Source organism: Clupea harengus, chromosome 9 (genome assembly GCF_900700415.2).
Source record: "Clupea harengus chromosome 9, Ch_v2.0.2, whole genome shotgun sequence".
In the NCBI taxonomy this organism is placed as follows: domain Eukaryota; kingdom Metazoa; phylum Chordata; class Actinopteri; order Clupeiformes; family Clupeidae; genus Clupea; species Clupea harengus.
In genome coordinates, this window is record NC_045160.1 from 245,626 (window position 1) to 317,714 (window position 72,089).

The 72,089-nt window shown below is 42.8% G+C and overlaps 3 protein-coding genes and 1 pseudogene across 3 annotated transcripts; all 4 read left to right on the top strand.

Moving 5' to 3' along the window:
* Positions 1–6,713: 6,713 nt before the first annotated feature.
* LOC116221911 (olfactory receptor 52K2-like) lies at positions 6,714–7,706 on the top strand. The gene has a single exon (XM_031574098.1). The coding sequence runs from the start codon at positions 6,714–6,716 to the stop codon at positions 7,704–7,706; it is 993 nt and encodes a 330-aa protein (XP_031429958.1).
* Positions 7,707–11,089: 3,383 nt separating this feature from the next.
* On the top strand, positions 11,090–12,064 carry LOC105913058 (olfactory receptor 52B2-like). The gene has a single exon (XM_031574099.1). The coding sequence runs from the start codon at positions 11,090–11,092 to the stop codon at positions 12,035–12,037; it is 948 nt and encodes a 315-aa protein (XP_031429959.1). The 3' UTR covers positions 12,038–12,064.
* Positions 12,065–18,005: 5,941 nt separating this feature from the next.
* LOC105913057 lies at positions 18,006–18,682 on the top strand (annotated as a pseudogene).
* A 13,020-nt stretch (positions 18,683–31,702) lies between these two features.
* LOC105913056 (olfactory receptor 52J3-like) lies at positions 31,703–32,641 on the top strand (the record flags this gene model as incomplete). Its single annotated transcript, XM_031574100.1, has 1 exon — positions 31,703–32,641. A coding segment is annotated over exon 1 (939 nt), but the record flags the coding sequence as incomplete, so codon positions are not given.
* Between the last annotated feature and the right edge of the window lie 39,448 nt (positions 32,642–72,089).

Genomic DNA, 72,089 nt, shown 5'->3' on the forward strand with positions numbered 1-72,089 from the left:
CCTTTCATAATGATCAAATACAGTTCCTAGGGTATGATATATCTGCCTCAGGAATCAGTATGGATGAGGGGAAGGTATATGCCGCCAGATCTTGGCCATCACCCACGACGGTTAAGGAACTGCAGAGGTTTCTCGGTTTTGCAAACTTCTACCGTCGATTTATCTGGAACTACAGCCTGATCACGGCACCCCTAACCTCCCTCCTCAAAGCCAAGCCGAAGTCACTCCAGTTGAATTCCGAGGCAGACGCAGCCTTCTCCCTGCTAAAGAAAGCCTTCGCAACCACACCCATCCTTACTCTCCCAGATCCTGGTTTGCCTTTCGTGGTAGAAGTAGATGCCTCCCAGACTAGGGTGGGCGCGGTCCTATCACGGGTGGCATCTGGGCTGCCTGGTGCACTGGGACTGGTGGCTTCTGGGATTTCGGCATCCAAGCTGCCTGGTGCACTGGGACTGGCGGCTTCTAGGACTGCTGCATCCAGGCTGGGTGCATCTGGAACTGCAGCATCCGGGCTGCCTGGTGCACTGGGACTGGGGGCATCCAGGACTGCGGCATCCATGCTGGGTGCATCTGGAACTGCGGCATCCGGGTTGCCTGGTTCACTCAGGATGGGGGCATCGGGAACTGCGACTTCTGGGCTGCCTGGTACACTGGGACTGGCGGCGTCGGGAACGGGAGCAGCCGTCTTCGGCAGAGCAGGGGTAGAAGCAGCCTCTCTCCCCAGAGCAGAGGCAATGGCAGCCTCGAAGCTGTCCATGGTAACCCGGTCCTAGACCCACAACATCACTGCCTGAAAAGCCCTGAGGCTGGAGCACTCGGGGCCTTGCTTCTCCCAGATAGCGGTTGCCAGGGCCTTGCCTGAGAGCAAGATAATCATGTAAGCAATGCGCGACCGGTCGGAGGAGAGGGTGATGGGCCGGCCGGATTGCCATCGTAGCATGGGAACTGAAGTTCCACAGGTGAATGGGGAGAAGGTGGTTGTGATGCCCTAGCTTGGTCCAGTTGTTGCCGCATCTGAAGGTGACGAGCTAGATCCTCCTGCTGGAGAGCAAGATCCTTTCTCTCCTGCGCCAAGGCTTGCTCGCCTTGAAGCAGCGTCTCCCTCAACTGCTCCAACCTCTTCCATCGCTGTTGATCAACAACGCTGGGTCCATGATGATCGGGTTGTTCTGTCAGGCTCCTGTCGGGGAAGAACCCGAGTCGCTGGTTTGGCTAACCAGCAATTTAGTCAAGTGAGCTGGTGAGGACCCAATTGCAGGATGATGTCAAACTTAGTTTCTTTATTAGTTCAAACAAGGATACTTCCAAACAGCGGGATTCGAACACACAGAAGATACTTCCAAAAACACAGAGGATACGAACGAAAAGGTTTTAAAGCACAAAACACAAAAGGTGTATTACCATGCAAAAGGCGCTAAACAAAGGAGCTATTAAAAACTGTAGCTATCAGAATGGACTACGCCCTAGCAACGAGAGGCGAAGCTTTACAAGCGACGCGATACAGAAGCAGCTTGAGAACCGCAGGAGATCTAAATCGCGCTAGACATAGAGAGAACTTCGAGACTGTCCCGTACCTTCTCGAGTAAACGCTAACGACCCGATCCAGGCCAGAGAAACTAGCAAGATATTTATATCCTGGCTAATTGAGACAAGTGGGAAACGCCCAATGTGAAACAGGTGAGGGCACACAATGGGAAACAGGTGAGGGCACACAAAGAAAACAAAGACACATGTGAACACAAATAACCACGTCCGTAATAATGTATTTTGACCACCAGAGGCCGCCAATGTCCCAAATCGTGGCCATCGCTGCCCAGACTTGTGACAATTATACATTATTTTCAAGCTGGTTTCACTTCACCATCTCCTATCGTCCAGGGTCCAAGAACGTACTAGCGGATGCCCTCTCCAGGACCCATGGGGATACTGATGAGTCAGAGGATCCCAAGAATATCCTCCCATCGCACCTAACCATTTCCCCGTTTCATTCAATGGGCCCTGGACGATCACATAACTCAAGCCCATGCCGAAGACCCTGCTCCGCCGGGCACCCCCACTGGCAAAACATATCCTCCCGTGGTTCTCTGAACCCAGGTCATCCACGCACACCTCCCTGGGCACTGGTCACACTGGGGCCAATTAGACCCTCTTAATCCTGTAAACTCATCCCCCTTAAGCGCATCCCCACAGCTGCAGCCACAGCAATGGCTCTGTTTAACAATGTCTTCCACCACTTTGGTCTCCCTGAGGATGTGGTCTCTGACTGTGGTCCTCAGTTCATATCATGATTCTGGAAAGCTTTATTTTCATGCCTAGGTGTGTCTGTGAGCCTGTCGCCTGGCTACCATCCATAACGAATGGGCAGACGGAGAGAAAGGTCCAGGAAATAAGTTGTTTCCTGCAAACCTTCAGCCACAGCCACCAACGGAGCTGGAGCCAATTCGTTCCCTGGGCCGAGTGCACACAGGACTCCCCCTGGCAGGCCACGACAGGCCTCACCCCCTTATAGTGCATTCTCGGCTACCAATCACCACTGTTTCCCTGGTCGGGGGAACCATCAGACGGTACGCCGTCGACCATTAGTTCCAGCAGAGCGAGAGGGTCTGGAACGAGGCACATCACAACCTGCAGAGGGCGGTCAGGCGCCACAGGGGACATGCCATCGCCGACGGACACTGTCATGCCCGGCTCACAGGCATGCCAAATAACAGAGAGTCACACAGGGTTTAACGCCAAACAGTATGATTTTATTTAGCAACTAGGGTTATATTACCAGGCCAGACTACGGTGAGATGCGGCAGTCAGTGAATCAGTAAGGTTGTCGTGTATGTATGCATGCTAGGGCAGTAGATGGAATGTTGTATCTCAGTAGGTACGGAGCGATGATCATTGCGCAAGACGAGCAGTAGGGAGTAAGGTTTCCACGCGATCTCTCTCTCTCTGAATCTCCCATGAAATCCATGGGCGGTGCTCTTATAGTAGCAGACCCAGGTGTTCCCAATAACGAACGAGCTGGCCACACCTGCGGGGCATCTGTAATACAAAGACACCGGCAAAGACAAGTAGCTCTCCCAGCAACCAGAAGAGGCGGGGTCGTCACAACACCCAATCCCAACTATGCAGTCGGACAGAAGGTCTGTTTTTACACTAAGGATATCCGAATGTGACTGCCCTCTCGCAAGTTAAGTCCCCGTTTTATTGGGCCCTTTACCATCATTCAACAAATTAATCCAGTTACATTTAAATTACAACTTCACCCACATTATAAAATTCACCCCCCCCATTTCATGTTTCACTCCTCAAGCCAAGCCCTATCACCCTCCGATCACTCCTTCTTCTTCTTCTTCCCCAGGGCCTGGTGCTGACGAACCTCCTCTGCCGTTCCTGTTGGACGAGGGCCCCGTGTATTCGGTCAACAAGATCATGGCATACGTTTGAGTCCGCCGTCAGGAGCGGCTGAATCCTACTTCACGCCCCCTCCAACCACAACTCACCCAGTTGCATCACTTTACCGATCACTGGAATTCTGATAGACTGCACCTGTCATGCTCATCATAAAAACCCTCACTCCCTTCACTCATTGTCTGGCCTCGTTGGTTTATGGACGTGATACTCCGATCACTCTGAATTAAGACAAGCGATCTGTGATTTCCAAATCACTTCTCCAGTCTCAGGTTTTGGTGTGTTTTCCAACGTGTTGTTTCCGAGCCGCCACGCTCCAGTATTTCCTTGTTTCCATTCGTGTCCTAGTTTTTCAGTACGTTTATTGATAATCTTCTGAGCTTTACCTTTCGTTGTTTAGAACTCCTTTTAAGTCGTTTTGCTTTATCAAGAAAAGATTTCCTGTTTTCAGTTTATGAATTATCTTCTGAGCATTCTCCCTGTTTTCGTTAGTTTTTTCCCTATTTTTTCCCTGTTTTCCCTTCCCCTGGCTGACCATCCAATAAATCCGTCAATGTTTATTCTGAGTCCTGACGTCCCTGACAATTGGTAGGTGTAAGGTCTGCAGCCTCATCTTGGAATAATTTAAATTTTTCACATCGTTTTTGAATTCGAGATGGAGAATTCCAGAACTTCAGAAACGCTCACACAAAAACCTGTAAAAATCCCCAAAGGTAATTTGTAAAATATTTGAGAAAATATTGCATTTGACCGAGGCATGTTATAAGGTGCAGGTTTTTCGGTGACAGAAGTTTGCAAGCTAGCAAGATTTGATCAGCGCTTTAATTGTTGGTGTAGTCTGATGTTACCTTAGTAAGTTAGATAAATTAGTCAAATGTAATGCTATATTTACCTTATGTATTGTCTAGTTGAGAATCTGGTTACTTTTCACTGTCATGGCTAATATTTTGTTTTAAGCATTCAAATTTTTTCAGCGTTCACCCACTTTTTTGTGGTACTGATGTTGTGAATACAAATATTTAATGCATCTGTGTGTTTCTATTATTATTATTATTATTATTGTAAGGGAGGGGTTTACCAAAGCCTGTCTTATAATGGCCCAGGGCGACCAATGATGAAGCGCTAGTCAAGGTGCCAGTTAGGAAGGGAGGTGCTCTCTGAAGAGACAACCACTCTACCAACCACACTGTAAGCCCCAATAAGTTGAGTTTACTTAAAAAAATTGAGGAAAGTGGTTGCCTTAAAAACATCGAGTAATGTCTAATGAAAACTTGAGTACATTTAACTTAAAATCTATTGCAATATCAACTGCTTTGCATAGTGACTACACTTGAAACATTAAGTTCAATGAACATTAAAATTCCAAGTTGATTCAACTTAAAATCTATTGCAATACACTAAGCCCAGATAAGTTGAGTTTACTTAAAAAAATTGAGGAAAGTGGTTGCCTTAAAAACATCAAGTAGTGTGTAATGAAAACTTGAGTACTTTTAACTTAAAATCTATTGCAATATCAACTGCTTTGCATAGTGATTAAACTTAAAGCATTAAGTTCAATGCACTTGATTCCAAAGTTGATTTCACTTAAAATAAAATCGCTAAAAAAATCGCTTTGCATAATTTCTACACTTAAGTGTGTAAGTTCAATGCACTTAATTACAAGTTCAAAATGACAAGTTTTTTATTTCACTTTTATTTCACAACACTTTTTAGAAAACCAAAAATACAAAAACGTAAAAAATAAATAAAAAAATAAAAGTTTTTTTTTATTATTGCAACCAGTTAGCACCTACTCGCAAGCTTGCATCTTGTGGCAGCTTGCATTTCCCCAAATAAAGCATAACCTGAACGTACACAGACATTCCTGATATAAACATGGAAAAGGCTCTGTTCTTGCTTAACTTCCATGTTTTAGTCTATAATGTTTAAATAGCTGTGCTCCCTTTTCACAGCTATGAGGACAGTACTTGCACTTCCAAAACATTGTAAAAAAAGAAGAGGAGCGTTTCAATTAAACATGCTCCGCATTCAAGTTGTGACCACGTTAGGTTAACCACGGCTGATTTGTAGTTTGTTTTTTTGCCAAATTAATTACAGACTTATTTTACTTAATGCTTTTCAGCTGTCAAGAGCATTCACATTCCCACAATGCACTCTGGTCATGACTAAAACTCAGTAATTGAAAGCCGCTTAACTTAAGTTAACACTTAGGTTATTCACTCATTCGACTTTATCTACAAAGTAGTAGAATATACTTAGAATTTTTTAGTAATGTCATCACACTTAATAGAATATACTTAACATTTGGTAGTAATATCATAAAACTTAAATTCTTTAAGTGAATAAAACTCAGTAATTAAAAGCCACTTAACTTAAGTTAACACTTATGTTTACTCATTCGACTTTATCTACAAAGTACTTAGAATTTTGTAGTAATGTCATTACACTTAGTAGAATATACTTAACATTTGGTAGTAATATCATAAAACTTAAATTCTTTAAGTGAAACAAACTCAGTAATTTAAAGCCATTTCACTTAAAGTCATTCACACATTCGACTATATCTACAAATTGGTAGAATATACTTAGAAACTTGTAGTAATGTCATCACACTTAGTAGAATATACTTAACATTTAGTAGTAATGTCATAAAACTAATTTTTTTAAGTGCACTGTAATTAAATTGTTTAAGTACAGTAGACTTGATAAGAAATTGGGGCTAACAGTGCAATCAAAACAAATGTATGTATGCGAGCGATTTCAGCATGTACTTTTCGAAAAAGAAAATGAGCTGATAGAATCATTGAATTGTGTGTAATGTAATTCCCTTCTTATTGTCTTTATGGATGGTAGTGGAACAAGATGTAAATCAATGAAGGGATGATTTTGCTTTTCATTTTGGCAATGTTCTCTTTACGCAAAGGGTACCAAAGTGAAATGACTTGTAAAACAGAAGGTAGCATTTCAAGAAGCATAACAAATCATTCTTGACAATCTCACAATGCCTATGGACTTGGTTATCATGCATGAGCAATCAGTTACCTCATCTCAGGTCATGTGCTTGATGACACGATGGAAACGTCTTGCTTAAATACACCTTACAACAATGTGGTATTACTCAAGCCATTGCTTCCAACAGTGTGCAACGTGAGAGGAAGGTAGCACATGACCTTTGTGGATATATGACAAAAACAAAATTATGTTATCTTATTTCTGATGAATATCTGAAAATATATATTTTTTTTAATTTAAAATGTGCTGAAAACTTGTATTTCAGAGGCAATCATCAAACTACTCCTAACACCACTGGGATGGAGAACAGTTTCTTGAACAAAACCTTTTCATTTGACCTTCAAATGGCCAGCTTTGACATTCCCCCCTCAGCTGTGTACCCTATTTTCATTACAGGCATTTTGGTTTACTTCTTCTCTGTTCTTTCAAATGTGACAATCCTGCTGCTGATTGCTACTCAGAGGAGTCTCCACAAACCCATGTTTTACATCCTTTTCAGCCTGCCTCTGAATGATCTTATTGGAATTACTGCAATGTTTCCTCGTGTGCTAGTGGACATAGTAACCAGGAAACACACTGTATACTACCCACTCTGTGTCCTACAGGCATTTTTGATCCATATGTCTGGTGGTGGCACCCTCTTCATACTGGCAGCAATGGCATTTGACCGATATATTGCTATATGCAAGCCACTGAGATACCATTCAATCATGACGCCTCTAACTGTAGCAGGGATATTATTATTGGCATGGGGTCTGGACTTCGCCATCATTTTGGTTCTTTTTCTCCTTCAGGCCAGAGTGCGGAGATGCAGAAATGTTATAATGACTGTATATTGTAGCAATGTCTCATTACTTAACCTGTCCTGTGGAGAAGATGTCACAATCAATAACATCTATGGATTATCTATAAGTGTATTCGTGCATATCGTCACTATGACAATACAGCTGTTCTCATATATCCAAATACTGTTAACTTGTGTCTTGAACAAACAATCAAATGTGAAAACAAAAGCTTTAAATACCTGCTTAGCCCAGATAATTGTGTTTCTAATTTTTGAAATTACATGTTTGTTCACATTAATCGCGTATCGGCTTCCAAATATATCTACCAGTGCAAGAAATGCCTGTGGAATGATGATTTTACTGATTCTGCCTGTTGTCAACCCTGTTATCTATGGAATGAAAACTAAGGATATTAGAATAACATTTCTCCAAGTAATTAAAAAAAGCTTCTATCAACATAATCATGTCAGTTGTTTAAACTATAAACACATGGGATTAGTAAAGTGAAAAGGTAGAATATATGCACATGTAAACAGTAATATTTTTAATTTAACATTCAATTTAAGTCTAAGTCTGGCCGGCTTAATAGTTACCTTCAAGTCATTTTTCAAAATGAATGTATGCATAATTTGTGTGGATAAATTAGAAAAATGGAAAAATGAATGGTTTGTTTAGACACTTTTTGTGTTCAGTGTTTGTGTTATAACCTGGCCACTAACATGTTAATAAAGCATTACATATGTATTGCTTTTCCATGAAATGTTAACAATTATGTAAAGGATATGTATCGGACCAGATGGAAGGGATTGAAGAACACCTTCAAGAGAGATGGGTGCAAACCGCCTCTAAATTTCCCTGTCTAATATGTGTTCTGATTTTTTTACCCACTTCCTTGACTTCCTGAATCATTAGTGATTTCTTCTACCCCCTGCTATTTTCTACAAGCATACTTCCGTGCAGCTCAAATTAAAAGTATATACAAATATCTATTTGTGTCATTTGTACTCCATTTGTGTTCCAAAATTCTGTCATAGCACAGAACAGTATCCTAAACAAATGAGGCATTAACAGTGGTGTTTCTAGCTTATATGGCGCCCTGGACGAATTGTGAATTGTGGTTTATTTGGTAGCATTTCATAGTGTGACTGATTTCACTAATTGCATTAGTAAAATGAGCAATAGAAAAACGGTCGCGAAAAATATCACCATTCCAAATTTGTTTCTGCACGTGCTCTGTGTGATCTTCCCTTTGTAGCATTTACAGTTAACACTCACATAAAGCACATCCATCATAAGGTAAACAGACTCATCAGAGTCCCCTAGGCTATTCCGTTAAACTGGCATGTGCTTTAACAGTTTAGTAATCCATATCACAGGTAGGCTGAAGAAGTGGCTCTAATACAAGCCAGCTATAGACATAGTTTACGTTAGCCATCAAGCTAGTCTCAGTCGTTTACATAGGTGAAGTTAATGTTAACCTAGTGTTTAAAACACACTATGTCTCAAATAGCAGGCTAACTTTTCAGGTTCACTGAAATCAATTAGCTTAAATAACCATGCAGTAGTTTGATGTTAATTAAACATCCATACATATTGTGTTGATTTGAGCCAGCTAAGTTTTGTACAGAAATAGGAGGGAATTAGATTCCGTCATTAGGCCTACACACACTGTTACAATTGCGCAATTTATATAGCATATACCTGCTTCATGTTTGTAACACAGGGTGATGGAGATAATTTCCAAACACTGTTAATGACTTAAGAATATAATGATCAAGTGCCTTGTATTATTAATTACCTTATATGAATCATGTACTTCTGTAAGCAGGAACATGGCTTTTCTGTGTTTCTGCGTGTGTGTAACTTAGAATATTAGGTGCCACTTAGTCTGCACATGTACAAGAGCATGTTTAGACCAGAAGTGATAAGAAGGTTCGAACTGTGCTTCTTCCGACCTTGCAAAACTTCCATCCTTGCCTCGGATATCAGAAATCCACCACGTGGTTATCTCACTGAACGCTCAACTTCTGTCTATATAAACCTTGTGCGATGTGTTTATCAGGGCTTCACTTTCATACTTGTTTTGTGAGTGAGCCCAATTGCAATTGTTGTTTGTCAATAAATATACTTATATGCAGCTCCGGAGTCCTGAGGTAACTAGGGTGAATTTTCACCTATCACAGGGCAAGCTCACTTTGTTAATTTCTAACCATAAGTTGTAATTGGTAGTACCCTGGTAGTTGTGCAAATGGAAATGTCTCTAATTCTATGCAACTGTATGTTTGACGTCATTAACAATTAATTTCACAAGAGAAAGTTAGAAATACAAAAAGTTATTCAAACGCAAGTTTATTCATAACATGCTTGGGAACTGTGTGACTGCGAGGGCTAACATATAATCGTTCCTTGCAATAAATTAACGTTAATGATCATCCAATCTGAATTTGATGGTAACTGAACCATACATATTGTGTTAATTTGAACCAGTGGTGTTTTGTACTGAAATATATTGGAATTTTGTTCCACCAGTGTTGTGGATCATGACATGCACTGTGTCTATGGCCTGCCTGAGGCATGTAACACAGCCAGGGCAAGTTCACTTTTGTAACACACTTGGGTTGTAATTGATGTGTGCCCTGGTAGTTGTGCAATACAAAATTTCGTAGCTTTCATACCCAACAACCGGGTCAGAACAGACACCTAACAAACGTATTACATTACAAATGTGTTGGTTGTTCAGTCTCCCCCTACTTGATCAAGCAAACGTTGCACATTTTCATTAGCCCAAATATTAAGCAGAGCCCTGATTTTGCTTGCTAACCAGCTCCAATAATTCTCCATTTTTTAGCTGTTAAGTTTACTTGGAAGCATAAAGGTTATTTGACAGTGACTAGTTATCTCCTTTTGGCGCCTTTCACCTCGAGACCGCCTCAAGTACCAGGCAGCCCTGCTTGGCCCAAGGATAATCCCCGGACCAAAAGCCCCTGGCCGTAAACCCAGAGGAGGCATGATCAAGCCCCGGAAGTGACAATGAAAACGCAACTGGCCTTGCCACACCCTGATTTGGCCCTATAGGGGAAACGCGGTGTGACGGACCGAGCGTCGGGTACCGTCTATATGTGGGTGTGGCCAAAAGCTCAGAGTCAGAGTGAGGGTTCAAAAGTCATAAGGGTTTATTAAATCTGGAAAAGGATCAAACAAACCATAAGTCCAACACAAAAATTTTGATTTCTAAATTCAATTTAAAACTTAATTCAAATTAGTGGTTTAAACATGTTTGTCCATGTTAAAATAACATTTTGTAATGGGATGTGTCTCAGTTTGGTGAACTAAAACATAGGTACTAATCTTTTAACCCAAATGGAGGACAACAGTTAACAGTCAGTCATTCACAATAATTAAAATAGTTTCTAAACAACTAAGAGAATTAGATAAAATAGAATTAGATAGAATTTGTTAACTAATGTAAACCGAGCGCACGAAAGAGGGCCTATGGTTGAATTACTTGCAAAAGAGAGGCAACTGCAAGTAATATAACAAGGGGACCTGAAAGTCTCACAAGGATAGTGCTGCAATAGTTTGTGCAATGAGCAATTAATCACGTCATCACAGGTCATGTGCTTTACTTCATGGTGGAAGCTGCATGCTTAAATACAACATCACCCAACAATGTAACATTAAGTCAAGTCATTGCCTCCTGTGTGCAACTAAAAAGGAAGGTAAGATTTACACCAACAAAATATTTGTTTTGATAAGTATATGAATATACACACACACACACATATATATATAAGTATATATATATATATGTTCGTGATGAACGTAATGTTTAAAATGTGCTTAAAAATGGTTTCACAGGCTTCTTCACACCACTTCTAGCACTACGGGGCATGGAAAAATACTCACTGAATCAAACCTTTTCATTTGACCTACAAATTGCCAGCTTTGACATTCCCTCCTCAGCTGTGTACCCTATTTTCATTACAGGCATTTTGGTTTACTTCTTCTCTGTTCTTTCAAATGTGACAATCCTGCTGCTGATTGCTACTCAGAGGAGTCTCCACAAACCCATGTTTTACATCCTTTTCAGCCTGCCACTGAATGATCTTATTGGAATTACTGCAATGTTTCCCCGTATGCTAGTTGACATAGTAACCAAGAAACACACTGTATACTACCCACTCTGTGTCCTACAGGCATTTTTGATCCATATGTTTGGTGGTGGCACTCTATTCATACTGGCAGCAATGGCATTTGACCGATATATTGCTATATGCAAGCCACTGAGATATCATTCAATCATGACGCCTCTAACTGTAGCAGGGATATTATTATTGGCATGGGGTCTGGACTTCGCCATCATTTTGGTTCTTTTTCTCCTTCAGGCCAGAGTGCGGAGATGCAGAAATGTTATAATGACTGTATATTGTAGCAATGTCTCATTACTTAACCTGTCCTGTGGAGAAGATGTCACAATCAATAACATCTATGGATTATCTATAACAGTATTCATGCATATCATCACTCTGACAATACAGCTGTTCTCATATATCCAAATACTGTTAACATGTGTCTTGAACAAACAATCAAATGCTAAAACAAAAGCTGTAAATACCTGCTTAGCCCAGATAATTGTGTTTCTAATTTTTGAAATGGTTAGTTTGTTCACATTAATCGCGTATCGGCTTCCGAATATATCTACCAGTGCAAGAAATGCCTGTGGAATGATGATTTTTCTGATTCTGCCTGTTGTCAACCCTGTTATCTATGGAATGAAAACTAAGGATATTAGAATAACATTTTTCCAAGTAATTAAAAAAAAGCTTTCATCAACATAATTTTTTCAGTTGTTTAACTATAAACACATGGGCTTAGTGAGTGAAAAGGTAGAATATATGCACATGTAAACAGTAATATTTTTAATTTAACATTCAATTTAAGTCTGAGTCTGGCCAGCTTAATAGTTACTTTCAAGTCATTTTTCAAAATGAATGTATGCATAATTTGTGTGGATAAATTAGAGAAATGGAAAAATGAAGTGTTTGTTTAGACACTTTTTGTGTTCAGTGTTTGTGTTATGACCTGGCCACTAACATGTTAATCAAGCATTACATATTTATTGCTTTTCCATGAAATACTAACAATTATGTAAAGGATATGTATGTGACCAGATGGAAGGGATTGAAGAACACCTTCAAGAGAGATGGGTGCAAACCGCCTCTAAATTTCCCTGTCTAATATGTGTTCCAATTTTTTGACACACTTCCTGTACTTCCTGAATCATTAGTGATTTCTTCTGCCCCCTGCTATTTTCTATAAGCATACTCCCGTGCAGCTCAAATTAAAAGTATATACAAATATCTATTTGTGTCATTTGTGCTGTCTTCAGAAATTCTAGCATAGCTTAAGTACAGTATATAAAATGGACCAATCACCCCATCAGAAAATGTTAGAAATGTATCAGGACTGTGAATATAGAAAAATGAATATAAATCAACATATTATGCAAGTCTACATTGAACGTATGGCGATGTCCCGTGTCAGTGTGACCTAGCATGAAGGTGTTTTCATGTACACAAGCAGTGTATTATAACGGATGGAGTAATGTTCATGTGAGTCAGACAGACGACGGGCCCTGCATGCCATGGACTGTCTTTAGCCTTAGTCTCAAACTGTGAAAATGGTGCAATTCAAAAACTGTCCCAGTGGAGGAGGCCCTCGGACCTCTGAACAGGTGTTCTTTTTCACTTTTTCTTGCTCTCTCTCTCTCTCTTTCTTTTTCACTCTCTTTCTTGCTCTCTCTCTCTCTTTCTTATTCGCTCTTTCTTCCTCTCTCTCTCTCTTTCTTTTTCCCTCTCTTTCTTGCTCTCTCTCTCTCTTTTTTTTTGCTCTTTCTTCCTCTCTCTCTCTGAATGTTTTTAACTCCTAGCAATGCCCCTGGTTCCAGGAAGCATCATATTCAGTTCCCATATATGAAGATGTTTGATCTAGATATGTCGGCCATGACACATTTTTAGGGATAAACAGAATCTGTATTACGCGTATGCTTCCATTCCAGAGTATAGGACAACTGACACCATATCCGGAGCGTGTCTGCCCATACAGTATATGACCTTAACCGATTCATATCAGTGGACAGCCTTAATGCCCAGTGAAAGTCATAGGTTTCAATTTATGAGTCATATCAGCAAAACCTACTGGTAGTTTACCTTGCTTGTCCTGTAGGGGTTCTGAAAGTAACTATTACAGCAGCCCTACAGAGCTGGCACTGATAGAATGCAAGGGAGAATATTCGGAACAAATAACTTGTCTGATAAGAATACGTCGCCACACCTGTATCCAAAATCCGTTCCCAAAAATTGTTTATTGTTAGAGTTCAGACAGCTCGCATTGGCTTTGATCTTTAAAAGTCCCTAGTGAAAACAGGGACCATGTTAAAAAAATCCCAAAGTTTCCCTTCAAGGAGTCACAGTAGCACTGGGTCTGTCTACATGAATTCAAAACAAAACATGATTAAAAAATAGTTTACTTTATTAAAACTATATGCAATATCAACAAATAACAACATTTACAAAAAAAGCAGCTCTTGAAAGGGTGTCAAGGTGCATCATTTGTTGAAATAATAAAATACATATATTTTTTAAATGTTATCAAATAAAGCACCACAGGTAGGCAATGACTGGAGAAAGCTTCAAAATAATATTACAACAAACAAAAAAGTTGCACCATGAATTTTTGTTGAGCAAGAAAGGTGTCCAGTATGCTCTCTTTCACACTGCATAGTTATATAGCTGTGCATCAATAAAACAATGTTAAGTGAACCTTCTTCTATCATTAAAGTGCCACTGCTGAACAGAAGAATAATGCAAGGACAGCACCACTTACAGGACTACCTTTGTGCTTTTTAAAACATACACTATATGGACAAAAGTATTTGGCCACACCTGTTAATTACTGAATTCAGGTGTTTCAATCAGACCCGTTGCCACAGGTGTATAAAATCAAGCACCTAGCCATGCAGTCACATTGCTTGAAAAATGTAGGCATATGGGTGCCGTGGTGACTGCGGGCACGCCAAAGACAAGGGCGACCGCCACTGCCGTTGCGTGGTCTGCCAAGACCGAATAAAAGCCATCAGATCATGCGTGCATCAGTTCAAGCTGGGGCAGACAGTCTCGTCCCTGTGCTGCCAAAGGCTGCTGGGCATGATGGCATCAGCCGCAATCGCTCTCCCTCTGAGGATGTTACGTATGCGGCCTTTTCAGATATGGTATCTCTCCTTAAAACTCAGTTCTACCAGGAACAGACACCACAGAATACCTCAGATACAGTGACCTCCAGATGCAGGAGAGCCCTGACGATCTGGAGGACTCCGCAGTTCTTCGCGGCGTCGGGCCCCATGGGCATTGTTATGCGCCGCATAGTGGTGACCACAGACGCCTCCACAAAAGGGTGGGGGTCAGTCTGCGAGGGGAGGTATGTGAACGGTCGCTGGTCTGCAGCGGAGGCCGAGTCACATATAAATGTGTTAGAACTGCGAACGGTTTTCCTGGCACTGCGGCACTTTCTGCCCACGTTAAGTGGTCGACATGTGTTGGTAAGGACGGCCATGGCGTATATAAACCGCCAAGGCGGAGTGCGATCCCCGTCGTTGTACCGCTGGGCAAACCGCCTGCTCCTGTGGGCGGCGGTTCACATCCGTTCCCTCAGAGCAGTTCATATTCCAGGCCACCTCAACTACGGGGGAGACCTGTTATCGAGGGGCAACCCTCAGGCAGCAGACTGGTGTCTCGGTGGTCGATCAGATTTGGCTGCGTTTCTACAGGGCCCAGGTGGATCTGTTTACCAACAGAGAGAACACCTGCTGCCCGCTGTGGTTGTCGCTGGGGGGCGACAACCCTCCACTGGGCGTGGACGCACTGAGCCACCAGTGGCAGAGTTTGCGTCTGTACGCATTTCCCCCGGTCCCGCTCCTCCAGCAGGTGCTGTGCAACATAGCGGACGAGGGCAGGGAGTTGCTGTTAGTAGCCCCCCACTGGCCCAGTCAGCTGTGGTTGGCGGATCTGATCAATATGTCGGTGCAACCGCCTTGGGAGCTGCCTCTTCGGAGAGACCTCCTGTCGCAGGCGCGCGGAACGGTCTGGCATCCCCGGCCAGAACTGTGGCATCTCAGGGCCTGGCACCTGAAAGGAGCAGGCTCCTAGCCTCAGGCTTGTCAGACGCGGTGGTGGCTACAATACAGAGTGCCCGGGCGGTGGCGCAGTTTTGAGCGGTGGCGTGTTGCGCGTCAACGCGACCCTGTCAACTGCGCGCTGGGCGTCATATTAGAAGTTGTTTGATGAGGGGAAGGCGGCTTCCACTCTCAAGGTGTACCTGGCGGCCATCTCAGCCTGCCATGCAAGCATCAATGGCAATTTCCCAGGCAGCCATCCGCTAGCGTCACGCTTTATGGCTGGAGTGAGACGTCTCAGGGTGCCTGACAGGCACCTCATACCCTCATGGGATCTGCTGGTGGTGTTACGTGCTCTCACAGGGCCTCCATTCGAGCCCCTGGAGACGGTGGACATAAAATGTGTCTCTTTAAAGGCCGCGCTGTTACTGGCATTGGCGTCAGCAAAGCGCGTTGGTGAGATGCAAGCCCTGTCCGTCAGCCCATCGTGCCTTCAGTTCTCGATCGCTGGGGACAAAGTGGTTATGCGACCTAACGCTGCTTACACACCTAAAGTGGTGGCAACCCCATTCCGCAATCAGGTGATTGAGTTGGCGGTATTCTCGCCTCCTCCTTTTGCGTCAGCGGAGGAGGAACGTTTGAATAAGCTTTGCCCAGTACGCGCTCTTCGCTGTTATGTAGAGTGCACTGGGGCATTCAGACAATCGGATCAGCTGTTTGTATGCTTTGGTGCACGAGCAAAGGGCAGACCTCTGTCAAAACCGAGCCTCTCCCGTTGGATAGTAGAGGTTATCGTGTTGTCATATACGAGTTTGTCTTAGATCCCCCAGAGAAGTTGCATGCGCACTCTTCGCAGGGGGTCTCTTCTTCCTGGGCCTTATTGAAAGGAGTCTCAGTGGAAGAAATTTGTAAAGCTGCAAGCTGGAGTTCTCGCCACACTTTCATTAGATTCTATATGTTAGATGTGGCCGAACCTAGTTTTTTACATGGTGTTTTACAGGCAGGCGATCTTTGAATCCCGGGGCCTGAGAATGGTAAAGTGATGTATGTGTTCATCAGCGTCTGTGTGTTACGATGTGAATGAACCATTCTAGGGTTTTTTCCTACGGGCGGTGGATCGCTGGCCTATGTACAAAGGAAGTGCCCTGTAATGTTCACCACCAGCTGCTGAACCTCTAGGAGGGCAAAAGCAATACATAAGTTGGTGTGTGTGTTGGCTGCCACTGTATTATCACGCGTGAGGATATGCGGTCCCATCTGTTATATCGCAGTCCAACTGCGATAGGGAACGTCTCGGTTACTTGCGTAACCTCGGTTCCCTAAGCAGGGACCAGATATAACAAAAGTTGCGTGTACAGTGTTGCTTTTGGATTAGGTTTTCTACGCTCAGTTTCTTTTCCAAGACTGATTCGACCGTGACATCCCTACTTAAAGGCTCCTGAGGGGGCGGGCTCAGGAGAGGGATTGGACGAATCTCGGCCTTCCGGCGTGAGTGAATAGTGCTTCGATTGGTTCCATGACTACGTCATGTCCCATCTGTTATATCTGGTCCCTGCTTAGGGAACCGAGGTTACGTAAGTAACCGAGACGTTTCCATTGGCAGTCCCCCTGCCAGAGTGGAAAAAGGCCATACAACCTAAAAAAAGGCATTAAGTGACAATATATCAAACGCAAAATCCCAATACACAAGCTCCACTTAGTCCTTAACCATGCGTAGAAGAAAAAGAACAATGGGTATACAAACAACATGTTTTGAGATTTATTTTAAAGCAGTTGAATGAGGTTGATTCTCTAATGTTCTGTGGGAGAAAGGTTAGTTAAATTTCATCCCTGCTGGATATTCCACGGTGAACTGTAAGTGATATTATTTAAAAGGGGAAGAACAGCAACTCAGCCAGGAAGGGGAAAACCACGTTGAATGACTGCATTGTGCCAACTGTGAAGTTTGGTGGAGAATTCAACACATTGTGCAATACCCACGCTCAATGATTTACCTCAAGTTTTCTTCTTGAAATAGCCAAGAACCGGGGCTTTTTATCTGGGTCCACGCATCTTCCAACTTTGTGCACACTGTGCAGCGCTTGATTACTCCCCCCTCCTTAGGAGGCTGCAAGTCAAGTTCCACTCTGTTACAGTCTGTCTGTTGTTTTGCTTCCGTTTTCAGGGCGAAAATACTTGAGGTTAGGCTTAAAATATTTGGGGCTATTGCTCCGAGTGATCGGACCGAACGGCACCACTGTCAAGGCCTATGCAAGTTAAATTACTTGAGACAGAGAGCAACAGGCAACATTGCCAATGGTTCTTCAAAATCTCCCAATAATGCTGGATGTGGGCGTTACACATGAGTAATCAATTACGTAAACAGGTTTTCTGCTTTATTTAAGGATGGAGACACCTTGCTGAACTACATCTTTGCCCAACAATGTGAAATTAGTCAATTCATTGCTTACTTTGGTACACAACTAGAGAGAAAGATAACACACTACCACTGAGGTAAGTAAAAAATAGGTCTGGTTCTGATGGTTATCTGAATGCATGTACATTAGCACACACATACATATATTATTGAATCCTTAAAATGTGTTCACAACTTATGTTTCACAGGATTTCTTCATACTACTCCTAACCCCACTGGGATGGAGAACAGTTTATTGAACAAAACCTTTTCATTTGAGCTACAAATTGCCAGCTTTGACATTCCACCCTCAGATGTGTACCCTATTTTCATTACAGGCATTTTGGTTTACTTCTTCTCTGTTCTTTCAAATGTGACAATCCTGGTGCTGATTGCTACTCAGAGGAGTCTCCACAAACCCATGTTTTACATCCTTTTCAGCCTGCCACTGAATGATCTTGTTGGAATTACTGCAATGTTTCCTCGTGTGCTAGTGGACATTTTGATCATGAAGCACACTGTGAAGTACCCACTTTGTGTCCTTCAGGGATTTTTACTCCATATGTATGGTGGTGGAATCCCTTTCATACTAGCAGTAATGGCGATTGATCGGTATATTGCTATATGCAAGCCACTAAGATACAACTCGATTATCACCCCATTGCACTTATATCATTAGCTTGGGGGGTTGATTTTGCCTTAATTCTAGTTCTTTTTCTGCTTCAGGCCAGAGTAAAGAAGTGCAGACATTTTATTATAAATGTTTTTTGTGATAATTTCTCATTGCTTAGCCTGTCCCGTGGAGATGACCTTACAATTAATAATGTTTATGGATTAGCTATAACAGCTTTTATGCATGTCACCACTGTAACAATACAGTCTATATCCTTCATAATTAAAGAGGCCGGTCCTGTGTAATACAGGTGAGGCAGGATAATACAAGTCCAAATCACAGTTTATACATGTATATCCACAGAATCACTCCTGCAGGAAGAGAAGAATCTGACAGAAGAATCTGCATCAGTGTTAGGTGAAAATTCACCCTAGTTACCTCAGGACTCCGGAGCTGCATATAAGTATATTTATAAGACAAACAACAATTGCAATCGGGCTCACTCCCACCACAAGGCTGAAAGTGAAGCAATGATAAACACATCGCACAAGGTTTATATAGACAGAAGTTGAGCGTTCAGCAGGGAAAACCACGTGGTGGATTTCTGACGCTCGAGGCAAGGATGGAAGTTTTGCACAAGATTGGAAGAAGCACAGTTCGTCCCTTCTTATCACTTCTGGTCTACACATGGTTTTGTACATATGCAGACTAAGTGGCACCTAATATTCTAAGTTACACACACACAGAAAAGCCATTTCATAAGCACATGATTCATACATTCTTAAGTAATTAACAGTGTTTGCAAATTATCTCCACCAACCAGATCAAAAAGTTCAAGAGTGTTATATCCAAATCACATCCCTTCTGAATACTCTTCTAAAACCAATAGAAATGTAACAAATACCTCGGATACAAGGTCAAGGCTCCACTCACATATACATGCTGTAGTGTTAAAATTAGAGGCGGGTAAACTATGAATTTTGGGATCAGACAGACCTCGACGCGATGCAACACGACGTGAAGCAACGCAACACAAAGCGTCTCGACTCTGTAAGGCTGTCCTGGCTATATTCCATTATGATATCAGTAAAAGTCATATCAAATCAATGACAGTGAATAGATTCGTTTGTAGTTTATTAAATGTCAAGAAAACAGTAAAGAAAAGTATGTGTACGCCTCACAAAAATGAAGGGGGTGGTGGGGGAGACCTCTATAGGACCTAAAAAAATAAGGCCTCTGGAAACAGGCCCAGGGTGATACACCTGAAAAGTTTAATATAAAAAGAAACCATGCTGCAATTAAACACTTCCTCTGGTCTTTAACCATTGGAGAAACCTGCCTTGCAGGGTGGTGTTCTGGGGTTCATGGCTCTCCTGTGCTTCACCAGCCAGGACTTCACATACTGTGTTGGATTGAACAAGCATGTTTTTTTCACATTGAGCACTGAATTGTTTTCAAATAATCTATGTTTCCAGTGTATTTCGCTTACAGGCTACTCTACACCTGTCATGACTTCAAATAACGTATTGATTAAGCATATAGGCCTATTCAGTGAAGCAACAGCTTGGCTCCCCGCTCACGTTTCTATGCGAGAGCACGGACGTGCGGTCAGTGGAGGCAGAGCCTCACCTGTCATCATGAAAGTAAAAAACAAATAACGATAAAATAAATATTAACATTTTAATTAAAATCGCTGAATTTGCGCATGTCCTGTTCAAACACACAGGAGACAGCAAGACGGTTAGGCAGCGACGAGATGTGCCTCTGTCGGCAGGGAAAATGCATGCCTAAGGAATGCGTGTTGAAACCGGCTATCGTCACTTTACTCCGGTCTCTGGTTGCATAAAACTTGGCAACAGAAATTGACAACGACCTTTGATTTATTCTTTAGGAACCATGCCGATGCCAGACTTTTAATGTTGTGTGACGTTGTTGAAGTTCAAGTTCAACATTAATAGCAATTGAATTACCCTTGTGTCGTGTAATCGCTAGCGGTAAATAAATGTTAATAACTTGAATGACTGATTAAGGATATATGTTACACATCACAAACACACGTAATCGATGGGTTTTGGGGGAAATTAGATAATTGGTTAGATTAAATTGCAGTATCTTAGGCGAGCTAATTGACCTGGCTAGCTATAGCGGAATTAACAGTGCTAGCTTTGTGTTTGGTCATATAGCTTCGTAAAAGTTCGGTTAACAAGTCACTTGTGTGTTTAGTTGTATGACTTCGTAAAAGTTCGGTTAACAAGTCAATTGAGCATTAAGCCACCTGACTATAATGGGTCTATTCATATCAGCATGCTAACGTTATACTTATTAGCAGCGAGGCTAGCTAGCTACTATGTGTTCCAATGGATTGTTGGTCTAAGTGTTAGCTTCAGTTAAGACCTACGTGTACCACATGAACAACTAACCGAGTCAATGTAGACATATAAAAAGTTGTGTAGATAGCTTTATTCACATAAGCCGTATAACTTCACAAAAATAATAATAATTTAAAGAAAACCGATCGTTTGCATGTCAGGCGATCAACACAACTTCTCAACTAAAAAGTAAAGGTCCTAATCAAACGGAGGAAAGTGACGACTTCCGGTTTCAACACGCATTCCTTAGGAAATGCGTTTTCCCTGCCGACAGCCTCATCTCAGATTGCGCAATCCCTCACAAACTGGGTTAAGCGCATGCGTAGAACCTATTTAGTCTTGCCGATCTGACAAAAAACCTCGAAGGGGAGGCTTGCAAAGAATCTGTCTACAATTTTCAATGAAATAGCCTTATCTGCAGCGATATGCATGAGGATAATTACTCATGCATCTTCGATTGCTGAAATAATTTACGTTTTATTAGGCCTATTTAGATGGAACAGGAAAGGCTTGCTTGTTACCTGCATCGTCGTATTTGAAAGCAAGTTATTAATAGCGTTTGTCCCTTGTCTTAATACGATGTTATTCGAAACAAAACAACGTTTTAAAATGTGAATTGATCTTCTTCAGTCTTAATTTGTACTTGAGGCCTTCTGCGGGCATCTGTGTGAGTAAAAGCACTTGATGGTCTCTTCAAAAATCGCCTGATATCCATGGCTAATGAATTAATTCCGAACGGGTAGTCAGGCAGGCTAATCCATAATGTGTATGTGTTTACATACTTCCTGGATCCTGATTGGTGTCGCCGCCACAGCCGCAAGGCACTGATTGGAGGGTCACAGACCATAATACAGCGCAGATGAAAATGATTCAGACTACGGCGTTTATATGTTCAACAATATAAGAACTTAGTCTTAGGTGATTTAAAATGACACCAAATTTATTTTGGATTGTTCCAACAGCAGAAAACAAGGCGCAGGCAACTTTGAGGTGCGTAAACGCCACTTAGAGGTGCGTAAACGCTATTTCCAAAATTCCAGAGGTGCGTAAACGGCGTTTACGTGCGTTTACCCTCCACTACAGCCCTGCATATACAGTACCATGTCTCAATTTTATGGTCTGTAAAACAGCAAGGACGTGTTTTATATATATATTTATATGTGTTATAACATATATTATACTACCACTAGCCAGCATTTTGAACTAACAAGAGTGTTTAAACAACATAACCTAGAGATGCAAGAGATTGTCTAATGCAATATAGATAATATGAAAATATGAAAGTATTACATCCGAGAAGACTAAAGCATATTCTTAGGCCATAGTTAGCAAGCTAGCTAGAATGAACATGATGGATTGTAATCTTCATGTTAACAGCTAATCATGAATCCTATTAAAGAGTGTGCACTTAGAACTTGAAGCCTGGGAAGGCCTCAAAGCACGTGTTTTATTTGCATTATCAAATGTTGGAAATTTTAGCAACTGCCCGCCATAGGCAGAAATCCCATAGAAATATTGTCCTCCTTAATAAATCATTTTAAACCTAACATTGGCATTTTGAATAATATAATAATATGTACTGAAAGCAAGTGTGCAAATTATAAACGCGTTTTTAGGTTTTGAAAGATTTAATCCCCCCTCTGCCTCAGAGTGGTTTGGTCCAATGCCAATACTACCCCGACACTCATTAGCCCGGGAAAATATTTGAACGTGCTAACTCTTAAGTTATTTACTAATTACTGATCTTTTATATACAATGGTAATAAGGGTTTCCTCTATGGAAATTCAATACAAGTACAACAGTACTTTTGGCTGCACCTATGTCCCCCTCCAGAATTGCTCTTGAAAAATGTTTCTCTTGTTGCGATCCTGCTTCACGCTTGTTCCTTTTTTGCCCCTAGTTTTCCCTATTCAATAATACAGAATTTTGGCTGAGCCATGGCATGGCTGACACGAGAAACAGAGAGGACAGAGGGGAAGGGGTGGGTCCTAGTAAGAGATGTTATTTGGCCAGCCCAGGGTCACTGAGGAAAATTAACCAATGGGCCACTGTCCCTGCTTTATGGACTGGTCATTTGCCAAAAACATAAAATCTATGAATTAAATTATATCGACCCCAAGGTGCCTTGGCCCAGTGCCAGATTAGAAATGCCCATTATGCCATATTAGTGTTACGAATTGGAGGTGATGTGCAGAACTCAAACGCACGACTCAGAACTCAGCAGTTGAATAAAAACAAACATTTTACTGGCAGGATACGGTACACAGGTAGGCAGTCCAAAAGGGTAATAGGGCATAGGCAATAGAATAGTCATTGTCCAGTCCGAGGTCGGAAACACGAGTAAACAATTAACATATACGGAACACTAGGAACACGGAGAAATACAATGAACATAAAACGTAACATGAAATGACGAGGACGCATTAGCGATTAGCGAGCTGACTGAGAACAGCAAATATCGGTTCGTTAACGGCTGATCCGCATCCAAATCATGCGGTTAATTTCAACCAGGCTAAATTTACCGGGGCATTTGCGCGTGCACGTCCTACTTCAAAAGGCAGGAAAGGTCGATCACCAAAACAATGATTTTCTAACGGTATAATGGTTCTAACCTCAAAGAAAATTGCTCTTTTTTTCTCCGCTGGTGAGCAGGAGATGAACATGAACGCTTATGAAGAATACAAGACCATAATCATGGCAAAATTCAACACCGCCACCGCTGTGAGAGCAAGGTGTGTTGGGATGTTCATAGGGTCATATCTATGTATGAATAACTGACGGCAAGTGTCAACTGGTACAGAGGATCCCTCTACCAGTTCGAAACCACAAGGTTGCTGGTTCGAATCCCCTCTCCTCCTTCCTCGATATAATTATACAGTTTCTTGTGAGTCGCTTTGATTAAAAGCGTCTGTTAAATGTCTAAATGTATTAATAACAAATGCAATAAATTGAAGCAGTGAAAATAAATTGTCTGTATTTCTCTCTATTCTTATCATGAGTCCACCTTACTCATTTTCTACAATAATGATATGCTATGGTGTACTAATAACGCTTATATCATATCATACGCTCATATCAACCACAGACATTGACTGTCTTGCGCTTTTTTGCGAGTGGTACATTTTTGTAGTGTCGGTGATGCGGAGAACAAAGCACTCATAATTGTATGAGCGTTATTAGTGAATAATGAATATAAATGGTAATTGTAAATAGAAAACATGTCGTTTTGTTCAGCTCTCAAGTCTTCTCACGACACAATGTGTTTCAGGGGTTTAGTAGCAACCAATTACTTGCTAACTTCAAGTTACAAGGATCAATAATAAATGGACAACACGGCTCAGCTAAAATGGCTTTCAGTAACAACACAAGTGATTCAAACTATAGTTTCTAGTCTTCATCATCACTTTCAATAACAATCTTCGCTTCTTCCGAATTTCCTCATGGCTGTTGATGTTTTCATTTTCGTCTGGATAGTAACACTCAGACTGATCACTTTCGCTCATTTTAAAATGTCGTCAGAGGGCAATACGGATCCGTATTGACTGGTGAGGAGGGCAATACGCGGCTGACATGACTACACTCTAGCCAATCAGAACGCTCGTACTGTCGTTGCCATATAATAAGCTATATTAACATATTCGAATGGCCAACAACCAAAAAAAATTCAGTTTGATTGCCAGGCATGATAAAAGATTGTAGAGGCCTAATTTGCATAATTATAGAATCAACACCATATCCAATCTGATATGTTTTTTATTATTGCAAATTCCTTAGATGGATATTCATGTATAACCACGATACAGGTAAGTAGGCCATACAATGTTAATCAACTAGACTTTTATAGGGAAAAGGGTATTCCAAATCTGAAGATTCCCGATTACTACTAGATGGCCTCGGAAACCCTTATAATCAGAATATGAAAATCTCGCTGGAGGTGGGGCTTATTGAACATCCTGTCAAGGTACCCAGAACTCTTAGCAGCGCCCCGTCACATACACACAACCTAGACATTTAAGTACATATCAAGGTTATTATAGTTAACGAAAAAACGTTAACTGAAATAAAAATAAAAACAAGGCTTTATAAAAAAAACGATAACTAACTGAAACTATCGTTGCATGTCGTTGTTTTGTGTTGGGACGGAGTTTATACAGGTGTGTGACGGTAGCACAGTCTGTTCGTGATAACTTGTACCAGGGCATAAAGCCTGTGCCATTTTGACATTGTGTTGTGTTTAGTGTTTAATAAAAAGCCATAACAAATATTCCACACTTCCGTGATTTGTTACATTGGTGTCAGAAGTTGGATTATGGCAACCCCTTCACTCACGGGAAAGCACCCTGATGAAGTTCAGAGGACCTTCATCCCAAGACGCCTCTTCAACGGCGAGTTGGTCCAGAGAACTAGCGCTCAGGACCACTCGCTTGGGAGACCAGACGGAGCAAGCATGCCACTCTTTCTAGGCGAAGAACCACGCCCCCCGGCCCTAGAAGGACCACAAGCTGGAGAACCGGGAGAGTACAGCTGGTCGCTGCATCCGCGACGACCCGACCTCTCAAGGGACCCAGAGCAGCGACCTACGATGGCAGAGGCACCCCGTCGGACCAACACCAAGCTGCCCCGCTATAATGGCGAGAACCCACTAGAGACATACCTGGTCGGCGGAGGAAACGGGAGTTAGGGCACTGGAGGGGAAGGCCCTACAGGTACTGGTCGACCTGCCCCCCGAAGAACATGCAAGTTGGCCCGCCATCGAAGCCGCTCTACAACGCAGATACGGACGGAGAGTGTTTACCGATGACGCTCGAGATCAACTCGCCTCCAGGCGCAGAGGTGACGTGGAAAGCCTGGGAGCGTTTGCGGCAGACCTCTGACTGCATGCACGGCGAGGTTACCCAACGTTCAACCAAAGCCAACAAGACGAGCTGGCGCTACAGGCGTTTGTGCGAGGTGTCCAGCCGGGGCGATTGAGGGAGCACATTCGCCTGAGCACTCCTCGTTCGCTGTTGTTGGCCCTGGATGAGGCAGAGCGGGTGGAGCACATCTTATGTGCAACGGAAACCAGACACCGCATACGCCAGGTGAAGATGAGCGAGGATGAGGAAGAGTTGAAGATGACACGACAAGCATCAGCTAACCCCCCTCAACGCAGCTGGCGAGGGCCGATGAGGGCCGCGAGGAACGAAGGCTGCTACAGGTGCGGAGAGCCTGGACACGTCTCCAGGAACTGCCTGGCTCCGGCGCCCCGTGCACATTTAAACTAGAAGAGGGTGACACGGCGGGAGGGATGTCACCATCAATATCGACCACCTCCTTGACTCATGACCACCTGCGACTGGGGCGACTGAGTCAAACCAGAAGACTGTATGTGGACTGTGTGTTGGATAGAGCCCCGTGTCGCGCACTTATCGATACGGGCTCCACCATTTCAGTAGTGCGACCTGGCATACTCCCCTGCACATTGACCGCGAGACCCCCAGGCTGGGAAGCGACGAAAATGCGCATTACACCATCGTTACTGGCGAGCGTGCTGACCTGAACGGGGCGGAAAGTGGTGCGTGTGAGGATTAACCAGGTGACAACCCACCACCAGTTCTGGTTGGCGAACATTCACGATGAGTGTATCCTGGGTTTGGATTTGCTGGAGAAATGGGGGGCCATGGTGGATGTTTCCCAGGCACAGCTTCACCTGGGAGCGGACACTGCGTCTCTACAGGCAACAGAGAATTCTTGTCAGGCTCGGCAACGATTCGCGACATCGCCAACACAAGCCGCGCCTCTAGTACAGGAGCACAGAGCGAGTACTCCTGCACGGAAACATCGCCTCACGTCCAGCGTGTTCTCCCGGACACTCAAACCACACCCCCGGGGCCCTGACCTCATCACAGCCAGCCGCCACCGAGTCGAGGCACGCCACCCTCCGCCGAGACGAAACAAGCCCTACAGGAGATGTGTTTGCGCAGCTGTGAAGGGCTGGTTGAACGTCAGTGCAGCCAGGTACGAGACCTACTCTACAGGTATGCCGACATTTTCGCTGCTAGGGATGAGGATTGTACCCGCACGAGTTTGGTGCAACATGAAATTGACACCGGAGATGCCCGCCCAATTCGACTTCGTCCCCGCTGACTGCCGTTCGCCAAGAAAGCTGTAGCAGAACAGAAGGTCAAGGAAATGGCAGAGGCGGGGGTGATTGAACCCAGCAACAGCCCGTGGGGCAGCACCTGCAGTCCTCGTCACAAAAAAAGACTCTTCATGGTGGTTCTGCGTGGACTACAGGCGCCTCAATCAGGTAACGAGAAAAGACTCATACCCCCTCCCCCGTATTGATGATGCGCTTGATAGCATCTCTGGCTCCAGCTGGTTTAGTTCGCTTGATTTACGTAGCGGGTACTGGCAAATAGAACTAGCCCCTGAAGCCCGACCAAAGACTGCATTTACTATCGGGCAGGGGTTGTGGCAATTCAAAGTGCTACCATTTGGACTGTGTAATGGACCCTCAACTTTTGAACGCTTGATGGAAAGAGTTCTGGCGGGCATGCCACGTAGTTGCTGCATAGTGTATCTGGACGATATTTGATGTCATGCAACCAGCTTTTCAGGGGCTCTGGAGAGTTTGGGTAAAGTGTTCAATGCTATCCGCGGGGCTGGATTAAAATTGCACCCAAAGAAATGCAACCTGTTGAGGAGACAGACTGGGTTTCTGGGCCATGTCGTAGGGGCAGCAGGAGTGGCCACTGACCCAGCTAAAGTGGACACGGTGAAAAGCTGGCCTGCTTCTCGTGATGTGGCAGAACTCAGGAGTTTTCTGGGTCTGGCATCTTATTATCGACGGTTTATCCAGGATTTTGCTACGGTTGCCAGCCCAATGCACCAGTTGACTCACAAGGGCCAGCCGTTTCTGTGGACACAGAGCTGCAATGACGCGTTCCACCAACTTCGGAAAGCACTGTCCGAGGCCCCAGTCCTGGCGTTTCCCAACCCCCAGCTACCGTTCGTTCTGGATACGGATGCCAGTGAAGTTGGGATTGGCGCGGTCCTCTCCCAGGAAGGAGAAAAGGGGGAACAGGTAATAGCATACTTCAGCCGTTCACTCAGTCGGGCAGAACGGAATTACTGTGTCACCCGAAGCAAACTGTTAGCAGTGGTGCTGGGCATCCGCCACTTCCGTACTTATCTGTACGGCAAGCGGTTCCTACTAAGAACAGATCACTCCTCACTCACCTGGCTGCTGAGTTTCAAGGAGCCTGAGGGCCAGCTGGCTCGGTGGATGGAGATTCTTCAAGATTATGATTTTGAGATTCGCCACTGAGCTGGCCGGTTGCACGGCAACGCAGACGCCTTGTCCAGGCGCCCCTGTGTAGCAGAGCAGTGTCGCTACTGTCAGCGCACCGAGGCAAAGAGTCCAGCTGCCGCCATGCCAGAGCCTCACATGGTCTGTCGGCTCCAAGTTGGTCCATCCGACGACAACACAACAGCGAGCAGCGCGGGCCAGCCCGGCCCGGTCGACGGAGAGGCGGCAGAGACCAGCACAGATCAGCCCAGCAGCACACATCAGCCCAGCAGCGCACATCAGCCCAGCAGCGCACATCAGCACAGCAGCGCACATCAGCCCAGCAGCGCACATCAGCCCAGCAGCGCACCTCAGCCCAGCCCGGTCGACAGAGAGGCGACAAAGATCAGCGCACCCCAGCCCAGCAGCACACCTCAGCCCAGCAGCGCACCTCAGCCCAGCCAGGTCGACGGAAAGGCGGCAGAGATCAGCGCACCCCAGCCCGGCAGCGCACCACCGACGCTGGCGGGCTCCTGACAGGCATCATGATGTCCTCCAGCTGGTGGTCCCCGTTTGCTTAAAAGCCTGTGTGTTGGAGCTTGTGCACAGTGCAGTGGGGGCTGCCCACTTTGGCATATCAAAAACACTTCACCGCTTACGAGGCCGTTTTTACTGGCCTGGATGCCGACGGGATGTGCAGCTCTTTGTTCACTGCTGCGACGCCTGCACAGCCAAGAAAGGACCTACACAACGTTCCCACGCCCCGCTACAGCAGTATGCAGTGGGAGCACCCATGGAGCGGGTAGCAGTGGACGTGCTCGGTCCATTTCCTCTCACCGACCTCGGAAACCACTATGTGATCGTGGCCATGGATTACTTCACTTCAGAGTCAGATTTACAAATATATAAACCCAACACAGTAGCTTAAATCACCATTCAATTGGCAGCTTGCACATTGACTACTGGTTGTTTTTCATATCACCATTCTTTACACACACATAGGTAAGGTAGCTACATACAGTTGGCAGCTGCTAGCTTGTGATGAACTCGTGTTAATATGTGTGATTATGCACTCGTGAATATGAACTCTTACGAAGTTTTACAGGCCCCCTGAGGGTCTCCGCTGTACGTCCAAAACCAAAATCTATTCTTGAGGTTCAAAATATTTTCAAAGCAATTTGGCTTTGGGTGTGAGAAGTCGATCAAGTTATCTTCTGTCCCGTCGTTTGAAGCATACCTTTTAGATACGGCATTGGTCTCCCATTATTGATCAATTCACGTTTTGATTGAAAGTCCAGTTATGAGAAATGTTTTAGCTTGGCTATAAAATCTTTCATTTTTGTAGTCAAGGTCAAATATAAGAAGAATAACGGCAGAACTCTCGAAATGCTCCCTTCATTGAAGCAGAGGTACTGTTTGCCTCCTCTCCGTGCTTTTTCACTGCGACTTTACGTCAGATCAGCAAAACTAAATAGGTTCTACACATGCGCTCAACCCAGTTTGTGAGGGATTGCGCAATCTGAGATGAGGCACAGCTCGTCGCTGCATCACTGTCTCGCTGTCTCCTGTCTGTTTGAACAGGACATGCGCAAATGACTGACACACGTCTGACACAGATCTTTCATAGTTGTCTTTTGTGGATGGCTGTCCTAAGTGAATAATTTTTTTAAATGGTATGTTTTTATTACATATTATTTATTATAGCTTGTATCTTCTATTCATTTTGAGCATTTTGTTTTGCAAGCAAAAAAATGAAGCTTCCCTAACTGCCCCCCCCCCGGTCTGTTGCATTCTGCGGTAAAGACTAAAACTAATACTGAAACTAATAAAAACTAAACTCAAACTAAGCATTTTCAAAAAATAGAGACTAAACTAAACTAGCAAACCCGCTTTAAAAACGAATTAAAACTAAACTGAAATTGAAAACAAAAAGTGAAAACGAAATAAAAATAAAAACTAGTGAAAAATGCGAAACTATAATAACCTTGGTACATATAGGACCTCACGTATGTTGCACAAAATACATTTAAAGCAGTATGTCTATTATAAGAAGACATGGGGCATTTCTAGCTGTTGCAAGATCAGGGGCTAAATCAAGATAGGCCCATGTGGTTATCCAGGCAAGATGAAGAGAATGTGTGTACATTGTGTTTGATAACTCTGACGAAAAGCCTCTTTTGGGGGAGATTGGCATTGTTAGGTTGGGGAGGTATATTTACCTAGATATCAAGATTACATGTGTGACAAAAGAAAAAAACTATTTTGGTCATGTCAATTGTGGTGTATTAATAACGGGACGGTCGTATTACACACGTTGATATTTACTGAGAACTGTAACTCAACACAGCATCCATTAAGGCAGGTAACGTTCAACTAACGTATACATGAGCTTGCGCAGTGCACATCAATCACTAAAGTGATATGATCCAATCAGTACATCACATTAATTAATATCAATAAAGTATTTTTAAATGAACTGAGAGAGCAACAGAGAGAGAGAGAAAGACCCTCACTTGACAGACTTGGCCTTTTGGCAAGTTCACCGGCTAATTATTGGTGTAAGGACTAGATTGGGCTGATTGGCGTTAGTAAACGTATTTTTGGCATCAACGTAATTCGACACATTGGGTAATACCCACACTCAATGAGGTACCTAGTTTTCTTTTTGAAATAGCCAAGAAGGCTTTGTTTTTTAAAACCGGAGCTTTTCATCTTGGGTCCGCGCGTCTTCCAACTTTGTGCGCACTGTGCAGCGCATAATTAACCCACCCCACCACCCCCCTTTGGAGCTTGCAAGTCAAGCTCCACTCTGTTACAGTCTGTCTGTTGTTTTCAGGGCGAAAATACTCAAGGTTAGGCTTAAAATATTCGGGGCTATAGCCCCGAGTAATCGGACCTAACAAAACCACTGTCAAGGCCTTTGGAAGTTAAAATACTTGAGACAGGGAGCAACAGGCAGCATTGCAAGTAGAATAGCAAATGGTTCTTCAAAATCACCTGGAGTGCTGGATGTGGGCGTTACACATGAGTAAACAATTATGTCATCACCTGTTTTGTGCTTTATTTAAGGATGGAGACGGCTTGCGTGACATTAGTCGATTCATTGCTTACTTTGGTACACAACAAGAGAGGAGGGTAACACACTACCATTGAGGTAAGTAAAAAAAAAGGTCTGATTCTGATGGTTTTATATATAATTTGTATTATTATAAGTGAATCCTTAAAATGTGCTCACAACTTATGTTGCAAAAAGATGCAAATCAGTGAAATGATGATATTGCTTTTCATTTTGTCACGTTTTCTTCACGCAGAGGGTTATTGAAATTACTTGTAAAACAGATGGTAGCATTTCAAGTAGAATAACAAATCATTCTTGACAATCTCACAAGGCCTATGGACTTGTCCTGGACTTGCTTATCATGCATGAGCAATCAATTACCTCATCTCAGGTCATGTGCTTAATGTCATGATGGAAACGTCTTGCTTAAATACACCTTACAACAATGTGGTATTACTCAAGCCATTGATTCCAACAGTGTGCAACGTGAGAGGAAGGTAACACAAGAACTGTGTGGATATATGACAAAAACAAAATGATGTTATCTTATTTCTGATGAATATCTGAATACATATCTATAACTTGTGTTTTGCAGGTTTTCTTCATACTACTCCTAACAACACTGGGATGGAGAATAGTTTATTGAACAAAACCTTTTCATTTGAGCTACAAATTGCCAGCTTTGACATTCCCTCCTCGGCTGTGAACCCTATTTTCATTACAGGCATTTTGGTTTACTTCTTCTCTGTTCTTTCAAATGTGACAATCCTGGTGCTGATTGCTTCTAAGAGGAGTCTCCACCAACCCATGTTTTACATCCTTTTCAGCCTGCCACTGAATGATCTTATTGGAATTACTGCAATGCTTCCTCGTGTGCTAGTGGACATTCTGATCATGAAGCACACTGTGAATTACCCGCTTTGTGTCCTTCAGGGATTTTTACTCCATATGTATGGTGGTGGAATCCCTTTCATACTGGCAGCAATGGCATTTGATCGGTATATTGCTATATGCAAGCCACTGAGATACAATGCAATTATGACCCCGCTTGCTGTAGTTGGCATTATATCATTAGCTTGGGGGGTTGATTTTGCCTTAATTCTAGTCCTTTTTCTGCTTCAGGCCAGAGTAAGGAAGTGCAGAAGTTTTATTATAAATGTTTTTTGTGATAATTTCTCATTGCTTAGCCTGTCCTGTGGAGATGACCTTACAATTAATAATGTTTATGGATTAGCTATAACAGCTTTTATGCATGTCACCACTGTAACAATACAGTTGTTCTCATACATCCAAATCCTTGTTACGTGTCTCATGAACAAACAATCAGATGCCAAATCAAAGGCAGTGAACACCTGCTTAGCACAGATAATTGCATTTTTTCTTTTTGAGATTGTTGCTTTGTTCACAATAATGTCCTATCGATTTCCAAACATATCCTCAAATGCAAGAAATGCCTGTGGAATGATGATATTTCTGATTCTGCCTGTTCTCAACCCTATTATCTATGGAATGAAAACTAAAGCTATCAGAACCACATTCCTTCGGGTTTTGAAAAAAAGAAAAATTTCATTTTCAAAGTAGATGTTTAAATGTTTAAGGCACCTGTACTTGTTTGGTCTGCACTGATCTAATCTGTGGAATGCAAACATAATATTTTAGGCCTGTCATTATTTTATTTTATTTAGACGTTTCCAATTATATTAATTAAGTAACATTAACTCCATTCTGTAAAAATCAAAGGTTTAATATTCTGTACTTTTAGACTTTTCTGTGCTTTTTTTTCATTGATATCCACCTGTAAAGCTTGAGTGGTTTTTGGTGCAATACATATGTCAAATGGCAGCTCATTAGTCTCTATCCTTCATAATTAAACAGGCTGATCCTGTATTTGAGATTTTGTATTGGTTACTAAAACAAATATGTCTACCTTTGCATATTAAATGCAGCACATTTAGAGCATAAGATGAAAATGAAATATGTATTTTTCACATTATTGCATTTCAACATTCATGAAAAAAATGTTTAAGCAAATCTGCGCTGTAAGCCTGTTTTGCTTTAGAGTGCTTTTTTGTGGACAAGAGGGACACATACAAGCGCAAAAGCCTAGATGATTCATTCATTATCTCTTAAGCAGTGTACAGCACAAATTCCAAAATGGAGAATGTTGCAGCTGATTCCCCTAATAAACCTGTAAAAATGCACAGCAAAATAATTCCAGGATCATCCACAGGCGCTCTTCATTCTCTATCCTTCATAATTAAAGAGGCTGGTCCTGTGTAATACAGGTGAGGCAGGATAATACAAGTCCAAATCACAGTTTATATATCCACAGAATAACTCCTGCAGGGAGAAAATACAGAAGAATTTGCACCACTGACTAAAATCTGACTAAAATCAAGAAGTTCAAGAGTGTTATATCCAAATAAAATCCCTTCTGAATACTCTAAAATTCTAAAACCAATGGAAATTTAACAAATACCTTGGATAAAAAGTCAAGGCTCCACTCACATATACAGTATCATGTCTCAATTTTATGGTCTGTAAAACAGCAAGGACGTGTTTTATATATATATATATAACATATATTATACTACCACCAGCCAGCATTTTGAACTAACAAGTGTTTAAACAACATAACCTAGAGATGCAAGAGATTGTCTAATGCAATATAGATAATATGAAAATATGAAAGTATTACATCCGAGAAGACTAAAATGTATTCTTAGGCCATAGTTAGCAAGCTAGCTAGAATGAACATGATGGATTGTAATCTTCATGTTAACAGCTAATCATGAATCCTATTAAAGAGTGTGCACTTAGAACTTGAAGCCTGGGAAGGCCTCAGAGCACGTGTTTTATTTGCATTATCAAATGTTGGAAATTTTAGCAACTTCCCGCCATAGGCAGAAATCCAATAGAAATTTTGTCCTCCTTAATAAATAATTTTAAACCTAACGTTGTCATCTTAAGTTATTTACTAATTAATTATCTTTTATATACAATGGTTATAAGGGTTTCCTCTATGAAAATTCAATACAAGTACAACAGTACTTTTGGCTGCACCTATGTCCCCCTCCAGAATTGCTCTTGAAAAATGTTTCTCTTGTTGCGATCCTGCTTCACGCTTGTTCCTTATTTGCCCCTAGTTTTCCCTGTTCAACAATACAGAATTTTGGCTGAGCCACGGCATCTGACACGAGAAACAGAGAGGACAGAGGGGAAGAGTGGGGCCTAGTAAGAGATGTTATTTGGCCAGCCCAGGGTCACTGAGGAAAATTAACCAACGGGCCGCTGTCCCTGCTTTATGGACTGGTCATTTGCCAAAAACATAAAATCTATGAATTAAATTATATCGACCCCAAGGTGCCTTGGCCCAGTGCCAGATTAGAAATGCCCATTATGCCATATTAGTGTTACGAATTGGAGGTGATGTGCAGAACTCAAACGCACGACTCAGAACTCAGCAGTTGAATAAAAACAAACATTTTACTGGCAGGATACGGTACACAGGTAGGCAGTCCAAAAGGGTAATAGGGCATAGGCAATAGAATAGTCATTGTCCAGTCCGAGGTCGGAAACACGAGTAAACAATCAACATATACGGAACACTAGGAACACGGAGAAATACAATGAACATAACACGTAACATGAAATGACGAGGACGCAACGAGAAACAAGAATACACGGACTATATACACCATAGATAACAAGAGAGAGGTGAAAACAATCAAGGCGGGGCAGACAATGAAGGGCAGGGGCGTGAGGAGTCAGACACGAGGAAACAAAGGTAAACAAACACAAAACCGAAGAACACGTGACTGTCACGATCGTGGCAGTCATGGCCACGATTTGGCAGCCTCTGGTGGCCAAAAGGACATTTCACGGACTTGGTGTTATTTGTGTTCACATGTGCCTTTGTTTTCTTTGTGTGCCCTCACCTGTTTCCTGTTATGCTCCCTCACCTGTTTCCCATTGTGTGCCCTCACCTGTCTCGTATTTTGTGATTGCACCTTCTGTTAATTATCAAGGGTACAAAACCCTGGCTAATCCCTTTGGACCTCATCGGGTGGAGCTCTGACTGGACCCTTGAAGGAATGTAATCAAAGATGGACCTTTGAGTCGTATTAGATGCGGAAGTACTATCGTGGACACGAGGTTTTTCGCAGGAGCTTGTGTCAGTGAGTGTTTTTCGTTTGCTTTGGAAGCTTTTTGTTTGTTTTCGTAGAGCGAGGGTGTCGGTGCGACGGCCGTCGGCTGGCCGGCACTATTGCTTTAATTTTTTTTTCTTTATTTTGGCGGTAATATGCCAAGCTCTATAAGGAATAGTGAGTGTGATATGGATGAGGAATCTCAGGGTACTGGGCGCGGAGGGGCGAAAAAGACAAAGGGAAGTGGTGGTGGTGGTGGTGGTGGTAATGGCGATGAAAGCTCAGCTAGTAAAGGTAGAAGAATGGAGGAGGACGAGTTTAAAGTTTTGATGAAATTCAATGAGGATATATCTAAACATGACATTTCCAATCCAATGCGTCTAACCAAGCTGATAAAATAAGCTGTTGGAGAGGTGGTATCAGTGAGGTATATAAGCAACAATAGGATCATAGTGTTTTGCAAGTCTAGCCAGCAAAAACAGAAGGCTTTAAGTTTGAGTAAGCTAGGGAAGGAGGATGTGGAATGTGTGGAGGTGGGAGTAAGAGATGGAACAAAAGGAGTCATTACTGGTGTCCCCACGAATATTTCTGAAGAGGTAATGAAAACCTGTATGGAGGGAGGGACACTAGTGAAGGCAACACGATTTCACACTACCAAGGAGGGTAAAAAGGTTCCAAGCACAACGATCTTGCTGCAGTTCAGTGAAATGCAGCTTCCTAAATGTGTGATGATTGGATATGTTTGCTAAACAGTCAGGCCATATGTGCCAGCACCGCTCAGGTGCTTTAAATGCCAAAGGCTGGGGCATGTCGCAGCAGTCTGCAGAGGGGCAAGGAGATGTTGTAGATGCAGAAGAGATCATGACTATGGACACTGTGGGGAGGGAGTGCAGCCCAGATGTTGAAATTGTGGTGGGGCACCATTTCAGGGTTGTGTCAAACAGCAGGAGGAACAGGAGGTACAAAGATATAGGGCAGTTAACCAGGTGTCATATGCAGAGGCTGTCAAACAGGTTAAAGCAAAAGAGCCTGCAACCAATCAGAGGGTAGCTCAGAAAGAGGCATCAATGCAGGGTGAAGTACAAGGCAGGGACGACTCCCCAGTACGAGTGGATACAATGCAGGTGGCTAAGACAGATTTTCTAGCCTTTATAATCAAGGTTATTAACTGCTCTGCCCAAGCAACTACACGTACAGATCGCATCAAGATAATAATGCAAGCTGCAAAGACACATTTGGACATGGCTAGTGTGCCTGTGGAAGAGGTGATGAAAAAGCTATCAGAGGGAAATGTTGAATCATCACAGCCTGAAGGATGACAGGAACCCAATTAACCATATTACAGTGGAATGCTAGAAGCCTAGTGGCGAATGGGCAGGAATTTAAGAAATTTGTATATGACCTACCTGTTTTACCTGACATTTTATGTATACAGGAGACATGGTTAGTCCCTCACTTACAGTTTGTAGTCCCGGGTTACACGTCAGTACGGAAAGATAGGAGGGAAGGGCATGGGGGTGGATGTTGCACCTTTGTGAAAGAGGGTCTGCCATACAGGGAATTAATAGTGGGTGAGGATAGTGAGTGTGTGGCGGTGGAAATGTGGTGGACAAGAGGGGATAGTGTCATAATAGTTAATTTTTACAATCCCTGTAATGACCTAACAGTGGAGTATCTGGAAAGAGTGGTGCAGAGAGAGGGTAAAAGGGTGGTGTGGTGTGGGGATTTCAACGCACATAACTCTCTGTGGGGTTGTGAGGTCACAAATAGGAATGGTGAAGTTTTAGAGGAGTTCATGGACAATGAGACACTTATATGCCTAAATGATGGGCGAGGCACCAGAGTGAATGTTAGAACTGGAGCACTATCAGCTCTGGATCTCACATGTGTATCCAGTACATTAGCTGGGTTAAGTGAGTGGGATATACTGGAGCATTCCACTATAGGAAGTGATCACTTTCCTTTAATTTGCTAAATAGCTGTAGAAGTAAACAGAGAGGTGAATTGGTGTCCGGGGAAGTGGCATTGGAAAGAGGCAGACTGGGAATTGTTTAATGAAGTTTGTGAAACCAGGGTGGGCCAGGTACAGATCATAGGTTATAGGTGAAAATTCACCCTAGTTACCTCAGGACTCCGGAGCTGCATATAAGTATATTTATTAGACAAACAACAATTGCAATTGGGCTCACTCACAAAACAAGTATGAAAGTGAAGCCATGATAAACACATTGCACAAGGTTTATATAGACAGAAGTTGAGCGTTCAGCGAGATAACCACATGGTGGATTTCTGATATCCGAGGCAAGGATGGAAGTTTTGCAAGGTCGGAAGAAGCACAGTTCGAACCTTCTTATCACTTCTGGTCTAAACATGCTCTTGTACATGTGCAGACTAAGTGGCACCTAATATTCTAAGTTACACACACGCAGAAACACAGAAAAGTCATGTTCCTGCTTACATAAGTACATGATTCATATAAGGTAATTAATAATACAAGGCACTTGATTATTGTATTCTTAAGTCATTAACAGTGTTTGGAAATTATCTCCATCAGTCCCTCCTTTTATCCGTTTCAATGGATAATTCAAAATCACAATCAAAATCACAAATCATCTTTCTTAATTCGTCAATTATCAATTTCAATGGATAACCTCAAAATCATCACTCTGAGCTTTATCACATGGATTTTCGGAACAGAGATCATTACTGAGCATCACTCCATATCATCATAAGTTAATCATTTAAAATGTCATCATATTTCTCATCACACATTTGTATACTTTGCATTTGTAGGCCAACATAGTGAGCGTCGACTGTGATGGAGATAATTTCCAAACACTGTTAATGACTTAAGAATATAATAATCAAGTGCTTTGTATTAATGTATTCCTTGTATGAATCATGTGCTTATGAAAGCAGGAACATGGCTTTTCTGCGTGTGTGTAACTAAGATTATTAGGTGCCACTTAGTCTGCATATGTACAAGAGCATGTTTAGACCAGAAGTGATAAGAAGGGTCGAACTGTGCTTCTTCCGACCTTGCAAAACTTCCATCCTTGCCTCGGACGTGAGAAATCCACCACGTGATTTCCCTGCTGAACGCTCAACTTCTGTCTATATAAACCTTGTGCGATGTGTTTATCATTGCTTCACTTTCAGCCTTGTGCTGGGAGTGAGCCCGATTGCAATTGTTGTTTGTCTAATAAATATACTTATATGCAGCTCCGGAGTCCTGAGGTAACTAGGGTGAATTTTCACCTATCATATTTGGGGGCTCGTGACCGGGATTCCAACAACCTCAACGGCTCTCCACGCTGGGCTAATCATCAGGACCTGAATCATACGGAGGAGTATGAGACTCTGTTCAAAAGACCTCCAAATTGAATTGGAAGGAGGCCAGGGCCTGCCAGCGGGGAGAGCCGAGAGTGAAGGAAAATAATTGGACTGTAGGGTGTGGACTCCGAGCTGTTTGTGAGTATATTGTTTGTTTGTTGTAAGTGCACGGTAGTATATTGTTGGTTTATTGTTTGTTTCGGTTTTGTGTACACGTGTCTTCGAGTGGGGCTGTGTTGCCTGTTCTCCGCGGGGTAGAGAAGGAATTCTTTAAGGTTACAAACTTGTTAGAGATATTCCTGCTTGCCTCGTGTGTTGAACGAATTTGCTAGCTGTGTAAAAAGGTTGTAAATGAGAGATAAACCTGCGTGGTAGGGGGTCCTCCGCAAACTCTCAGGGTGTAAATGAGAGATAAACCTGCGTGGTAGGGGGTCCTCCGCAAACTCTCGGGGTGTAAATGAGAGATAAACCTGCGTGGTAGGGGGTCCTCCGCAAACTCTCGGGGTGTGAATGAGAGATAAACCTGCGTGGTAGGGGGTCCTCCGCAAACTCTTCGGGGTAAATGAGAGATATATCCCCTTGGCCACTGGAAGCCTGTACAAACTCTTCGGGGTAAATGAGAGATATATCCCCTTGGCCACTGGAAGCCTGTACAAACTCTCTAGACCTATTTCTAGACGACTCCGGAGAAGTCTTTTAAAGGTCTATCCATTCCCCTTTACCTGGTGTTTTGTTGTGGGGTTGATACTAACTGTTTTAGATATATTCCTGAAAGAATTTGCTAGAGTTAGAGATACTCCTGGAGGTATATTCCGGTCTCCTTAAGAGACAAAACACAAACATTGAGAAACTCAGTTATAGCTCAGTTAGAGGGGTATAGTACGTTACGAATAGATATATTCCTGAGGGAGACGAATTAAAATAGCTATCTCCAGTCTGCTTAAGAGATAAAGAAAAAAGAGTCAGAGGTACTCCTGTGTTATTTTTCTGTGGGGTTGAGACAAACTTTTTACAATGGGTAAAACACAGATAATTATAGTCATAATTTATGTAATTAAAGGACTGATTTCGCATTACTGAGATGCCTTGACCCGGAACCAGTAGGGGACTGATCACCCCAGGGAAATCCCCTGGCCTCAACCTCCTCACAAAACGAGAGAGACGGAGGACCTCTGGTCGGGCTCGGGTTGACTCAACATTGCGATCTCAAGAACAAACTATGAGAGTCTGAAAATAGAAACATAACTAACCCTAGTGTGAAGAATAAGATAAAGGTAATTTAAAAGGTTTCAAGAGCAGTTATTATTAGAGGTATTAAGAGAAATACATAAAATAACTTACAAATGGGAAAAAGTGCGTCAAAAGCAGAAGACGCACATGATAATAGCAATAAGAGGTGGTTTAAAATGTCTACAACAAGAAGAAAATTGTAACACTGATTTGAAAATGTTTTTACACTATTGGTTGCACCAAACAGAGCAAAGCTAACGTTAATGGTGGCAAGAAAGCCAATGATTTTTTGTTTTGTTTTGTTTTATGTGACTTTGGTGCCTGCTGAGCAGTAATCAGAGAATTAGATGCCCAGAACAGTAAGGTTGTAAGAAGAAAGAGACATCTAAAAGCAGAGTTTGAAACAGGAGAGATATTTCAAAATACAGATTTTGTTTCAAAAACATGCCCTACAAACTTATTAGGAAGAGATGTGATGTGGGTTGGGCATTAGAATTGTTCCAACAATACATGGGTTTTAGAATAAATTAAACAATGATGTCCCAAAATATTATTATGTATATAATATACACTGTTTAGCCCAAAAAAGATTTTAAGAGAAATGTAAGCCTGTCACACTAACTACATTAACCTAGACTGATACATTGGACTAAGACAGGATGGGTGGGGGCTGAGTGCTGGCTCAAAAGACTGTATTCTCACAAGCCATGAGCTCAAACTTAGCTACAGTTCGAGGGACAGTCAATTGTTGTTGAACATCTAGTGCTGTTCCTCCAGATAAGAAGACCTGTAAACAACATACCCTGGCGTTGTTAGGATTTTTAGCAGAAACAAGGCCACAACATTAGCAGCTATGGTCCACTAAAGTAAAGCTATCTTAAAAAGCACCTCAGCCACAGACAAAGAAATAAATTATGTATTTTCTGAGAATGACTAACTTCTGAGATAATGGATTCCTAACCACGAGTTAGAAACACAAATGTTGCAGAGTTTACTATATTCTCAGCCCAGGTCAGCAGGAGATATTATTAAAAGGCCTGAAAATGTAAAGCAGGCATTTGAACAGATAAAACAACTGTTGGTCAGTTCTGCTGTCCTAGCACATCCATGACATGACAAAGCCATTCATATAAACTGTAGACTAAAAAAAAAAGGTTATATAACATCTGTGTTAATGCATAAGTGGGGACTTAAAGTTGATATCAGTGGCATACTAGTCAACCCGGCTAGATCCAGTAGCCCAAGCAATGTCTGAATGTTTACAAGCAGTAGTGGCTGCAGCCTTGGCGGTGCAGGCCTCTGCTCCTATTGTACTAAACAGACACTTACACTGAAAGTTCCACATGCGTACTTTTTTTTTTTTTGCTCACCCAGCCTCATATCAATATTGAGCGCTGCGTGACATTTAACCCAGTTACACTTTTACTTACGGCAGAGGACAGATAAAAACTATGGCAGCCAGAGCTGACCTACAATATATGCCTTTTCCAGAAGCTGATTTAACTATTGTTTGTTGACGGTTCACGCAAATAAACCTTGAACGCATAGCCAATACTTCCACACTATTCTGCACAAGCAGCGGAACTAATTGAACTGATTGCGCACACATGCAAAGACCCGGTTTCATTGGGAAACCACAAAGCAGACAAGGCCACTAACCAGGCCAAACTACAACAACCATCTGACACATACACAATTGAAGAATTAGATCTCACAATATTAAAAGATATGCTGCAATATTGAGCCATGGTGAAAACATGCCTCAATAAGTGGGAATAGTAAGCATATATTTGTACTTTATATTTCATGAGAAAGATGTTTAATCATTCATTATTGATTTCATTGGGTTAAATCCCAACGAAAGAAAGAAATATTGTCTAGCCATAGACAATCACTGTTCATACAACCCCCAGTCAGCCGGACTGGTAGAAAAGAATGAACCGACCTATTGAAAGCAATTTGAGAATCCAAGAGTGAAATTAGTGAAATTAAGCATGCATGTTGTTATCACTGTTTGAAATGATGTATGGAAGAATCTACACTGCCTAAACTCTCAAACTATTTGCTGAAACAGACAAAGAGATTGAATATACATTTGCAGAATACATGGCAAAGATGATGTCGAAACTAAATGCTCTCAGACTTCTCTCCCCTACACAGGAACACTGTGAGGCTGAATTCAAGGTTGGACCAGGAGATTGGGTCCTAATCAACAGCCTCAAAAGAAAACACTGCCATTCGCCCAAGTGGGACAGACCATAACAAGTGCTACTGTCAACACCTACCGCAGTCAAAATAGCTGATAGAGTCACGTGGATACTTCTGGCTCAATGGAAACGGGTAAGCCTGCACACGGCTGAGGCAGAGGAATAAAGATCATCTTTCTTTGCTGTTTCCAGGGTGTGCCCACTGTGACAGAAGACCAGCCTACAAAGGGGTTTAGATGTTTAGATTCTATTCGTCTCAACCGCTGGCAGAAGATACAGTACTGTCCTGGGGGATTAGAACCTAGTGGAAATTGTGGAGTAAGAGGTCTCTTCCTCTGCAAGGTCATGGGAGGTTACGGAAAGTGGGCAAAGGATGTGGGGGACTCTTAGCAACGACTGTAGGATTTTACATTGTTGGTCTAGTAACATACTTATGGATGATACAGTAAACACAGGCCCTGGACGAATATCCACGATGGGGCCTGGCTAAAGATCATCCGTGATGGAAATGGGTAAATCAGACCGTCAGAAAGTACCACAAGTTAGTTTAGTCTGTTTAGTCTGTGCAGGGCCCAGGGTGCCGACCAAACCACTCCTGGCGACCCCTGTACCTTATGACATAGATCACTGCAACAAAGAATTTAGAGAAACTGAAGCCTGGAAGAAACATGGTCAACTTACTCTTAGCTATCAAGTGCACGTGTGAGATGTGCCATCTAGCGGACACCTCGTGTCGTAGAAAAGAATGTTCATATCTTCCTGCCCAATGTAACTACATACAACAGCCAATGTGTTCTACAGAATGTTTGCTGATGATGGGAATTAGGGCGTTTAATGATACAGCTATACAGCATGACTGTTCACATTTTAACTGACCCTACATGCCAGACAATGTTGCCCCACCTCCACACATTACTAGAAAAGATGCTCTGTTTGAATGCTATTTAAAACCTGGGGAAAAGAACGATCCACACCTAGGACACTGGACACAATGTAAAACCATTACACATGTGATAGATAATGGGAGAGAAATACAGTTAAATACTTCCACTGAATGTAGAATAGCGGAGATGTGTTTGAATGGCAGACTTCTTGAAGTACAGGATATAGCCATAGCTGATAAGTGGGGATGGTGAATTAAGAGCTACACTACCTGTGGGTTGGTCTGGGCCTTGTGCTAGAACAATGTTGGTACAACCTTTTCAGATTTCCCCCAGGTCCAAGACTCACCAGTACCTGAGGAACGTTCCAATGCATTCCGTACGAGGGAGGAGAGAAGCAGGGGATGACAGCGGGATCTGGTCCGATGGCCTGGGCATTCCCTGAGGCATTCCAGACCACTACAAAAACTTGAACCCAGCAGCCAATGGCCTGGCATCTACCCTCTGCCCCTGGTGCGTCATCGGAGCACACACAGATTGGATTAACTTCCTTTACTACGCTGAGATGAAGTTCCAGAACCTGACCACAGACGGACTACAAAAGATCAGAGAAGAACTACACGCCAACTCCAGGTTAACGCGGCAAAAAACAACCGTGCTTGAAATTCTCACTGCCATGAATGGAGGCATTTGTGTCATGCATGGTACTGACCAATGTTGCACATATGTCCCTGATAACACCCAAGATGGGAAAGACTTAGATCTGATCCTACAAAAGATGCAAAAAGTTGTCCAACAGAATGCCTGATGGGGAACAGGGCCTTGTTGGAATGTTATCTGAAGCCTAGGCGAGCTAATGACACACACACACACACACACACTCACACTCGACACCCACTATGTTGGCCTACAAATGCAAAGTATACAAATGTGTGATGTGAAATATGATGATTGACTTATGATGAGATGAAATAATGCTCAGTAATGATCTCTGTTCCGAAAATCCATGTGATGAAGCTCAGAGTGATGATTTTGAGGTTATCCATTGAAATTGATAATTGACGAATTAAGAAAGATGATTTGTGATTTTGATGGTGATTTTGAATTATCCATTGAAACGGATAAAAGGAGGGACTGATGGAGATAATTTCCAAACACTGTTAATGACTTAAGAATATAATAATCAAGTGCTTTGTATTAATGTATTCCTTGTATGAATCATGTGCTTATGAAAGCAGGAACATGGCTTTTCTGCGTGTGTGTAACTAAGATTATTAGGTGCCACTTAGTCTGCATATGTACAAGAGCATGTTTAGACCAGAAGTGATAAGAAGGGTCGAACTGTGCTTCTTCCGACCTTGCAAAACTTCCATCCTTGCCTCGGACGTGAGAAATCCACCACGTGATTTCCCTGCTGAACGCTCAACTTCTGTCTATATAAACCTTGTGCGATGTGTTTATCATTGCTTCACTTTCAGCCTTGTGCTGGGAGTGAGCCCGATTGCAATTGTTGTTTGTCTAATAAATATACTTATATGCAGCTCCGGAGTCCTGAGGTAACTAGGGTGAATTTTCACCTATCAGACTGTGTGTGTGTCATTAGCTCGCCTAGGCTTCAGATTACATTTAAACAAGGCATCTTTGCTGTGTCCTTGAAGGCCCTGTTCCCCATCAGGCATCCTGCAGAACACATCGGACTGGGCAGGAAAATGTAAACAGTCTTTTTGTGGAAAGTGTGTTTGGGCAGTCTGGTTTTCCATCACGGATGATCTTTGGCCAGACCCCATTGCGGATATTTGACCAAGACCGGTGCCTGTTGTGATTAATATGTTAACAGTATCAAAATGTAGAGTAGTGCAGTTATTATCAAAAGTTACACACATTGTTTAATTTTCCCTTGTAACTCCCCATGACTTCACAGAGATAGGACCGCCCGCCCTCCCAGTATCCACTAGGCTCTTTTACCCCACTGGACAGTGTTGTTTTCTTCACCAGGTTTGAGACGAAAAATTCCCTAACGCAAAGAATCCCCTTTGTAGCTGGACTTCTGTCACAGTGTTCCGGCCTTGGAAAACTGTAGAGGAAGACAGCTCCTATTATCTGTCTCTTTCTAAGGAAGGCTTACTCGTTTACAATGTGTTAGATGTATCCAGGTGGCTCTCTCCGCTATTTTGACTTTGGTAGATGTTGACAGTAGCACTTTGTATGGTCTGTCCCACTTGGGCGAATGGCAGTGTTTTCTTTTGAGGCTGTTGATTAGGACACAATCTCCTGGTCCAACCTTGAATTCAGCCTCACAGTGTTCCTGTGTAGGGGAGAGAAGTCTGAGAGCATTTAGTTTCGACATCATCTTTGACATAAATTCTGCAAATGTATATTCAATCTCTTTGTCTGTTTCAGCAAATAGTTTGAGTGCTGAGGCAGTGTAGATTCTTCCATACATCATTTCAAACAGTGATAACAACATGCATGCTTAATTTCACTGATTTCACTCTTGGATTCTCAATTAACTTTTAATAGTTTGGTTCATTCTTTTCTACCAGTCCGGCTGACTGGGGGTTGTATGAACGGTGATTGTCTATGGCTAGACAATATTTCTTTCTTTCGTTGGGATTTAACTCAATAAAATCTATAACTGAATGTTTAAACATCTTTCAAACAAAATCATTTAATAAGAATTAAAAAATATAAAATCAATAATGAATGTTTAACCTTCTTTCTCATAAAATAAATATAAGATGTATAAATATATGCTTACTATCCCCACTTATTGAGGCATGTTTTCACCATGGCTCAATATTACAGCATATCTTTTAGTATTGTGAGATCTAATTCTTCAATTGTGTACGTGTCAGATGGATGTTGTAGTGCAACCTGATTTGTGGCCTTGTCTGCTTTTTGGTTTCCAATGAAACCGGGTCTTTTGCATTTGTATGTGTGTGTGTCCGCAATCAGGGAAATCAGTTCCGCTGCTTGTACGGAATAGTGTGGAAGTAGTGGCTATGTGTTCAAGGTTTATTTGCTTGAACCATCAACAAACAATAGTTAAATCAGCTTCTGGAAAAGGCATATCTTGTAGGTCAGCTCTGGCTGCCATAGTTTTATCTGTTCTCTGCTGTAAGTAAAAGTGTAACTGGGTTAAATGTCACGCAGCGCTCAATATTGATATGAGGCTGAGTGAGCAAAAAAATTATAAAAAATAAAAAATAAAAGTAAGCATGTGGAACTTTCAGTGTAAGTGTCTGTTTAGTACAATAGGAGCAGAGGCCTGCAGCCACTACTGCTTGTAAACATTCAGACATTGCTTGGGCTACTGGATCTAGCCGTGTTGAATAGTATGCCACTGGTATCAACTTTAAGTCCCCACTTATCCATTAACACAGATGTTATATAACCTTTTTTTACAGTCTACAGTTTGTACGAATGGCTTTGTCATGTCCTGGATGTGCTAAGACATACTTTATTTCTTTGTCTGTGGCTGTGGTGCTTTTTAAAGATAGCTTTATTTTAGTGGGCCATAGCTGCAAATTTTGTGGCCTTGTTTCTGCTAAAAATCTTAACAACACCAGGGTATGTTGTTTACAGGTCTTCTTATCTGGAGGAACAGCATATTCAACCCCCACCCAGTCTGTGTTAGTCCAATGCATCAGTCTAGGTTAATGTAGTTAGTGTGACAGGCTTCAATTTCTCTTTAAATCTTTTTGGGGCTAAACAGTGTATATTCTATACATAGTAATATTTTGAGACACCATTTCTTTGACACACCATTGTTTAATTTATTCTAAAATCCATGTATTGTTGGAAAAATTCTAATGCCCAGCCCACATCACATCTCTTCCTAATAAGTTTGTAGGGCATGTTTTTGAAACATAATCTGTATTTTTTAAATATCTCTCCTGTTTTCAGAGTCTGCTTTTTAGATGTGTCTTTCTTTTTGCAACCTTACTGTTCTGGGCATCTGATTAGAGTAATCAGAGTCACACAAAACAAAACAAAACAAAACAAAAATCATTGGCTTTCTTGCCACCATTAACGTAAGCTTTGCTCTGTTTGGCGCAACCAATAATGTAAAAACATTTTCAAATCTGTGTTTACAATTTTCTTTTTGTTGTAGACATTTTAAACCACCTCTTATTGCCATTATCATGTGCGTCTTCTGATTTTGACGCACTTTTTCCCATTTGTAAGTTATTTTATGTATTTCTCTTATTACCTCTAATAATAACTGATCTTTTAAATTACCTTTATCTTTTTCTTCACACTAGGGTTAGTTATGTTTCTATTTTCAGACTCTCATAGTTTGTTCTTGAGATCGCAATGCTGAGTCATCTCAGTAATGCGAAATTTTTAATTACATAAATTATGACTACAATTATCTGTGTTTTACCCATGGTAAAAAGTTCGTCAGTATTTTTGCACAGTCAGCATTTGCTTGTATTTCCATATGTTTCATATCTCCTTCTAACTGGGATATGTCTTTTTCTTTTTTAGATTGCTTGTTTCCCATTTTGTAGTATTATTCTCACTCCAGATTATCTTATCAGGAGATCCCACAGGAAAACAGAAATTTGAGAAGTTTGTTCCCTTCAAACAAGGCGAACAGGAAAATATAGAAATATCCGGAGAAATAGGCCTAGAGAGTTTTCAACTTCAGATGTCACCTTCCATCTGGAGGTGAACAGCGCTTTTATATAACCTTTAGCGTTCCCTCAACGAACGATACCCTTCCGTCTCTTTTCCCTTATCAGGGGACAAGAAGGTGAACAGTACTTATAATCAATTTGCGCGCGCTAACCTTCCTTGGCAACAGGCTTCAATTTACTCATAACCTTTAGTCGTTTCCAAAATGAACGCTACCCTTCTATCATACAAGAAGGTGAGGAGGATTATAGCATTCAGCACTTTTAGCGCTCCAAGAACATGAAAACTACAAAACAGGAGTCTCTCTAACTTTAGCAATTCGTTCAACACACGAGGCATGCAAGAAAAAGTCCTATCGAACCTTTGTTCCCCTTTACACCCCGCAGCAAACATGCAAAAAGTTAGTCTCAACCCCACTTGAAAACAAGTGTATACAAACCAAAACAAACAAGAACCATATACTGGCGTTCATTTTCAACAAACAAACAATATACTCACAAACAGCTCGGAGTCCAACCCCTATAGTCTAATTCAATTCCTTCACTCTCGGCTCTCCATGCTGGCAGGCCCTGGCCTCCTTCCAATTCAAGTTGGAGGTCTTTAGACGGTTCAGGTCCTGATGATTAGCCCAGCGTGGAGAGTCGATGAGGTTGTTGGAATCCCGGACACGAGCCCCCAATTATGATAGGTGAAAATTCACCCTAGTTACCTCAGGACTCCGGAGCTGCATATAAGTATATTTATTAGACAAACAACAATTGCAATTGGGCTCACTCACAAAACAAGTATGAAAGTGAAGCCATGATAAACACATCGCACAAGGTTTATATAGACAGAAGTTGAGCGTTCAGCGAGATAACCACGTGGTGGATTTCTGATATCCGAGGCAAGGATGGAAGTTTTGCAAGGTCGGAAGAAGCACAGTTCGAACCTTCTTATCACTTCTGGTCTAAACATGCTCTTGTACATGTGCAGACTAAGTGGCACCTAATATTCTAAGTTACACACACGCAGAAACACAGAAAAGCCATGTTCCTGCTTACATAAGTACATGATTCATATAAGGTAATTAATAATACAAGGCACTTGATTATTATATTCTTAAGTCATTAACAGTGTTTGGAAATTATCTCCATCAATAGGAGAGGTCAATGACATGGCAAGGAGCCTATCTGATGTGTTTTTAGCTGCAACTGCAGCTGCAGTACCCAGATCCCAAGGGAGAGGTAGGAGGAAGATAGTACCATGGTGGACCAAGGAGTGTACTGAGGCAATCCAAACACGCAATAAAGCATGAGAAAGTGGTGGAATATCAGAAAGCAAGGGCCAAGGCTAGGAAAGTTATTAAAGATGCAAAAAGGAAATGTTGGAGGGAATACTGTAGTCAACTTGGAACATATGTCCAGATAGAACAGGTGTGGGGTATGGTTAAAAAGATGATGGGGGTATTTAGAGGGAGATCTATTCCTGTTTTGGTTGAGGGAAATAGTGTGGCAAGCTCAGCAAAAGATAAGGCGGAGCTATTGAAGACTGCATTTGCCAAAGCTCATAGCACAGGTAACCTGGAAGAACCATTGGTGGAGCGGAGACAACCCTGAGAGAGTGGGGAAATGTATGTGAAAGGCAAACAGATTGCAACCGCATTATGGATAGGGATATCACATTATTTGAGCTTAAATGTGCCCTCATCAATACCTCCAATACTGCGCCAGGTCAAGATGAAGTGTGCTACATAATGTTGAAGCATGTATCTGATGAGGTGCTTAAAAAGGTGGTGGAAGTATTCAATAGAATATGGTCAGAAGGAAAGGTGCCAGATGTGTGGAAGCATTCACTTGTCATCCCAATAGCCAAGCCAGGGAAAGACCCGTCAAAGGCAGCTAGCTAAAGGCCTATTGCTCTTACTTCTAACATGTGCAAACTGATGGAGAGAATACTGGTTAACAGGTTAACATACTTTATGGAAAGCAAGGGTCTATTTGCAGGATACCAAAGTGGGTTTAGGAAGGGGAGGTCTACGCTGGATGCCATGATTAGGCTTGAGACTGACATTAGAAAAGCCTTAGCAATGAAAGAGGTTCTAGTGGCTGTCTTTTTTTTGACATCGAGAAGGCCTATGACATGTTGTGGAAGGAGGGCCTCATGATACAGCTTAAAAAGCTTGGGGTGGGAGGGAGGCTTTTTAACTGGATACTGAGCTTCCTATTTGGGCGTACAATCCAGGTGAGGGTGGGGGCAGACGTGTCTACAGTGACTGAGGTGCAGAATGGCACGCCCCAGGGCAGTGTAATCAGCCCTGTGTTGTTCAACATCATGGTAAATGAGGTGTTTAGGAGGGTAAGCCCAGACATAGAGGTCTCACTATATGCAGATGATGGGGCATTGTGGAGGAGGGGAAGGAACATTCATTTTATAGTCAGTAAGATCCAACAAGCAATTGAGGCAGTTGTAGGATGGGCTGGTGACTGGGGATTCAGATTCTCAGTGGCAAAAACTTACTGTGAATTCTTCACAAAAAGGACAGTTGCTGATAATATTAAACTGTACATGTATGGGGAACCACTTGAGCGAGTTGAGGTTGCCAGGTATCTAGGGCTTTGGTTTGACAGAAGGCTCACATGGAAAGCACATATTGACAAATTGGAGACAAAGTGCAAGAGAGTATTAAATGTTACGCGATGTCTGACAGGGATGGAATGGGGGGCAAGCCGATCCTCCTTAATGACACTATATTATGCTCTCCTGCGTTCAGCAATAGATTATGGTAGCTTTGTCTATCGATCTACGTCGGATTCTTGACTCATGAAGCTGGAGAGAATACAGTCACGAGCGCTGAGGCTTTGTTGTAGCACTTCTATCCTCCCCAATAGTGAGTTTACATGTTGAGCTGGGGGAAATGCCTTTAGCAATCAGAAGGAAAAAGCTGTCCCTAGCCTACTGGTCAAACCTGGAAGGCCACAATCAAGGGAATCCTGCAAAAAGAGTGATAGAGCCATGCTGGGAGTACGAGGCCAAAAAAGGCAAGGGGTTTGGGTGGAGGGTGAGGGAATGGGTACAGGAAGCGGGGTTGAAAGAGGGAATGGTTAGCCCGACAGTAGCCATGTCACCAGTGCCACCATGGTTGTTCCCCATGCCTATAGTGGACATGAGCATATTGAAGTATGCCCAGGAAGAACAGGAGAAGCAGTACGTGGCTGGGTACGCACTAGACCACATTGGGTGTACATATGCAAGACCTCTCCAGATATATAATGATGGATCAAAGGACCCAGAATCTGGGAAAACTGCAGCTGCCATGGTTGTGAAGGGGATGGGTGTCTGTGCCTCCTGGAGGCTGACAGATGAGGTGTCTGTGTACACCACGGAGCTAATTGCCATCATTAAAGCACTAGAGTGGGTTGAGGAGATTGGGCAAGAGGAGGGGGATTTGCTCTCTCTGCAGCAGTGTTGGGCAGTATACAGTCATTTAGATCCTGTAGAATGGATTTACTGAATGAAGTGTACCTATGCCTATATAGGCTGGAGCAGAGAGGGGCCTCTGTGTCTTTCCTGTGGATCCTAGCCCATGTGGGGATATGGGGCAATGAGAAGGCGGATGGCCTAGCCAAGAAGGCACTAGAAAATCCAGAGCCACAGGTCAACACTAAGCTTGGGAGGGGGAGGTAAAAGTTTTTATAAGGAGGGCTCTGACAGAGCAGTGGCAGATCCAGTGGAATACAAGTCCTAAAGGCAGGCATATGTATGCAATACACAGAGAGGTTGGGAGAGAAGCCAGAGTTGGAGGTTGCAGGAAGGATGAAATAGTGGTCGCCAGGCTGAGGATTGGCCATACCCGGCTGAATAGCACCCAATACAGGGTAGGTGGGACAGACACAGGAAATTGCATGTGGTGTCCAGGCCAAGAGGAAACTGTGGAGCATGTATTGCTCGTCTGTCCCACCTACCAGGGTCACAGGGAGCATTGGAGGGAACAACTGCAGGGAGCTGGATGCTCGGGATTCGGTCTGGCTGAGGTTCTGGGGGAGGGAATAAGGCCAGGGGAGCTGGTCAAGTTCCTCCAAATAGCAGGGCTATACAAGAGAATATGAATATTCCTTTTAGCATTATTATTATTATTTTCTTTCTTTATTTTGTGTTACTGAGATGCCCAAAACTGCAATGTTTACAGTGATCTGTAGGTGGCAGCATGCACCAGTAGGTGTAACCTGCCATTAAAGTGAAAGAAGAAGAAGAAGACCTCATCGGTTGTTAGATTGTCTTTGTTGCCATGTTAGTTAGTTGTGCGCTCAAGCACTTAGTTGTTTCTAGTCTTAGCTAGTCTCAAGTCTCCTGTTTCAGGTTTGTGTTTTGTCACACGGTTCTCAGCCGCCTTTGTTGGTTTAGCTTCTCAAAGTTAGCCTACAATCTAGTTTTAGTTCCTCAGCTTTAAGAGCATTAGCTACACTTTTGTAGCTTCCTTAGTTTTGTGCCTTTTGCCCTGTTACTTATCATCTTCTGTGTTGTGGATTACCGCTGTTTGAAAATAAAAGAAACCAAGTCTCTAACAACATCCTGCAACTGGGTCCTCTCTTGCACACTGGGTTAAGCGATGGTTCACAAATCCAGCGACTCGGGTTCAATCCCCGAGCGAGCCTGACAGTGACAACACAAGGGAAACGAACTAAGAGACAGAACGGGCAGATAATCAAGGGCAGGGTGTGAGAGTCAGACACCAGGAGACAAAGGTAAACAAACACAAAAACGAAGAACACGTGACAACAGAAGGGAAACAAACTAAGAAACAGGACAGAGACAGAGTACAGACCTGACAATTAGCTGTTCAGCCCCGATTGAAGTAGAAGATCCAAGAGAGAACGACAAGTTTGATGAAAAACATTTACATAGACTCCACTATGACCACCATGTGCACATGATTTTACGCTTATTTGACTCACGTTCAGATTTATGAAGAGCGGATTATGAAATCAAGGGCCCCTAGCAACGAAAGCCTCCTGGGCCCCTCCAACTCCCAAGTGGGCATAGTATGACACCACATCAACACATGATGCAATAATAACTACTTACTAACCGAGACTGAGGTCATGCCGGGAAATATCAAACTGAGGCTTTACGCCAAAGCCGAAATTTGATATTTCCCGGCATGACCGAACTCTCGGTTAGTAAGTAGTAAGTTGTTTATTATATGGCATTTTTCGCTCCTTTCATTTTGTAAATGAAAATAAATGGTAATTGTAAATAGAAAACATGTCGTTTTGTTCAGCTCTCAAGTCTTCTCACGACACAATGTGTTTCAGGGGTTTAGTAGCAACCAATTACTTGCTAACTTCAAGTTACAAGGATCAATCATAAACGGACAACACGGCTCAGCTAAAATGGCTTTCAGTAACAACACAAGTGATTCAAACTATAGTTTCTAGTCTTCATCATCACTTTCAATAACAATCTTCGCTTCTTCCGAATTTCCTCATGGCTGTTGATGTTTTCATTTTCGTCTGGATAGTAACACTCAGACTGATCACTTTCGCTCATTTTGAAAATGTCGTCAGAGGGCAATACGGATCCGTATTGACTGGTGAGGAGGGCAATACGCGGCTGACATGACTACACATTAGCCAATCAGAACGCTCGTACTGTCGTTGCCATATAATAAGCTATATTAACATATTTGAATGGCCAACAACCAAAAAAAAATTTAGTTTGATTGCCAGGCATGATAAAAGATTGTAGAGACCTAATTTACATAATTACAGAATCAACACCATATCCAATCTGATATGTTTTTTATTATTGCAAATTCCTTAGATGGATATTCATGTATAACCACGATACAGGTAAGTAGGCCATACAATGTTAATCAACTAGACTTTTATAGGGAAAAGGGTATTCCAAATCTGAAGATTCCCGACTACTACTAGATGGCCTCGGAAACCCTAATAATCCGAATATGAAAATCTCGCTGGAGGTGGGGCTTATTGAACATCCTGTCAAGGTACCCAGAACTCTTAGCAGTGCCCCGTCACATACACACAACCTAGACATTTAAGTACATATCAAGGTTATTATAGTTAACGAAAAAACGAAAACGAGGTTTTTTCGTTTACTGAAATAAAAATAAAAACGAGGCTTTATAAAAAAAAACGATAACTAACTGAAACTGTCGTTGCATGTCGTTGTTCTGTGTTGGGACGGAGTTTATACAGGTGTGTGACGGTAGCACAGTCTGTTCGTGATAACTTGTACCAGGGCATAAAGCCTGTGCCATTTTAACATTGTGTTGTGTTTAGTGTTTAATAAAAAGCCATAACAAATATTCCACACTTCCGTGATTTGTTTCATTGGTGTCAGAAGTGGGATTATGGCAACCCCTTCACTCACGGGAAAACACCCTAATGAAGTTCAGATGACCTTCATCCCAAGACGCCTCTTCAGCGGCGAGTTGGTCCAGAGAACTAGCGCTCAGGACCACTCGCTTGGGAGACCAGACGGAGCAAGCATGCCACTCTTTCTAGGCGAAGAACCACGCCCCTAGAAGCTGGAGAACCGGGAGCGTACAGCTGGCCGCTGCATCCGCGATGACCCGCCCTCTCAAGGGACCCAGAGCAGCGACCTACGATGGCAGAGGCACCCTGTTGGACAACACCAAGCTGCCCCGCTATAATGGCGAGAACCCACTAGAGACATACCTGGTCGGCAGAGGAAACGGGAGTTCAGGTGGAGCTGGCACTGGAGGGGAAGGCTGGTACTGGTCGACCTGCCCCCCGAAGAACATGCAAGTTGGCCCGCCATCGAAGCTGTCCTACAATGCAGATACAGACGGAGAGTGTTCACCGATGACGCTTGAGATCAACTCGCCTCCAGGCGCAGAGGTGACGTGGAAAGCCTGGGAGCGTTTGCGGCAGACCTCCGACTGTATGCACGGCGAGGTTACCCAACGTTCAACCAAAGCCAACAAGACGAGCTGGCGCTACAGGCGTTTGTGCGAGGTGTCCAGTCGGGGCGATTGAGGGAGAATATTCGCCTGAGCACTCCTCGTTCGCTGGTGTTGAACTAAATGGGATACTTTTCCATTGCTTAGATACAAAATGCAGTCAATGACCACTTCTTCCAAAATTCATGGATACCTGTCTCAGTCAATGTTCACCACCAGCAAAACGCTGTGCAACTACAGCATTTTTTCAGATATTTAGATACTCTGTTCAAAACAGTTAACTTTCAGTTCAAAACCAGACACAATTTAGATCACTGTAGATGGAAAGATGCTGTATTTTCACAGACAAATGAAATGATATACTTGAAATAAGACAGATTTAGTTTTTTTACTAATATTCATAAATGTATTTAGTTTCCATCTTTGTTTTGTTTGTTTGCAGCCTTGCTGCCAACTATACTGCAGTACAGCATTTGTGTTGAAATGTACATGTGTGTAAAATATAGATGTAAGTGTCACTGAAGACATTTTCCCACTATTACGGCTCCATATGAAATGCATGGGCCATCAACGAGACAAAGTGACCCAAAAAGGGAACTACAACAAAAATGTATCCAAAGTGACTTACAATATAATTTTTCATTGCCCAGGAATTGAACCCAGGTTAGCTACTTGTTAGCCAACAACACTAACCACTGTACCACTTATCACACCTGCCAATCTTGCCACACAAAACTGGTATCTACAAACCAACAGAAAAGTTTGTTCTTACGGTTTTTCCAATAATTTTTACTCGTCTCAAAACCATGTACACATTCCCAAAACACTTAACACATTGAGCATACCAGTAGACTATGTGAACCAAACTGTGGATACTTGCCCCTATGCTTATATACAAATGCAGTCAATGACCACTTCTTCCGAAATTCATGGATACCTGTCTCAGTCAAGGTTCACTACCAGCAAAACGCTGTGCAACTACAGCATTTTTTGCCGATGTTTAGATACTCTATTCAAAACAGTTAACTTTCAGTTTAAAATCTAACTTACAGTAATTTAGATTACTGTGCATGGAAATATTCTGTATTTGGACAGACAAATTAAGGTATATGCTTGAATAAGACAACGTATTCTTATTTTAGCAGAAAGTTTAGTTAGATTATTTTGTTGTTTTGGCTTGCGGACTTCTTACTATCTCTACAGAAGGCAAACATAGATGTAGCTGTTCCTTAAGAGTTGTTTCCACTATTACAGTACTGCTCTATATGTAAGTCATAGGCTATCAGTGAAAGACAGTGATTGAAAAATGCAATTACAGTAAATGTACCCACTCAATAGTGACATCTATTGTGAGAAGCAAACTAACATATGAACACTGTCTTCAGATAGTTAGCTTGGATTGACATATTTCCAAGATGCAATGCAAAGGAGAATGTTACCGTACATTTGAAGTTCAAACATGTCAAAGTTTGACACCAAATACAGAGGACAGAATGGATCAGCATTAGGGCTACAGTAGAATTCTAGTGGTATTACAATACTTTGGTAGACTGTATCTTGTGTTGATGTATGTCAATATTGGAAATACTACAGTAAATACTTAGCATATTTATGCCTTTTTGTTGTCCTGTAGTAAGCCTATATAGTGCAGTAACACGTGCAATTTTAGCATATGCATAATGACACATATTGCAGCATTTTAGAATTGTTTGTTCACTGTAATATAACAATATTTACTGTAGTCCAAAGAAGTTTTTGCCTTTGTGTGTTTTTTCTCCTTTTTGCAATGCAAACCTACAGTAATCTATGCCAATCTAGAGGATACAGCAACATGTTATATATGCAATTGGCAATGCTTCAAGTGTTTAGTGTTTTTTAGGTCATTGTACTCTGAGAGAGAACATTTGCTAAAGTTACGGCATGACTCACTTTTGGGTGAAGTATGAAGTGTTTTGGTGGTTGTAGTGCATTTTGCACCAAAGGTTAACTGATATGCTGAGGTGTGTGTCTGTTAAGCCCACTGTGTGAAGAGTTTTGGAAAAAGTGTACATGGTATTGACACAAGTTTAAAAGTGATCGGAAAAAACTGTAATGTGTGTCCTCCAGGAGAACGTCCTAAAACTTCTTCGACCATGGAAAAATCTCTCATGATTAAAATTGACGGCATGTTACTTTGGAAACAGTATATGCCTAAGAAACATGTCAGATGGGGTATTAAGATCTGGTGTCTCTATGACTCCCTGAAAGGATACTGTTTAGCATTCAATGTATAAATAGGCAACAAGGGGTGTGTGGCAGATGATATTTGGTTTGGGATAGAGGGTAGTAATGGATCTTATGTCAGACAACCTATACAAACACCACCACTTGTATGCGGACAACTTTTGTCCTTCAATTCCTTTAGTGAGAAACCTACTCTGTCCTACTGAAGCTTCCCTACGCTCATCAGGCCTCTCGCTGTTCCTCTCCCCCATGTCCTCACTCCTCTCTGCTGCCACAGCACCCTCACTCACTTCTCTACTCTCAGATGAGCTGGAACACCCGACATCCTGACGCATAAAAGAAAAAACTATCCCATTATTGTAAGCCATCACAGTGGAAGCCATTAGCGTTTCCTCCATTTTTCTGTCAATTGTTTTCTGTCACATTATCGGCTCAATATCCCAGTGTGAACTACATACGGACTAGCTACTGCACATCTACTATACATTTTATGTAGTATTGATGTCCTATACTATGGTCCTATATGAGCACTGATTTCATTGTGATTGGCTTTCTACAGCTTAAAAGCTGTACCAGCTTAAAATTTAACATCACAACATATTACTAGCTGGTTGTCGAATAATCTGCTGAATGCCTTTCCAATATGAGGTTTTAAATATATTATAAATGGTTATCTTGCTATTGATTGTCTTTAGCTACTGTTGTTACTATGAGCTTACAGCTCAAAAAAGAATGGAGGTTTGAATAACTAGTAGAGACGAACAAAAAATAGAATAAAAAAAGTGACCCATTTTCACAGTTTTCTTTTTTACTATACATGTTATTTATCTAAATCTGATCAGTTTAGTAAGTAATGAGGCTGATGCAGTCACTAGCTAGCTATCAACCAATACATTTTCTTCTGACAAACAGAAAACACAGCCGATTACCCATGTCGTCGTTATTTGTGCACAAAATAGCTCTCACCCACAGACGCAGGTGCTTGCTTCGTAGGTTGCGAAAGTCACCAATTGACCGTCATTTCCACAAGTGAGGTAACGTGAAAATTAGCTTATTTGAACGTCCCTCAAAGATCAATAATTAAATGTTACATATCTCGGCAAATAAAAGTGTCATGGGTTTACAATCCATTCAAATTTCATTCATCTAGCTATGTCTTATCAATTTGGAGAACGATGAGGCTGGTGCTAGTTGTAAACCAACACTTCTCAGTGACCGCCATACGAAGACGTTACTAGAGAGTTAGCTAGTCAGAAAAAAACAGGAGGATACTAATATTACTATTTTTAATACGTTTTTTAATTTTGATTTTTCAAACATGGTCGTCACTGTCATACAAACGTGATGAGTCGTCGTCTTTGGTGCACAAAAATACGCAGAACAGATGCAGACGTCTCTGATTGCTAGCCTTTACTGCAAGAGACACTGTAATCCTCAGGCCATCTGTCAGTAGCGAAGTTTAGTTAACAAATACTTCAGAAAAGTCAATGACAGCATACCCAGTTTCTGGTTTCAAAATAAAAGTAAGATGTTCATGTATCCACTAGCGGAGTATTATTTCATGAATTAATGCTGTAGTATAAAAACTGTGTCTTTAAAAGTTACGGCCGGCCGCGGCCGCTATGGGGAAATTCTAACATGCCGTCGGCGGCCGCTATGGGGATTAGAGGGTTAAACTAGAGGAGGGTGACACGGCGGGAGGGATGTCACCATCAATATCGACCACCTCCTTGACTCATGACCACCTGCGACTGGGGCGACTGGGTCAAACCAGAGTACTGTATGTGGAATGTGTGTCGGATGGAGCCCCGTGTCGCGCACTTATCGATACGGGCTCCACCATTTCAGTAGTGCGATCTGGCATACTCCCCAGCACATTGACCGCGAGACCCCCAGGCTGGGAAGCGACGAAAATGCGCATCACCACCGTTACTGGCGAGCGTGCTGACCTGAACGGGAGGAAAGTGGTGCGTGTGAGGATTAACCAGGTGACAACCCACCACCAGTTCTGGTTGGCGAACATTCACGACGAGTGTATCCTGGGTTTGGATTTGCTGGAGAAATGGGGGGCCATGGTGGATGTTTCCCAGGCACAGCTTCACCTGGGAGCGGACACTGTGTCTCTACAGGCAACAGAGAATTCTTGTCAGGCTCGGCAACGATTCGCAACATCGCCAACACAAGCCACGCCTCTAGTACAGGAGCACAGAGCGAGTACTCCTGAATGGAAACATCGCCTCACGTCCAGCGTGTTCTCCCGGACACTCAAACCACACCCCCAGCGCCCCCGACCTCATCACAGCCAGCCGCCACCGAGTCGAGGCACGCCACCCTCTGCCGAGACGAAACAAGCCCTACAGGAGATGTGTTTGCGCAGCTGTGAAGGGCTGGTTGAACGTCAGTGCAGCCAGGTACGAGACCTACTCTACAGGTATGCCGACATTTTCGCTGCTAGGGATGAGGATTGTACCCGCACGAGTTTGGTGCAACATGAAATTGACACCGGAGATGCCCGCCCAATTCGACTTCGTCCCCGCTGACTGCCGTTCGCCAAGAGAGCTGTAGCAGAACAGAAGGTCAAGGAAATGGCAGAGGCGGGGTGATTGAACCCAGCAACAGCCCGTGGGGCAGCACCTGCAGTCCTCGTCACAAAAAAAGACTCTTCATGGCGGTTCTGCGTGGACTACAGGCGCCTCAATCAGGTAACGAGAAAAGACTCATACCCCCTCCCCCGTATTGATGATGCGCTTGATAGCATCTCTGGCTCCAGCTGCTTTAGTTCGCTTGATTTGCGTAGCGGGTACTGGCAAATAGAACTAGCCCCTGAAGCCCGACCAAAGACTGCATTTACTATCGGGCAGGGGTTGTGGCAATTCAAAGTGCTACCATTTGGACTGTGTAATGGACCCTCAACTTTTGAACGCTTGATGGAAAGAGTTCTGGCGGGCATGCCACGTAGTTGCTGCATAGTGTATCTGGACGATATTGTATGTCATGCAACCAGCTTTTCAGGGGCTCTGGAGAGTTTGGGGAAAGTGTTCAATGCTATCCGCGGGGCTGGATTAAAATTGCACCCAAAGAAATGCAACCTGTTGAGGAGACAGACTGGGTTTCTGGGCTAAAGTGGACACGGTGAAAAGCTGGCCTGCTCCTCGTGATGTGGCAGAACTTAGGAGTTTTCTGGGTCTGGCATCTTATTATCGACGGTTTATCCAGGATTTTGCTACGGTTGCCAGCCCAATGCATCAGCTGACACACAAGGGCCAGCCGTTTCTGTGGACACAGAGCTGCAATGACGCGTTCCACCAACTTCGGAAAGCACTGTCCGAGGCCCCAGTCCTGGCGTTTCCCAACCCCCAGCTACCGTTCGTTCTGGATACGGATGCCAGTGACGTTGGGATTGGCGCGGTCCTCTCCCAGGAAGGAGAAAAGGGGGAACAGGTAATAGCATACTTCAGCCGTTCACTCAGTCGGGCAGAACGGAATTACTGTGTCACCCGACGCGAACTGTTAGCAGTGGTGCTGGGCATCTGCCACTTCCGTACTTATCTGTACGGCAAGCGGTTCCTACTAAGAACAGATCACGCCTCACTCACCTGGCTGCTGAGTTTCAAGGAGCCTGAGGGCCAGCTGGCTCCGTGGATGGAGACTCTTCAAGATTATGATTTTGAGATTCGCCACCGAGCTGGCCGGTTGCACGGCAACGCAGACGCCTTGTCCAGGCGCCCCTGTGTAGCAGAGCAGTGTCGCTACTGTCAGCGCACCGAGGCAAAGAGTCCAGCTGCCAGAGCCTCACATGGTCTGTCGGCTCCAAGTTGGTCCATCTGACGACAACACGACAGCGAGCAGCGCGGGCCAGCCCGGCCCGGTCGACGGAGAGGCGGCAGAGACCAGCACAGATCAGCCCAGCAGCACACATCAGCCCAGCAGCACACATCAGCCCAGCAACGCACATCAGCCCAGCAGCGCACATCAGCCCAGTAGCGCACATCAGCCCAGCCCGGTCGACAGAGAGGCGACAAAGATCAGCGCACCCCAGCCCAGCAGCACACCTCAGCCCAGCAGCGCACCTCAGCCCAGTCCGGTCGACGGAAAGGCGGCAGAGATCAGCGCACCCCAGCTCGGCAGCGCACCCCAGTTCGGCAGCGCACCTCAACCCGGCCGGGTCGACGGAGGGGATGTGGATGCCGCGATGCAGGTCTGCAGAGTTACGGCCAAAGGCTCAGCCGCGCAGGCTGCGTCACCGGGGGATAGCCAGAGGGACACGTTTGCAGCGGAGGAGCTGCAGGAAGCACAATCCAAAGACCTGGTCCTCGCCAGTGTTTTGTCATGGGTAAGTGCGGGGCAACGCCCACCATGGACTGACGTCTCTGCACTTGACCCTGAGACCAAGGCTTTGTACTCGCAGTGGCCTTGCTTTGTCTCACACAACGGGCTGCTACACCGACGCTGGCAGGCTCCTGACAGGCGTCATGATGTCCTCCAGCTGGTGGTCCCAGTTTGCTTAAGAGCCCGTGTGTTGGAGCTTGTGCACAGTGCAGTGGGGGCTGCCCACTTTGGCATATCAAAAACACTTCACCGCTTACGAGGCCGTTTTTACTGGCCTGGATGCCGACGGGATGTGCAGCTCTTTGTTCACTGCTGCGACGCCTGCACAGCCAAGAAAGGACCTACACAACGTTCCCACGCCCCGCTACAGCAGTATGCAGTGGGAGCACCCATGGAGCGGGTAGCAGTGGACGTGCTCGGTCCATTTCCTCTCACCGACCTCGGAAACCACTATGTGATCGTGGCCATGGATTACTTCACAAAGTGGCCCGAGGCATACGCTGTACCTGATCAGACTGCCTCTACAATGGCAGGGAAATTAGTGACTGAAATGTTCTGCCGTTTCGGGGCAGCAGAAGAGCTCCACAGTGACCAGGGGCGGAACTTCGAAGTGGAGGTATTCAGTGAAGTCTGCAAACGGCTGGGTATCAGGAAGACCTGGACGACGCCGCTCCACCCACAAAGCGATGAGCTGGTGGACCAGTTCAACCGGACACTCGCTGTTCAGCTGGCCATTCTAACCAGTCGTCGACAGCAGGACTGGGACTGCCACCTGCCCATGGTCCTCTGGGCATACCGGACAGCAGTGCAGGACTCGACGAAGTGCACCCCGGCAGCCCTAAAGTTCGGACGAGAGCTGCGCACACCCATTGACCTAGTGTTTGGCTCACCCCCGGAGCCAGAGATTGATGGAAAACCTGGGATGGAATTCTACAGGCAGTTGTGTGAGAGGATGCGAGAAGTGCATGAAATGGCCAGACAGGCAATGTGCGCTGCCAGAGTTCGACAGAAGCTACACACGCTGCTATGGGCAAGAGTTCCACGCCGGTGACAAGGTGTGGGTATTCTGCCCTGAAAGGAAAAAAGGTATTTCACCTAAACTTTCTAATCAGTGGGTAGGACTGTGTACTGTACTGGAAAGACTGTCTGATGTGGTGTACCGGGTTCGGATGTTAGAGCAGCGGAAGGTTGTGACCCTCCATCGCGATCGGCTGGCCCCGTACCGGCCGTTGGCACCGGCTGGAGCTGAGATAGACTGTGAAACAGCGGGCCCCGCGCCAACACTGGTGCCAGCCCCATCGGCAGCTCCGGAGGCTGCGCTGGCTGCTGTACCGACTGTCGCGCCCGCAGGGCGCACACCTCGACCACACAGATTGCCGGCACATTTGAAGGACTTTGTTGTAAGGACTTGGGTTGATGAGGACACCAACCAGTCTTAGTGGGGGCTGTGTTAAGTGCCGGCATAGTCGCCCCATAATGCCGTGTGGCGGACGCATACTTTTCTCTATGTGATGCACTAGCGCTCAACGATGTTCCCTAACAATGTTCCTTACTGTTTTAATTGCATGTCGTTGTTCTGTGTTGGGATGGAGTTTATACAGGTGTGTGACGGTAGCACAGTACGTTCGTGATAACTTGTACCAGGGCATAAAGCCCGTGCCATTTTGACATTGTGTTGTGTTTAGTGTTTGATAAAAAGCCATAACAAATATTCCACACTTCCGTGATTTGTTACAATACATAGCCTTAGTCTATCTTCCGTCGTAACACTTTTAGTACACACCCCTCACCTGGTTTCATGGCGGCAAAAGTTGGGAAAAAGCGACAGAGTCCTATTTGGGATTACTTGGAACAGTAACGTGCGGTGAGGTACGTGCGGTGAGGTTCGTGGCTGGTTAGGCACTTCAGAGTCAGATTTACAAATATATAAACCCAATACAGTAGCTTAAATCACCATTCAATTGGCAGCTTGCACATTGACTACTGGTTGTTTTTCATATCAGCTTTCTTTACACACACATAGGTAAGGTAGCTACATACAGTTGGCAGCTGCTAGCTTGTGATGAACTCGTGTTAATATGTGTGATTATGCACTCGTGAATATGAACTCTTACGAAGTTTTACAGGCCCCCTGAGGGTCTCCGCTGTACATCCAAAACCAAAATCTATTCTTGAGGTTCAAAATATTTTCAAAGTAATTTGGCTTTGGGTGTGAGAAGTTGATCAAGTTATCTTCTGTCCCGTCGTTTGAAGCAGATCTTTTAGCTACGGCATTGGTCTCCCATTATTGATCAATTCACGTTTTGATTGAAAGTCCAGTTATGAGAAATGTTTTGGCTTTCGTAGTCAAGGTCAAATATAAGAAGAATAACGGCAGAACTCTCGCATGCTCCCTTCATTGAAGCAGAGGTACTGTTTGCCTCCTCTCCGTGCTTTTTCACTGCGGCTTTACGTCAGATCAGCAAAACTAAATAGGTTCTACGCATGCGCTCACCCCAGTTTGTGAGGGATTGCACAATCTGAGATGAGGCACAGCTCGTCGCTGCATCACCGTCTCGCTGTCTCCTGTCTGTTTGCACAGGACATGCGCAAATGACTGACACACGTCTGACACAGATCTTTCATAGTTGTCTTTTGTGGATGGCTGTCCTAAGTGAATAATTTTGTTTAAATGGTATGTTTGGTTAGTTTTTATTACATATTATTTATTATAGCTTGTATCTTCTATTCATTTTGAGCATTTTGAATAGAAATTGGTCTGTTGCATTCTGCGGTAAAGACTAAAACTAATACTGAAACTAATAAAAACTAAACTCAAACTAAGCATTTTCAAAAAATAGAGACTAAACTAAACTAGCATACCCGCTTTAAAAACGAATTAAAACTAAACTGAAATTGAAAACAAAAAGTCAAAACGAAATAAAAATAAAAACTAGTGAAAAATGCAAAACTATAATAACCTTGGTACATATAGGACCTCACGTATGGTGCACAAAATACATTTAAAGCAGTATGTCTATTATAAGAAGACATGGGGCATTTCTAGCTGTTGCAAGATCAGGGGCTAAATCAAGATAGGCCCATGTGGTTATCCAGGCAAGATGAAGAGAATGTGTGTACATTGTGTTTGATAACTCTGACGAAAAGCCTCTTTTGGGGGAGATTGGCATTGTTAGGTTGGGGAGGTATATTTACCTAGATATCAAGATTACATGTGTGACAAAAGAAAAAAACTATTTTGGTCATGTCAATTAATATCAATAAAGTATTTTTAAATGAACTGAGAGAGCAACAGAGAGAGAGAGAAAGACCCTCACTTGACAGACTTGGCCTTTTGGCAAGTTCACCGGCTAATTATTGGTGTAAGGACTAGATTGGGCTGATTGGCGTTAGTAAACGTATTTTTGGCATCAACGTAATTCGACACATTGGGTAATACCCACACTCAATGAGGTACCTAGTTTTCTTTTTGAAATAGCCAAGAAGGCTTTGTTTTTTAAAACCGGAGCTTTTCATCTGGGTCCGCGCGTCTTCCAACTTTGTGCGCACTGTGCAGCGCATAATTAACCCACCCCACCACCCCCCTTTGGAGCTTGCAAGTCAAGCTCCACTCTGTTACAGTCTGTCTGTTGTTTTCAGGGCGAAAATACTCAAGGTTAGGCTTAAAATATTCAGGGCTATAGCCCCGAGTAATCGGACCTAACAAAACCACTGTCAAGGCCTTTGGAAGTTAAAATACTTGAGACAGGGAGCAACAGGCAGCATTGCAAGTAGAATAGCAAATGGTTCTTCAAAATCACCTGGAGTGCTGGATGTGGGCGTTACACATGAGTAAACAATTATGTCATCACCTGTTTTGTGCTTTATTTAAGGATGGAGACGGCTTGCGTGACATTAGTCAATTTATTGCTTAACAAGACACAACAAGAGAGAGGGTAACACACTACCATTGAGGTAAGTAAAAAATAGGTCTGATTCTGATGGTTATATATATAATTTGTATTATTATAAGTGAATCCTTAAAATGTGCTCACAACTTATGTTGCAAAAAGATGCAAATCAGTGAAATGATGATATTGCTTTTCATTTTGTCACGTTTTCTCGCAGAGGGTTATTTTTTATAATTCACATTTTTTTATTTTATTTTGACACACAATGCAACATAACAATGACATAAGTATCCATGTTTTCTCCAAATACCATATCACACAAGGACATTGTTACAAAGCACAAACACAAAACAAACACAAAAAAACAGACAATCACACAAACACAACACAGCAGCACAGCGATACAGATCACAATACCTCCTCCTCCCATGACACATACCATGATATACAGTACATTAGGTCTATCTTAACACCATTCCTACTTATTACATATTATTTATTATAGCTTGTATCTTCTATTCATTTTGAGCATTTTGAATAGAAATTGGTCTGTTGCATTCTGCGGTAAAGACTAAAACTAATACTGAAACTAATAAAAACTAAACTCAAACTAAGCATTTTCAAAAAATAGAGACTAAACTAAACTAGCATACCCGCTTTAAAAACGAATTAAAACTAAACTGAAATTGAAAACAAAAAGTCAAAACGAAATAAAAATAAAAACTAGTGAAAAATGCAAAACTATAATAACCTTGGTACATATAGGACCTCACGTATGGTGCACAAAATACATTTAAAGCAGTATGTCTATTATAAGAAGACATGGGGCATTTCTAGCTGTTGCAAGATCAGGGGCTAAATCAAGATAGGCCCATGTGGTTATCCAGGCAAGATGAAGAGAATGTGTGTACATTGTGTTTGATAACTCTGACGAAAAGCCTCTTTTGGGGGAGATTGGCATTGTTAGGTTGGGGAGGTATATTTACCTAGATATCAAGATTACATGTGTGACAAAAGAAAAAAACTATTTTGGTCATGTCAATTAATATCAATAAAGTATTTTTAAATGAACTGAGAGAGCAACAGAGAGAGAGAGAAAGACCCTCACTTGACAGACTTGGCCTTTTGGCAAGTTCACCGGCTAATTATTGGTGTAAGGACTAGATTGGGCTGATTGGCGTTAGTAAACGTATTTTTGGCATCAACGTAATTCGACACATTGGGTAATACCCACACTCAATGAGGTACCTAGTTTTCTTTTTGAAATAGCCAAGAAGGCTTTGTTTTTTAAAACCGGAGCTTTTCATCTGGGTCCGCGCGTCTTCCAACTTTGTGCGCACTGTGCAGCGCATAATTAACCCACCCCACCACCCCCCTTTGGAGCTTGCAAGTCAAGCTCCACTCTGTTACAGTCTGTCTGTTGTTTTCAGGTCGAAAATACTCAAGGTTAGGCTTAAAATATTCAGGGCTATAGCCCCGAGTAATCGGACCTAACAAAACCACTGTCAAGGCCTTTGGAAGTTAAAATACTTGAGACAGGGAGCAACAGGCAGCATTGCAAGTAGAATAGCAAATGGTTCTTCAAAATCACCTGGAGTGCTGGATGTGGGCGTTACACATGAGTAAACAATTATGTCATCACCTGTTTTGTGCTTTATTTAAGGATGGAGACGGCTTGCGTGACATTAGTCAATTTATTGCTTAACAAGACACAACAAGAGAGAGGGTAACACACTACCATTGAGGTAAGTAAAAAATAGGTCTGATTCTGATGGTTATATATATAATTTGTATTATTATAAGTGAATCCTTAAAATGTGCTCACAACTTATGTTGCAAAAAGATGCAAATCAGTGAAATGATGATATTGCTTTTCATTTTGTCACGTTTTCTCGCAGAGGGTTATTTTTTATAATTCACATTTTTTTATTTTATTTTGACACACAATGCAACATAACAATGACATAAGTATCCATGTTTTCTCCAAATACCATATCACACAAGGACATTGTTACAAAGCACAAACACAAAACAAACACAAAAAAACAGACAATCACACAAACACAACACAGCAGCACAGCGATACAGATCACAATACCTCCTCCTCCCATGACACATACCATGATATACAGTACATTAGGTCTATCTTAACACCATTCCTACTTATCCACCATCTTTAATATATGTCAGGAAACTATCCCACATAGCAGAGAACTTTGACACAGAGTCTCCCACCTTGGCCAGCATTAGTTCATAAGAGGCTGTACTCGTCATGAGCTCAATCCAGTCCTTATAACATGGCGCATTTGTAATCTTCCATTTCCTTAGAATAACTTTGGCTGCGTTAAGGGAGCCCACGAGAGCTAGCCCCAACTGTGCCTTTGAAAGTCCAGCTGTTAGCACCGTTTTATCGCCAAGTAGGAATAAACGAGGTGAACTTGGCAAGGGCTGCTCCAGCCACTCTTCCATAGTCCCAATCACTCGAGCCCAAAAAGGGGAGACCAGTGGACAGTCCCACATGAGATGCAAAAAAGTACCCATGGAGCTCTTACATTTCCAGCACTCGTTACTTTGAATTAAACCAAGCCTCTTAAGTCTAACTGGAGTCCAGTAATATTTATGAATTATTTTATAGTGTATGAATTTGGTCTTTATATCTCTCACTGGCCAACCCATGTTATGCACAATATTCTCCCAAACCTCTTGTTCCATTTCAATGGCTAAATCCTTTTGCCATATAATCCTCAGATTTTCACTTTCACCATACAGAGCATTAGCAGCCATTTTATAGAAAACAGAAGATGACTGCACCATCTTGGGAAGCTTCAAGAAATTCTGCAGGACACTTTCAACTTGTGCTGTATTACAACCTGTAGATAATACACAACTGCGTAACTGAAGATATTTCCAAAAGTCCCCTTTATCATTTAGATTATATTTTTCTTTTAGCCCTTGAAATGAATACAATATTCCCTCCTCAAATACATCTCTGATGGTGGCAATTCCCTTAGTATACCATGTTCTCCAGAAGACTGTCTTCTTCCCTATCTTAACCGCAGGGTTTTCCCAAATGGATGAATAACTCTGTTTGTATCGAGACATACGAAGCAATTTGTGGATTTTGTTCCAAACATCCCTTGAATGCTGAAGAATAGGATTAACTAGGTGGGCATTTGCTAGTTTTTGAGACAAAGCATCTATATAACTAAATGGGAAGGTCAGCGACTTCTCAATTTCCAGCCACCCCAATGTTGAGTCCCTCTCCGACCAGTGTTCACACAATCTGACCAGTTCAAAGGAGATATTATACAGCTCTATATTTGGCAAAGCCAGTCCACCTCTGTCCCTTGTAGTAAACAACTTATTCAAACTGATCCTGGGCTTCTTCCCATCCCATAGGTAATCCCTAACTATATCATTGTATTGTTTGATCAACGATTCAGGAATAGTCAAAGGAATCATCATAGATATATAGTTAATCTTTGAAGAGACCATAATTTTAACTGTATTTATTTTGCCCCATAGAGATAAATTTATCATTTTCCACTTGGCAAAGTTGGTCTTGATATTTTGAAGGACTGGATCCATGTTAATTTGTACAAGCGTCTGGAAGTCTGTGGTTAATCTAATGCCCAGATATTTCATTCCTGATGGTATCCAAGTAAATGGAAATGCCCCAATATCTGCAATTGAACAACCAACAGAGACAGGCATTACTTCTGATTTTTGCCAGTTGATTTTGTAACCTGACATTTTTGAGAAATTCTCAATAATATCCATAACACCTGGAATAGAAGAAGCTGGATCTGACAATATCAATAATATGTCATCTGCATACAGAAACATCTTATGCATTTGACCTCCCGCCATCACACCTTTAATATTTAAATCGTCTCTTATAGCAACTGCCAGTGGTTCTACAAACAAGGTAAACAGTAGGGGAGATAAAGGGTCACCCTGCCTAGTCCCCCGTCCTAAATGAAAGAAGGGTGACATGGTACCATTAGTGAGAACAGCTGCCTGTGGTGCAGAATACAGAACCTTTACCCATTTGATAAATCCTTCCCCAAAGCCAAAGGCCTGTAAAGTATATATCAAATACCCCCACTCTACCCTATCAAATGCTTTCATGGCGTCAAGGGAAAAAGCAGCAATAGGAGCCTCCTTTTTGTGATTTATCCACATAAGATGTAATAGGCGTCTAAGGTTATCAGCAGATGATCTGCCTTTAATGAAACCAACCTGGTCCTCATTGATGATTTTTGGCAAAACATTCTCAAGTCTCATTGCTAACACCTTAGACAATATCTTACAGTCCACGTTTTCTAAGCTAATTGGCCTGTAGCTACTTGGTTCATATGGGTCCTTTTCCTTTTTCAGTAATATAGTTATTACTGCATCATTGAAAGTAGGGGGCAGTAGCCCCACCTCCAGTGCTTCTGTGTAAACCTTCGTTAGAATAGGTGCCAGCAGGTCAATGTTGACCTTATAGTACTCCGCGCAAAAGCCGTCCAAACCAGGTGACCGTCGATATTTCATTGTCAAGATAGCTGCTCTAACCTCAGATTCATCTATAGGTGCATCTAACATGTTTACTTGTGTTTGGGACACCTCGGGAATATCTATTTTAGAAAAGAAATCTGCATATTTAGCTTGATCTACAGACATTTCTGATCTGTATAAGTTCTCCTTAAATATCCTATTAATTTCCACATTGTCCGTTAACACCTCCCCTTTATCATTATTGATGGCTGGAATTAAGAGGCTAGCATCCTTTCGCTTCAATTGTGTGGCTAACAGCTTGCCAGCTTTCTCTCCACTTTCATAAAAGTTGGTCTTTAACCTGAAAAGGGCATACTCTGCTTTCTTATTAAAAATCTCATTAAGCTGATATTTCAAATTACAGACTTCTTTAAATCTATGTTCACTATAACATTGTGCCAATTCAGTTTCCTTATTCTTAATCTGAGATTCTAGATCTTTAATCTTTAAATTGGCCATTTTCTTCCTATAACTGGACTGCGAGATGAGATATCCCCTGATATATGCCTTTGAGGCTTCCCACACACTTGCAATCCTCTTTGTTGACCCCACATTTAGATCAAAAAAGTCCCTAAGGTAGATGTCCAAAGACGTCTTAAATGTGGGGTCCTGGAGAAGAGAGGCATTTAGTCTCCATCTGTTTCCAGTAGACCTACTTGACTTCAGCTTTACAATCAACTCTACTGGAGCATGGTCAGACAGAGCTATAGCTCCAATCTTACAATCACCTACCATCTCAGTCGATTTTCTTGAAACTAGAAAATAGTCAATCCTTGAGTGCGATTTATGCACATGTGAAAAGAAGGTGTATTCTTTTTCTCTGAGATTGACCAACCTCCATATGTCTACCAGACCATGGTCCTTCATCATCAGCTGTATAGCCAATCTATCTTTTGGCACTGTTTTATGATAAGTTGTTCGATCTAGATGAGCATCTTGTACCTGATTAAAGTCACCTCCTATAACTGTCTGAGCATCATCAAGTTCTCCCAAGGTCTTATTAACCATGTGAAAAAAGTTGCTATCATCCCTGTTTGGGGCATAAACATTACAGATATTAATCTTTACACCATCAATGGCAGCGTGAATACAAATCATCCTGCCCTCATCATCTTTTTTCTGATTGAGCGTCACTAAGTTTAACCTCTTGTGCACCAGTATTGCTACTCCATTTTTCTTACTACTGTACGAGTTATGAAATACCTGCCCTACCCAGTCTCGTTTGAGTTTATCTGCTTCTTTACCCTCCATATGAGTCTCCTGAATTAAAGCAATATCTGTTTGATGGGTTTTCAGATAGCTTAACCACTTCTTTCTTTTTACAGGATTCTGGGAACCATTGATATTCCATGGATTGATCTTTATAACTTTAGCCATTAGGTAATGCTAACATCATTTAGATGCATGTGTAACCATACAAGAGGAGAATGCCCATCTGCTTTCTGTGCTGTGCATGCTACAAAAAACCTAATCCTACACTTAAAACAAAACTTAAAACACTTAACACTTAAAACAACCCCCAAGACCCTCCACCCCAATCCCTCAAAACTTCCTTTTGCAAAGAAATATCCCCACCCACACATGGTCCGTAAGGCGCAACAACCAGATGCCTCCAGACTCTGCCCAACCCCCTATCTTGATATGTCACCCCTGCAGTAAACATTTGCAAAATACTACCACTCTTAATACAACTCAAATTTTGTCCAGACATTATCATTGGCAAGCCATCACATTCTCATGTCAAAATGCTGCTGTTAGGCCTATAACCATACGAACACGAGCAGAAAAACAAATGAAAATAAGCTAAATGAAAACAAAATTGGGCTATATGTACCGAGCCTAATACTCACATTGGTCTTTGTAGCCAAGGCTACCGTTGAGCACAACATATGCGCTCCCTTTAGACCTAAAAAGAAAATAGAATCCAAGACCCAAGTCCATGCCAGAAGTAAAATAAATCCCTGTTCTGTCCTTTGTCTTCAGCTCAATATGCCATAGCAGATACAACTCCATAGAAACATATTCAAAAGTGACGCGCTCACTCCTGCAACTCCATCTTAGGTTTAATCGGAGCCGTCCTTCCCTGACTGCAGTCCCGCTTCACTAAGCAGCTCCAAAGCTCCGCTGGGTTCCGTAAAGCTCACCCTTTCTCCCTTCCACGTAAAACGGCCGGGAATGCCAATGTGAAACGAACATTCAGCTCGTGCAATTTCTTCCTGACTTTGGTAAACTGCTTTCTTTTATCAGCGACCTCCTTGGTCATGTCAGGAAATACAGAGATGTTAGAATCGTTCCAATGAATTCCATCACCTACCCGAGCCTTTGCCTTTGCTGCTGCCCAAACACGTTCCTTCTCCAAAAGATTCTGAAAGCGGATAATGACCGGGCGAGGCGGCATATTTCCAGTTGGTATTTTGGATGAGGCTCGGTGTACCATTTGTAGCTCAGAGTCTGTTAAATCCACTTCCAAGGCCTCAGAGAAAAAGGACATCACACGCTCACGAAGTTTTGACGGACTTTCTTTATTTTCTTTCAGTCCAAAGATTCGCACATTGTGGCGCCTCTCTCTGTTGGCCATGTCGGTTATCATCCCACGGAGCTCTGAGCACTCTTTAGCACTTGTTTGAGCTAGTTGCCTCAGACCTTCATTTTCGTCTTCCAA

Excerpts from the sequence above, each read along its gene's own strand:
- LOC116221911 (XM_031574098.1), top strand. The coding sequence starts at position 6,714 with ATGGAGAACAGTTTCTTGAACAAAACCTTTTCATTTGACCTTCAAATG.
- LOC105913058 (XM_031574099.1), top strand. The coding sequence starts at position 11,090 with ATGGAAAAATACTCACTGAATCAAACCTTTTCATTTGACCTACAAATT.